The sequence below is a fragment of the Palaemon carinicauda genome, chromosome 21 (assembly GCF_036898095.1).
Source record: "Palaemon carinicauda isolate YSFRI2023 chromosome 21, ASM3689809v2, whole genome shotgun sequence".
In the NCBI taxonomy this organism is placed as follows: Eukaryota; Metazoa; Arthropoda; class Malacostraca; order Decapoda; family Palaemonidae; genus Palaemon; species Palaemon carinicauda.
The window spans coordinates 23,633,524-23,695,926 of NC_090745.1; the positions used below are offsets into that span (position 1 = coordinate 23,633,524).

A 62,403-nucleotide genomic window follows, 5' to 3' on the forward strand; every position below is an offset into this window, starting at 1 on the left:
GTATGTCACTGATGACGCCATTCCTTTCTTCGCATTGTCCTACTTTATATGTAGTTTTTTCGAGTGCGCTTATTTCAGCTTTTTTTTTAGTTTTTCCATGCATGATGGCTTCCTCTTCATCGTCTAAGGTGGTGACTACGACGGAAATGCACTGTAGAATGTAGATTTGTGCCAGGACCGTGAGGCATCCTTACGGTCACAATACTTGCCGCACATATGCGAAGTGTCGGAGGATGAAAGGTCCAGTCTCGTACTGGAACCCTCAGGATTGCAGTGTTTGTAAGGACCTGCATCACTCCACATGGGTCTCGAAGGATACCTCCGATGACGACCGCGTGTTCTTCCAGCGGTCCCTTCACACCTGGTTAAGAGGGTTCCAGAAGAACTCGGATCTGAAGGTCCCTTACCTCCCCTCTAACTAGTGGAAGGCTGTCCTCTTCCCCAAGGTGGCACCTGATTCAGTTTTGGGCTATTTTAATCCTAAACCCCTCCCAACGGTCCAGCTACAGGTCGACGAAGCGTTGGGTGCGCTGAGCCTAAACTCCGAAAGGATGTCTACGGTCTCCTCTCTCTCCCTGGGTAAGGAATCGGCTCTCCTTTCCACGGTGGAGTCAGATGAAGAACCCCTCCCTTCGGTGGATGACTCTTACCTGCCGGAGGGGGATGATGCAAGTTTGGGGATAATCAAGGATTCAGTGGTGTCTACCACTTAAGCCCCAACTACGACAACGGCCTCCTTGTCTACGGTGACGACTACCTCCTCCGTAACGGGAGCTGTTCCTGCTTCTTTCCTCCCCACCATCTCCTGCTGGGCTCATAGAGCCTCCTCAGTTCCCGAGTACCTCGGGTACTACAATGGATCCGGTACTTATGGCTAACATGAGAGACTTCGTGGAGGGGAATCAGCAATACCAGCTGATGATGTTCAGGGCCTTATAAGAAGAGATCCAGGCCTTGAAGAAGCAAGAGGAGCCAACTAGGGATAAAGTCTTGCCCTCCCAGCTACCTTAATGCACGCAGCAAAAGCCTTGGAGGTATGCTGGCCACGCCGTGCTCTCCGATGGCATCCTCCACATTGGCGAAGGGCTGGGTTCCAGACCGGTGGCGGATCTGGACTTTTACCCCGACATTGATGCCTACCCCTTTAGCTACATGAGGCTAGCCGAGGGGGTTCCGTTGAGGGGTGATACCATCTTTAAGGAAACAATCCTCCTGGAACACACAAGGGCTCAACACCTGGCAGTGAAAGAGATGAAGACGGCAAGGTGTATCAATATACAGCTTGATGCCTTCGGTAAAGGGTTGGCCACCTTCGTGGCTCCGGACAAAATGGTCTTCCCCTTTGCCTCGAAGGGCTACATGGCAGTGGAGAAAGCCATTCGTGAGGGTAAGCCTCTCCCAGCTTTGGAAGAGGGCAAACCGGTCTCTCTTATCTTACCACATGATGCCGACCACTGGACCGATATCCAGTTTACTTTTGCTGAGGGTAAACTGGATAAGGATGTGGCCGGCCGACAGTTTAATAAGCTGCCTAGGATTCCCGAACACCATCTTAAGGCTGAGCTGGAGGCCAGAGAAAGGTTGTTAGTATCGATGTCTTTGCAGTGCTTCATGGAGATGATGATTGGGAATTTTACAGATGCCCCAGTCTTTTCCTTGTTGGCGAAGACTCATCTCGCCACCTTTATGAAGGACCTTTATGCTTTCTTTCAGGCCTGTAGAGCCTGTAGAGAGCATGAACTTGCCACAGCTACCATCTGCCACGAGCCGGAACGTTTCATCGACTCTAGCATCTGGGGAAAAGACCTGTTTCCTCAGAAGTTGGTGAAGGAAGTCACGGATAAGGCTGTCTCAGAGAACAAGAGACTTTTCCAGAAGTGGCGTATCTCCTTGAAGAGGAAGTTCACCCCTGGGGGAGGCCCACAACCCAAGAGGTCTCATAAACCAACCTATCATTGGAGGTCGTTTGCTCCTCCCCCTGCGGCTATCCCTCAGACTGTCTACGCTGTGCCCCAGCAAGTGGTAACACAGTCCCCGGCCTTCAACCCTGTGTATGTGCAAGGGTTGTCTTCCTTTCGATCTTCCAAGAAAGAGAAAGGGGGCAAAGGCCACCCTGACAGAGGAGGCAAGTCAAAGGGTCGTGGACATCGAGACGGCAGAGGAGGAAAAGGTTCATGTCCTCAACACAAACAATGAAGGTCTCCTGGTAGGGGGACGGCTGGCCTTGTTCAAGGACCATTGGTCCTTCAGTCCTTGGGCACAGAACGTCATTTCCAACGGCTTGGGTTGGAAGTGGAAACAAAGGCCACCAAAGCTGAGGAGATTCTTCCAGAAAACAACACCTCATCTGGAACAATATGTACAAGACCTTCTGAAGAGAAGAGTTATCCATTGCACGAGATCTATGAGATTTCAAGGTCATCTATTTTGCGTGCCAAAGAAAGATTCAGCATACCTCAAAATATTCTCGACTTGTCCTGTCTAAACCTGTTCATTCAGTGCGACAGGTTCCGGATGCGGACTATTTCGCAGATACGGACCTTACTACCCCTGGAGGCTTACACCGTCTCTATAGATCTTACCGACGCTTATTGGCATCTTCCGATAGGGCGACACTTCTCCCCCTACATTGGTTTCAGCCTGGAGAGAAAGGGCTTTGTATTCAGAGCTATGCCATTCGAACTCAACATAGCTCCGAGGATTTTCACGAAGTTTATCGACGCAGTCGTACAACAACTTCAAGTAGCGGCGTACCTGGAAGACTGGCTAGTGTTGGCTCCCTCGGCACTGGAGTGCTCAGAAGCAGCCACTCAAGTTGTACAGTTCCTTCAGTCCCTCTGATTTCATATCAACTTCAAGAAATCAAGACTGGCCCCAGCTCAAGACTTTGTGTTTGGGGATTTGTTGGAACCTCAAGTCTCACTCCCTATCCATTCCTCCCTCCAAGAGAAAGGAAATAACGAAGTCAGTCAGGTCCCTGATCAAGTCGGGGATGGTCAACAGGCGACGCCAGGAGAGGGTTCTAGGATCTTTACAATTCGCCTCAGTAACAAACCCTGTCCTCAAAGTACGACTCAAGGATGCAAGCAGAGTTTGGAAAAGGAGAGCCTCCAAAGCTCTTCGCGACCATCAGAAGCAGACTCCGGTTTTACTGCACATGAAACTTCGACCGTGGTCCACTGCCAAAAGTCTTTCACAGACGGTACCATTGCGCTTTCCTCCTCCAGTAGTGACACTTTATACGGACGCCTCGAGGGATGGTTGGGTGGGGGGGTCATACCCCGCTCAAGAAAATGCAAGGCCGTTGGTCTCAGAAATTTCAACAATTCCACATCAATATTCTGGAGACCATCGCAGTCTTCTTGTCCCTCAAGAAGTTACACTTGAAGGAGAACATTCATATCCATTAGTCCTTAACAGCAAGGTGATAGTCCATTGCATCAACAGACAAGGGTCGAGGTCTCCCCCAAATAAACCACGTAATGATAGCCATCTGTACGTTGGCTCAGAAGAAAGGTTGGCACCTGTCAGCATCCCACCTTCGGGGAGTAAGAAATTTGATGGCGGATTCCCTCTCTCGGACAAAACCTCTTGAGACGGAGTGGTCTCTTAATGAAAAATCATTCTGTTTCATGCAGGATCAAGTCCCTGGACTTCAAGTAGATCTGTTTGCGACGAGTTGCAACAAGAAACTTCCCTGCTATGTAGCACCAAACGTGGATCAAGCAGCAGTGGGAATGGACGCGATGTCCCTGGATTGGAATCGTTGGACGAAGATTTACCTGTTCCCATCGTACAACCTCCTCATGAAGGTTCTGGACAAGCTTCGATCTTTCAAAGGGACGGCGGCTCTGGTGGCTCCTCTGTGGCCAAAGAGCAACTGGTTTCCCATGGTCACGGAATTGAACCCCAAGTTGGTGCCGTTGCCCAATTCGATTCTGTCCCAGGAGGTATAGTGTGAGATTGTCTATGCTTCATCATGGAGAACGAACAACCTTCATCTCGTGATTTTTTCGCCCTAGCCCTGGAAAAGAAGTTCCAAATTCAACGTGATAATTTGGAATTTGCGGAAAACTATAAGTCGTCTACCACCATAACTGAGTATGAAGCGTCATGGAAGAAATGGGTCAATATACGTCAAAGACAAGAATCCAGGGTCAATTACTATGGATTTTTGTTTAGGTTTCCTGATTGATTTGCACGCTCAAGGTCTAGCCTACTCCACGAGTTTGTCGTACAAATCGACCCTCACTAGATCTATACTATACGCCTTTGATGTTGACTTTAACTTGGATCAACAAAATTCCGAAGGTTTGTGCAAGGCTACGGCCGTCGGCTCCTCCGAAGCCTGTCTCTTAGTCTTTGGACAAAGTTTTGCAATTCGCTTCTGACATAGACAATCAAACGGCTTCTATTCGTGATCTCACTCGGAAAGTCATCTTTTTAGTTGCGATGGCTTCTGGTGCTCGTGTTAGTGAAATTGTGGCGCTTTCTAGAGACGAGGGCCACATTGAATTTGTGGATAATGAAATTAATTTATACCCTGATCCTGCTTTTCTATCTAAGAATGAATTTTCCTTTAAACGTTGGGGTCCATGGAAAATAGTTCCCCTACCAGGTGATCCCTCCCGTGTCCAGTGCAGTGTTTAAAAGTGTATTTACTAAGAACAGTGCAGTTTCAGGGTGGTCAATTGTTTAAGGGGGAAACAGTGGGGTCTGATTTGTCTCTGAAACAGTTAAGAGCAAAAATTACTTACTTTATACGAAGAGCGGACCCAGCTAGTATGCCATCGGGTCACGACCCTAGGAAAGTGGCTTCCTCCTTGAACTTTTTCCAGTATATGTCCTTTGAGGGACTGCAGGCATATACTGGTTGTAAGTCTACTAGGGTTTTCTTCAGGCATATACTGGTTGGAAGTCTACTAGGGTTTTCTTCAGGCATTACCTGAAACAATTGGAGGAGATATACCATTTTGTGGTGGCTGCGGGAAGTGTTATCAAACCCGCTGAATTGACGTAGCCCACTGTGCATCCTAGGGAACTCCTCCAGCTTGTTATTAGCAATGAGTAAACAGTTGGTTTTTGCTTTAGGGAACAAAGAAAAAATGCAATTAATCATTTACTTTTCAGGTTCACGTGTCTCTCCGACCCGATGTTGGTTCCTTCAGTGCTACAGCCTAACTGTCTAAATGTTGGTTAAGCTATATCCCATTTTGTTGGGGTGATTACCTTTTTGTACATGTGTGATCATGTATCTATTGATCAGGTTTATCTTGTCCTAAGTTCCCTACGGTTCCTTATGTCATTTATTTGTCCCCTAATGTTACCTTATGTCTGGGTATGGATGGGATGTATTTACTTTTTTCATAAAAATTTTCCACATGATGATAATGATGATTGCTTGTTAACCTTTGCACTGATTCTTGTGAATAAAAGTCTGTAAATTGTTACATGCCTTTTATTTTATGCCCTGTTATTATGCTTATAATTACCTTAGCGGCAATAGATTTAGTGTGCTTCCTTATTATTATCCTTCCTGAACATAAATGGATTTATTTCTCCTGGCGGGTATTTGTTCCATACGTCCTACCTACGAAGCCTCCTTCAGTTTTGGGTTCCTTAGGGTTCCCGACACTAAACTCAGGTGATTTTCCAATTGCAGAGGGCAGTCCTTTGGTCCTAATTGCCTCCTTGTCGGACCATCTTACTTGTCAATACTGCCTCCGAACTGTTCTGGGAATTATAGTTGAGAGTGATACCTATGCCTTGACGGAGTAATCCTGTAAGTGCATTTCGGTATTGGGCTCTCTCTTTTTGAGGCTTCCTACCGAGCCATATGTAATTCTCTGGTACACTTCCATCAGGACGACATCTCTGGTACACTTCCAACAAGACGACATGGCTTGAGCTCAAGAAATGGATTTTGACGTAGGAAAAATCTCTTTTTGGGCGAAATAGCCATGCCGTCCTGATGGCCCAACCGGTACGTTGCCCTCCCCGATTCCTTGTAGGATGCCCCTTTTCACAGTAGTTATGCCGCTATGTGGAATGGCATCATCAGTGATGTATGGTGGTACCACAAGGGGAGAGGATATGTAACGGCTCCTCACCTATCCTTCCCCCTAGTTTCCTAGACTGGGTTAAGTCTGTTAGGGGTGCAGATATCTATGGTTATCTACGGATACGTCCCTGATTATACATATCTTAGGATAGTCGTTTCGGGGGTTAGAACCCTGTGATACCTGACGGTAATTCTCATGTAATATCACTCGCAGAAATATTATACACTAGGAAGCTGCCGGAAAGACCTTCCACCAGGATGACATGGCTATCTCGCCCAAAAATAGATTTGTTCCAACACAGATACAAACCTTCGCTATTTATTAGGGTATTACTTTCGGCAATGCTGAAAACCAGCCAAGACAATTTTAGTGAGGGATAATTACCCCATCCGCTAGTTAGCGGGAGGGGGTTGGGGTAGACTAGCTACCCCGCTCACTTACACCTGTCGGTTGAGTAACCACTTTTACTTTTGGCTCGGTAGAGTGTAGGCGTGCCGTCTCTCTCTCCCGTTAACAAACTGCCTTGACTTTATTACTTTTCCTTTTTCTTTTGTGTGTGTTGGTGTGTGTATGGTCATTGTCCCGCTATGCGGACATGTCCTGGGATTGAGGGCCGCCGCTGCGGCACCTTCATGTCATCCTTGGAGACAGACCCACATCCTTTATGCCCGGCTTGCCGGGGAACTCAGTGTTCGCGGGACAACACCTGTTCCGAGTGTAGGGAGTGGCCAGCCTCCCAGTGGGAGAGGTTTGCGCGTAAGAAGAAGTCTAAATGCGAATCTTCGCTTTCGGGGTCTTCCTCGAAATCGAAGAAATCGCGGGCTTCTGCTTCCTCTACAGTATCCCCAAATCTCTCCCCGAAGCTAATCCTCGACCAGGCGCTTCCGGAGTACGGTCGAGCAGTAGCGCAGGGCTTGTGACTCCAGGTCAACCCTGGGGGATAGACGAGGATGACGACTCGACTAGTGAGTCGGCTCCTTCTCTTCCCCTAGGGAGCGCCTGTTCCTTGCCAGACCTTGGGTCTGATTCCAACGCCGAGGAGTTAGCTAACCCACCAGGGGCGGTGGCAGGGCTCTCTCCAAGGCAGGCTTTCCCCTCGGGGGAACACATCTCTCGTTCGTGAGAGAAGGTTGCCTCTGTGCATCGGCAATCTCCTTACGCTTTAGGTTCTCCTCCTTGGGCGGAAAGAGAACCTTGTTATAAGTGTAGTTCTCCTTCGGGCGAACTTTCCTCCCCTGCGGAGGATTTATGTGTCAATCTGAATCAGTCTCCCCCTCAGGTGGAGTCTGTTGTACGTTCCTCTCCGGAGGTTTGTAGAGTGGAGGGGTGGGTAACCCCTCTCCACCCCGGGCATTCTCCTCCTCAGGCTGTGAGGAGACATCTTTTTGAACCTGCTGGTTCACCTCACGTTAACCCTTCGGGGTCTCGTGACGATCACCCTTCGGGCTGGCGTGATCGTGAGTCTTCGGGCTCTAGTCATGTTGATCCCCCGGGGTTTTTCATGACAGCAGGAGTCCTTCGGGTCTCCATCGCGCTGAACCTTCGGGCTTTCACGACTTGAAACCTTTGGGTTTCTGTTACGCTGAACCCTCGGGCTCTCGTAACGACAGTAACGTTGAACCTCCGGGTTCTCGTACCGTCAGTCACGCCGATCCTTTGGGATCTCATGACAGAGCAACCTCAATTCCTCGTTACGCTGATCCTTTGGGGTCTCGTAATCTGAGTTACGCTGAACCCTTGGGCTCTCGTAACTCTAGTCGCGCTAACACTTCGGTGTTTCGTGACAGAGAAACTCCGGTGTCTCGTTGCGTTGCTCCTTCGATTTCGCGCAACACAGTTCACGCTGAACTTTCAGGTTCTCGTGACCAGAGTCATTCTTATTATGACAAGAGTTTTTAAACTCTCGTTGTGTTGATCGTCCGCGCTCACACAACACAAGCTATCATGAACCTTCGGGTGAGCGTAGCAGTGAGTTCTCTCAACAACCTGAGAGCTCTCGCGCGCACGACCAAGTTGGCGCACGGCCTGATTGGCTCGCACGGCCTGATTGGCGCGCACGGCCTGATTGGCGCGCACGGCCTGATTGGCGCGCACGACCAAGTTGGCGCGCACGTCCAAGTTGGCGCGCACGGCCAAGTTGGCGCGCACGGCCAAGTTGGCGCGCACGGCCAAGTTGGCGCGCACGGCCAAGTTGGCGCGCACGGCCAAGTTGGCGCGCACGGCCAAGTTAGCGTGCACGACCGCCCTCGCGCGCGCAAACAAAATGGCGATTATGGCGCGCAGGTTCATCCTATGGCGCGCTGTATGCACAAACAGCCTATTGCTCGCCATGCGCGCGAATAACACACTGCGCGCCATGTGCGCGAGCAACCTTATGCGCGGCAGGTGCGCGAACACCTTATGCGCTCTAAGAGCGCGAAAAAGGTGCGCGCAATCGGGAGAGGCGCGCGCGAGCTCCCTTCCACCTACCAACAGTTCGGCGCAAGAGCGCACGACCATCTTGGCGCTCACAATCGGTCTCTCGAGCCCCTTGGGCCTCAACTTAGACAACGGTCGCCTGTGCGACCGAGCCCAGGTCCTATCCTTAGGGTAGGCCTGTGCCTATCTTGCCTGTAGGAAAGCCTCCATAAGACAAGAGGGTTAGGGAACCTGCCCAGGTTCCTAAACCCAGGGAGCAGTCCTTTCCTAAGGACCTTCCCCCTAGCTCCACAGGAGCCCGTGGCTTAGCAACTTATTTAATGTAATGCGCCAAGCCATGAAGGGAGTCGTTCCCCGCTCCCAGTCCTTAGGTGATACACCTAGGATTCCCTTGTTGCCTCCTCTCTTCCCGGGGTCCTCTCCTCCCTCCGATCCTAGGAGGAGGTCGGAAGTTCTCGCACAGGCAAGGGGAGACTATCATCCCCTCGCCAAAGACCTCTGGAGGAGATTAGGCCTGAACCTCAAGGTAGCCCCCCCCCCAGTTCAAGACGCCACAGGCCAGGCCAAAGTGGGAAAGGAAAAGGATTCGTCCTTCAGCCCCCAAGAAGGATAGGGTTACTTACTATGGAGACTCCTTCTCTTCTTTACCAGTTGAGATAGTGTCTAATGAGGCACAACCTGCGACCGGACGGGATTCACGCCGTACGGCAATGGACTTACATTCCACCCATAAGCCGATGGAATCCTCTAGGCCCTTGGGGACAGAGGATCTCCGGCCTTGTAGGAGGGTACCGAAGGATTTGTTCACCATCCTCAAATCCTCAGCCAGGCTTCCTTCCTCACTGCCTCCCAGGCAACTGGCAGGAAGCACCTCTCCGGTAGTCTCTCTATCCCCAGTCTATTCAGTTGACGACTTCGACCCACGCCGGGCTCCTATGGATGAGAGCTTGGATGTGGAAGGGCAGAGCGATCTCGAGGACGACGCTCTGCCAGCAGCCGCTAGCCCTAAGATTACAGAGGATGAGAGGAAGGAGTCGGAACACGCCTTCTGGCAGGTCCTAGCCTGCATCCGTTCCATCAATGGACTTCCAGATCAATCAGCAGCCCCTCTAGATGGAAAAGAAACGGTCCTTGACCAGTTCTATGGCACTCAGAAACATCATAGGACCAGTGCAGCTTTGCCCTGATCAAAGGGGTTGAAGTGTGCCAATCAGAAGGCTGTGTCCCAGGCAACTGGTTCCACCTCTTCTCTCCGCTCCAACTCGTCCTCCAAGCTCTTACCTCCTCCGTATGTGTTTCAGAAGAGGTACTACGAGATCCTCGGAGAATCTCTTCCAACGCTGCCTCTCGACCCCTCTATAGAGGCACTCTCGAAGGCCTCCCCCTTCGAGAAACTTATGGGACTTCCTGTATCCTTTTCGGCCTCTGAAATCCTAAACCTGGGAAAGGTGGCGAAGTACGCCATGCAGGCTACTTCGTGGCTGGATTTCTGGTTAGGATCCTTAGGACAACTGATGCGGTTTAAAGACCTGTCTCGGGAGTTCTCCAGGAAGTCTTTGGAGACTTTCCTTTTGCCGGCACTCGGGCCATCGAGTTCCTCTCTCATCAAGTAGTGAACCTTTGGGCCAACACTATCCTGAAGAGGAGAGATGCTGTCATAGGCAAGCTCTATAGACGTCTCCCTCAGGCCGAAGTAGCGAGTCTGAGAAATGCTCCTTTCGAGGGCAATTGTTTGTTCCATCCCGAGGATGTCGAGCGGGTGGCAGAGAGGTGGAGGAAGTCCAGTCAGGACTCCCTCATCCAAAATGTCTTAACAGCTAGGCCTTACCCCTCTCAGCCACAGCGGAAAGCACAGCAGAACCCGCAGCCGAAAAGGGCTAGAGACCCAAAACAGCAGGGTAAAAAGGGTGCAAAGCAGGCCTTTCACAGCAAAAAGTCCTTCCATGGAGGAAAGGGTAAGAAGGGATCTGGCCGAGGCTGGTCCCAATAAGACAGGTAATCCTTCCATTTGTCCACCTGTGGGGGGATGCCTGCAAAGCCGCTGGCAGAGGTGGCTTTACCACGGGGCCGAACCCTGGACGGTCGAGGTGATTCGTTCAGGGTATCGTATCCCGGTCACGCTCTCTCTCCCTCCACTGACTCGAGTGCCGATTCCATTGAACTCCTGTGCGAAGGGATCCGCACAGGAGTTTGCCCTCAGGGCAGAAGTCTAGTCCATGTTGGAGAAGGATGCTCTCCAGGAGGTCCTCGATGGGTCCCCAGGCTTCTACAGTCGACTCTTTCTTGTGAAAAAGGCGTCTGGAGGCTGGAGACCAGTCATCGACCTCTCAGCCCTGAACAGGTTTGTCGAATAGACACCTTTCAGGATGGAGACGGCCGACACAGTCAGACAAGCGATAAGACCCCAGGACCTCATGTGCACTCTAGATCTGAAGGACGCATACTTCCAGATCCCAATGCACCCGTTTTCCAGGAAGTATCAGAGATTCGTGTTCAATCGGAAGCATTACCAGTTAAGGGTACTGTGTTTCGGTCTTTCCACAGCACCCCAGGTATTCACAAGAGTTTTCGCCCTAGTATCATCTTGGGCTCACAGAGTCGGCATCCGTCTCCTAAGATACTTGGACGACTGGCTGATTCTGGCAGACTCGGAGGCGTCCCTTCTCCGCCACCGAGATGAGCTTCTAAGGTTCTACCAGGATCTGGGGATCGTGGTAAACCTTGAGAAGTCTCAACTGCTCCCCTCTCAAGAACTGGTATACCTAGGCATGCGATTAGACACCCTAAGGCACAAAGCGTTTCCATCAGACGAAAGGATCCAGAGACCGAGGGAGATAGCACAGGTCTTCCTCAGTCGGGAAGAGCTCCCGGCGCAGTATTGGCTTCGCCTTCTCGGTCACCTCTCTTCCCTGACCCGACTGGTCCCCAACAGTCTCCTCAGGATGAGATCCCTCCAGTGGCTACTAAAATCCCAGTGGAACCAGCACTCCGATTCCCGGGATCACCTAGTCCGCATAGGGCTAGAGGAACAGTCGGACCTCAGGTGGTGGCTGGCGGAGCCGAACCTCTGCAAAGGGGTCGATCTTCTCATCTCTCCCCCGGAATTGATGCTGTTTTCGGATGCATCAAAAGAAGGGTGGGGGGCTCACGTGCTGCACCATTACATCTCCGGCCAATGGTCCGAATCAGAAAGGTACCAGCACATAAATCTCTTAGAGATGAGGGCAGCCTTTCTGGCCCTCAAAGAGTTCCACCAGGTCCTGGCGGGGTACTCCATGGTGCTGATGAGTGACAACACCACGGTAGTAGCTTATCTAAGCAAACAGGGCGGTACCTTTTCGCAGCAGCTATGCCATCTTGCAGTAGAGATACTCAGATGGGCAGAAGACAACTCGGTGACCCTATTAGCTCGCTTCATTTCGGGCAAGCGGAATGTGCTAGCAGACAAGCTGAGCAGAGCGAGTGGTCTTTGAATCCTCTGATAGCCAACAAAGTCCTGACTTTGTGGGGTCCCCCGACTGTGGATCTGTTCGCAACGGCCCTGAATTTCAGGCTCCCGTTGTACTGCTCCCCAAGCTCTTTGGCAAGATGCTTTTCAAAAACGGTGGATAAACCTGGACGTTTACGCCTTTCCCCCGTTCTGTCTGATGAGAGAAGTCCTCAACCAGGTACGAGCAAGCAACAATTTGCAAATGACCCTCATAGCTCCACTATGGCATCACGCAGAATGGTTCCAGGACCTTCTGCATCTTCTCACGGAGATCCCGAGGGAGCCTCGCTTCGACTTCACACCTGGAGACTATCCAGCACCTCTTCACACAGAGAGTCTTTTCTCAACCGGTTGCGAAAAGAATGGCTGGACACCTCAGGAGATCCACAGAGGCAGTCTACCAGGCGAAATGGTCAGTTTTCTGTGGTTGGTGTCATGGAAGGGGTATCTCTCCCCTCGATGCCTCTGTTCCAACTATAGCAGAGTTTCTTGTATACCTTCGGGAAGAAAAGCTTCTCTTGGTCTCGGCAGTCAAAGGCTACCGCTCAGCCTTGAGTCTTGCCTATAGACTGAAAGGAGCCGATATTTCCTCCTCGTTGGAACTTTCTTTGCTCATACGCAGTTACGAGCTTACTTGCCCCCAGGCAGAGCTAAGACCTCCCCCTTGGAACGTGGTTCGGGTCCTCAGGTCTCTGAAGGGCTTCCCCTATGAACCACTACGCCAGGCCTCAGATCGCCACCTCACGTGGAAGACGGTGTTCCTGCTCGCTTTGGCTTCGGCCAAGAGAGTCAGCGAACTTCATGGTCTATCTGCTGATGTCTCCCACTCTAGGAGATGGGGGGAAGTAATCCTCAACTTCGTCCCTGAGTTTGTAGCTAAGACTCAAAATCCGGGTGTGCCGGACTCCAGGTTCGGCCCATTTCGGATAGAGTGTCTTTGTTCTGTAACCGAAGATCCAGACCAACTGTTACTATGTCCAGTGAGGAGTCTGAGGTGTTACTTAAAAAGAACAGCAAAAGCTCGCCCCTGTGTACGAGCACTTTTTGTCAGCACAGGGAAGGTCAAGAGGAGGGTCACGAGGAATACTATTTCCTCCAATACTATTTCCTCCTGGATAAGGAAAGTAATTGAATACGCTCTATATCCAGATCCTCCTCTGTCCAACCGACCCAGAGCTCATGACGTCAGAGGCATTGCAATGTCTCTGGCGTTCAAGAAAAAATTTTCTGTGGCACAGGTATTGCAAGCAGGCGTGTGGAAGCGTCAGACGACCTTCATAGCCCACTACCTGAAAGACGTAACCCACAGGAGCATGGAAACCTTCTCCGTTGGTCCTGTGGTGGACGCACAAAAAGTGATCTAATGCCTCAGGCTCCTTGACGGACAAGTAGCAGAGGGTTGAGGACTGAGGTTACCCGGGTTAGTCTAGGGTGAATGAAAAGAATGTCTGGCTCACTTCTTTCTTTCTCCTTCTCCCCCCCTGGGGAAATAGCTCCCCAAGACTGAAGCATAGCTGACCTCACCCCTCTGCAGGTAAGAATCATTTCCCTTGTGCATCCTGGGTATGAATGAATACTTTGTTACGTCACCAATACCTCTTGAGGGAGGGTATTGGATATGTCTTGGAATCCTCGAGTTTCTACGTGAAGACATGCCACGAGTCTCTCTCACACAGGCTTCTGCAGGCTGCTATCAGTGAGTTACCTTGTAACTACTTTGATTTTAGCGAGGGTAGGGTTCCCCACTATCGATCACAGATCGAAATAGAGAGGACCCCGGGTCATGACCAAGGCCAGTTGGTAAGGACTTCCTCCCTCCTAAGAGTAAGTCACCCTAATAAATAGCGGTTTGTATCTGTCTGAACAAATAACATATTTGGAAATATTTTGTATTTTTCCTAACATACAAACCTGAAGCTATTCATACAAATTGGCCCGCCACCCTGTCCCCCTAGAAGTCCTGCCAGCAAGCAAAAGTGGTTACTCAACCGACAGGTGTGAGTGAGCGGGGTAGCTAGTCTACCCCAACCCCCTCCCGCTAACTAGCGGATGGGGTAATTATCCCTCACTGAAATTGTCTTGGCTGGTTTTCAGGGTTGCCGAAAGTAATACCCTAATAAATAGCTTCAGGTTTGTATGTTAGGAAAAATACAAATTATCTCCAAATTTGTTATTTTCCCTACGTCAAAATCCGTTTCTTTTCTTTTCTTAAATATAAGGCACACACTATTAACGTGATACATGAGTTTCTATTTTAGTTTATCATTGTTAATACGAAATCGTTCATCATCAATTCTACTGCTTGAGGTCATGGTCTCTTTCTTAAAAAGGTATAATATAATGGTTAGCTTCTAGCATTTAAAAGCTTAATCTGCTTTTTGGGATAAGCTGAATAGTTACCTCCTTCAGAGGAAAAGATGTCCACAGTATTTTGAGTTTGACACGAAGTATTCTGAAAAAAACCCTGGTCCGACGGCCAGTTAACTTTTGTACGGGTTTAGGTGTGCAGTTAGGGTTAACAGACTTGCCTCCTCCATCATAAGGGTCAATACTAACAATATTCTCAGTTTTTATTCCAGCTGTGATCAGTTTGTGGAATAATCTTCCTAATCAGGCAGTTGAATTGGCAAAATTTCAAAAGTTCAATAAATTTTAAACTACCAGTGAATGTTATGTAAATCAGTGACATGATTCTCACTTTGTTTATATACTGTATTGTATGACATTATTTTAATGTTACTGATCTTAAGATATTTTATTTCTTACTGTTACTTTTCATATATAGTTTATTTATTTCCTTTCCTCACTATAGGCTATTATCCCTGTTGGAGTCCTTGGGCTTGTAGCATCCTGCTTTCCCAGCTAAGGTTGTATATTAGCTAGTAATAATGATGATAATAATAACAATGTGTTTATGAATTGGATTTACAAATTTGGGCTAAATAGTCTGTTGCTGTGGGTGTCATTCAGCACCCCTTAGATTAAGATAGTTATACAGTTGAAAAATTAGAAGATGGCGTACAGTATGACTGTTGTTTTGAATTTCATGAGAAATGAATATAAGCATTCAGAACACCACTGGCCTCTAGATCTCTGAATGATGCATTTCTAATAGCTTTCATATCTGAACAATGAATATTTTATGCTACCTATTCATAGAAGAGCTTTCCTTATAGAGTACCCCACATTCTTTTGAATTTAACCTATTCATTTTAGCTTCATTAGTGCTACCGTGACTAGAGATGAAATAAGGAGAATTTTACTTGATCATAAATTTCTATTCACAGTATATGCAACAATGTAATAAACTTATTTTCATAGTACTGTTCCCAATAATCTACATATTACGAATTGATTTAAAATAGGAGATGAAATGAAGAGCTATATTTTTATTTTACCATATATTACCACAGCTTGCATGTACAAAAGACTGGATGTGGTATGTATATTATTAAAAAGGATCTGTTACTGTTATAAATAGCATAATCTACACAATACTATTTACATTTTCTTGATTTTATTAATATTGATCTTCTGTATCAAGAGAAGACCTTCAATAGTTTGCCATCACTTGCTTATAAAAAAAAAAATATTTTTCTAAATATTTGTTTAAAAGTCTAACATTGAAATAATAACACACTGAAAATAAAACTAACAAAATGGCTATTCCACTAGTGACTAGGATTTCCAAGTTTTATCTAAAGAGTGCAAGCCTGCAGAAATATAAATCATTAGGGGAAAATCCTAAATCAGTTTACAGCCATATTTTTTTTCTTTACATAGAGCCAAGATGTATCCAGATGTATAATATATTATATGATTTATGTATTATAAGTTTCTGTCAAACTAGCTGTCTATTTCATCTGGCACATCAAAGGCCCCACAAACAGATAAGTTGTTTGAGATACACAATAACACCAAACACATTATTATGCTGCTGTACATAGAGCTATATGACCAGTAATTAATGGACTATCTTACAAGAAGTTTCGAGTTTGCAAGCTGCCAACAAGTATTATTTTATGCATTGTGCAAACAAAATCAATTATCCAAACAAGGCAAAATATATAATATTGCTATAATATGAGTTTGGCTTCAAAGTGGGAAGTAGAAGGAACAGCAATACTGTATATAAAATACATCGGGTGTGATTAGAAGAATTAAGGGTGCATTGGAAAATTAAAGAATATGGAATTTTGAATGAGTCAAGTTAGGATAATTGTAAAAAAACCTTCAGTATTTTATTAGTTTTGAAATAAAATTGGTTGTTTACCTTTTTAGAACTGATTTAGAATTTAAACTATATTCCTCCACTCTGAAACCTTACTCTTTTCTTTATTTTCTTATGGGCGAGGGGCTTCAACCACAATTAAAGAAGGAACCATTGGTATTGGATACAAGAAGAAAACCATTTTTATGAAGTTTAAAAATATCACATTAAAGCTTTAATGCATTTTAGCAAATATATTAACTTGTTAAACTGGTGTTGATGACAAAGCAATGGCAAGCAATGTGCGGTTTCAACAGCATGGCCATCAAAAATAGTTCATTTTTTCTAGATCTTGAACATAGTTTGGATGAAACTTTTTTAAAACCTTAAAGATATTAGTTTATGACTTGATATATCAACAGAAGTGCACTGTCTTTTTGATTCAGGAAACACATTTGTATACTGCAATAAATTTCATTCCATGTTCATATGGTTAGTTTACTTTGTTGCTCAAGCACTCTCAATATCACTTTACAATAACTACTACTCAAAGTTATAGAAGTGCTTAACAACACAAACGTATCAAATCAATAGGGAGAAAGATTTCACCACATTTGAGCTCTGGTAGCAATTTTGTGTATTTGAAAATACATGTTGCTGATTGTATTTCAGTTAAATGCATTTTTATTTGTAAATAAAAGATACGTATAAGATTTGCATAGACCATATACAATAATTATATGTAAAATGTTTGGAGGTAAATTTTGTTCACTTTTGGCCTTTTCCTGTTCCAAACATTTTTTTTTCTCACAAAATAAGGATAAATTAGTGCTTCACAAAAGAAGTCTCTAATTCTTTAAAATATATTTCCAAGTCATTTAAATTAATATAAAATTGTCTCAATAGTATGGAACATTTAAAATCTCTTATATACACTAATATCATCATTCACTCCACAGTTTATTTTCAGATAACAGAAGTCACTGCCCCTTCAAATGCTAAACTTGTTCAAAGATTAGCCAGTTGAGTTTCTTTACCTCCATTCATATTCTGTGGTTGTGCAACTCGGACTGTAACAGGTGAGCCACCCAGCACATTACTACGTTGAGCCAGGTATACTGGCTGAGTGTGACCAGTAGGAGCTGACAAACGTGGATACAGTCCATGCATCATTCCAGGTGGCGGTGGTGGTTGGTAAGGAGCCGAATATGCAGGTGAATGTGGTGGTGGTGGCCCTGGAGGTGGATATGGAGGTCCCGGATGATATGGACGTGGCATGTGCGGTGGATGGGTGTTAGATGAGAGGTTGGTGGAACCAGTATTATTAGAGGGGCCGGTGCTGGAGTGTTGTGATCCGGAATGACCAGATACACTTCCACTCAGGGTCCCCACCAGCCCCCCATTATCTAAACCCTGCCAGGACCTCAATCTACCATGAATTTCTCTGTAAAATAAATAAAATTAATGTGTTTTGAGTTCCAGGTAGGTTACTATAAACTTAATCTTGAAATAAACATTAATCATATATCCATACAAAAAGTATTTAAGATGGTATTGATTACTGGTACCAGACCCACTTTGTGAGAGAGGAATTGGCCTATGTGATCCCTTTTTTTTCCATTCATTAATTTTCCTTTATAAAAAATAAATACTATATATAAGTGAGCTTACTAATGATGTAATAAATTAATAACCTAGTATATACTAATGACTTAATACTCTTCAGGGTATGTTGATGTTCGAATGGCATATCAAGATGCAGAATTCATTAATTGCAACAATCGTATCATAGCAATTGTACAACTTCTCTGACGCATTGATTTTCTACACCTCAGAGCAAAGATGTATTTCTCAGACCAGGTAAGTTGCTCCATTCCCTTTTAGCTTTGTTGCATTTTATATTGTTTTAGATACATAAACCTTGTAAGAAATTTTACATTGATAATGACTACTCATTGGCAGGAAATAAGGTACTATTGACATAAAGGAGCTTTGGTTTAGGATTACAATTTCAAGACATTAATTCTTCGCCAAAATTAGGAATGCTTGAAACGAGTATCATAATATTTTGGGTCAATTCCATTCATAATGAAGTTTGTTGCAGAACAAATAGCAAAGCTTGTAATATTAATATCAAAGTACACATTGTGAAACTGGTGTAAGATAGGAACTGTTAAGTTATTTCCAATTATTCCAAATAGTTTTATTAATCAGTAGAACTGTTCATTTTCTACTAATAACTTTGTTTGTGCTTAACTTATTTAAACAGGCTCATGTATATGATCAATTTACTTAAGATAAAAACCTAAATGCCATTCCAATATTTATACAAAACTATATATACTGTCTTTCAGGAGGCATGGGAAAAACCTCAGTTTACTCCCAGAGGCAAGGGAGAGGAATTAAAGAGGACCAGCAGTAGACTCCAAACAGTACAAAAGTACAGCAGATAGCTCACAGAAGAACAGCAGTGGACTCAAAGCTTTACAGAATAGTAAGTGATACAAAGGCATAGAGAAACAAGAGTTGACTTGCAGTGGTACTGAAGATTTATTAGTGATCTTTAACTGTAACGTAAGAATAAGTCGGAATAAGATCAGTAAAATAAAAGAGCAGCTAACTGAACTGCACACATAAATTATTTAGAAATTTTTCTAAAAGTTCCATTTGTTGTTAAAATGCAGAACAGTATTGCTATCAATGGGCATGGAAGAACAAAAGTTGACTCCAAGACACGGAAAACAGAGGTTTGGCTTGGAGGACAAGAAAATTTATTGCCTCTCGTTGTTTCATGACAGTAATTGTCTCACTGACATAACAAGAAGTGACTTTAAGCGGCCACAAGACCAGTATCATAATGTTGAGCTGCCCCAAAATGCAGACTATTTTCCAAGAAGCCCATAATAATATACTTATAGTTAATCCTGAGTACTCGGTATCATGGAAAAACAGACGAGCAGCAACCAACCTAGCACGTAACAGATGACACTCTCAAAGACACAGAAGAATTTTGGTAACTCGGAGTGGCAGTTGATTCCACAAAGCAAGAATGAAAAATAGTAGACTTTCACAGACAAAAAAAAAATATCCATAACCTTGATAAAGAGAAAGAACATTAATGGGCATGGTAGAAAGAATTTGGATTCATTGCCACACAAGAACAGGCTTTACTTTAGTGAGACTCAAAATATTTTTTTCAGAAGAAAAACAGAAACCCCAAGGGGTTAGGTACAGAAGAAGGGCAGAAGTCTTTCGATAGGCACAGAAAAATAGTAATTGGTTCCACAAAGAGGTATGGAATAGGAGAAATTGCTTTCCACCGACCCAGAGTACACTCCTAGCGTGTCACTTGGAGTGCAGCAGCAGCAGATAAATTTCCTAAAGCCACAGAAGAATGAAGATAATTCGGAGGCATGTAAGACTAGCAAGTTGTTCCACAAAGCACCAGATAACAAGAGGAGAGAGAGTAAACAGCAGTTGACTTACACCAGCAAAGAAGAATATCACCTATCTTATTAAGGAGTGTTGGGAAGAATATCACTTATCTTATTAAGGAGTGTTGGAATTTTATGAGTGCCACAGGAGAACAGTTGTTTGCCTTAGTGAATGAAGCACAAAGATGCTGTGGTTATGTTTCTGAAAAGGCATGGAAGAACAGCAAAGAATAACATAGGAATAAGAGCATGGACAACAACAGATACTTCAAGAGGTACAGAAGATCATGACTTGTTCCGGGTGCCACGGAAGAAAAGCAGTTGCATCTCCTGGGGCAAAGAAGATCAGCAGTTAACTCCAAACCAAAGGTACTAATTAACAACAAATAACTCCCTAGGCAATGTAGGAGGTGTGTCTGTTGTCTCCTAGTGGCATGAATGAGCAACATCAAGAATTAATAGTAGATGACTCTACAACCAGCAAGGAACAGCAGGAATCTACTCTCCCCATGACATGGAAGATCAACATCGTAGATTCCTAGAGAAGTCACAGAAAAATACAGACTACACTACTAGACGCAGTCAACTCATCTAGCACTTTACTCTCCTCGAGGCACAGGAGAATAGTAATAGCTTCTGCAAAACTCTACAGAACCTGATATCAAGGGATAGGAGCAAACCTAACAGTGGCCTGGAAGAGCAGATGAATCTCCTAAAGGAATAGCACAAAAACATTGGGCTCTGAGGAGCACAGAAGAATAGTAGTTACCTCTCGAATGCTGTAGAACAATAGTAAGTGAACAGCAGTCAACAACTCCTAAAGGTACAAAAAAACTGTAGTTAATGTGAAGTTGCCTGGATGAACAACAAATAACCCTCCTAGAGATGCAGTTACTGTCACTCGCCAAAGATGGAACAGCAACGCATGACTTCTAGAAGCATAAAAGGACATGATCAAATGAGTGCCAAGGAAGAACATCAGTTTGTTCCACAAACTACAGCAATTTACACAGAGGTATGGAATAGAAATAATTGCCTCACAAAAGAGCCGTAGTTAAAAGTAGAGTACTTGGAGTGGCAAGCATGAATAGCAGTTGACTGCCAACATCTAAGAAGTATGCATTCAATTTAGGCCGTATGGCGAAGAAGACAAGAAGTTCTGCCGCCTTAAAGAACTACTGAATAACAAAATGGCTCCCAGAGCAACAACGATTATCTATCTCCCCTAGTGGCAAGAAAGAACACACCCTGATAAATATGGATTAGCAGCAAAGGCGAAAAATAGCAAGTGCCTCTCTCTACAATGGACATGCACAGTAGATTCCTAGAGGCACAGACCAGCAGTTTGGTATAACAGCATTTGACTCAGGCACAGAAGAGCAGCAGTAAACTTCCAAGCCATAAAGAGAGAGAATAGTAATTGGTTCCATGAAGCTTCAGGGTTGAGGCTACAACAGTAGATCCTCATTGACACTGGGTAGCAAGAATTGCTTCCTGGAGTAGCATAAAATGGCACTTGTTTACTAAACATGGTAGACTAACTAAAGGTACAGGAGAACAGCAATTGACTTTGACTAATTATCGCTAAGCAGTCACCTCGGAGAGTGCCAGCCGAAAGAATAAAAGTCGTCCCTGAGAGTAAACTTAATTATGTTAAGCAGAATTTGCAGTACAGCAAGAGGTCTGGGGAGAGGCCGAAAAGAACACTTGTGGAAGAAAAAATATCGGTGGACTCACAGCGGTATGTTAGTGTTGCCTAGGAGTACCGCAGTATCCAACTCCCCAGTTTGTCTCGTCCAACTTAGTTTACACAAGCAAGTCTTTTTTTCTATTGTCACTGCTCTGTAAGAAGAGGTATGGGTGAGAGATCCACCGATATTCTATCTGGATCCTCTGTCGCTACTTCCAAAAAGTTGGTGTCTCTCTCCACTTTAGAACATGATATTGATCCTGAGTTCACCAGTAATTACTTCCTGAATTACTCAATTGATGGGGAGAGATATACACATACCCCAGCACATTTTCTACTAAAGATCTCACATCATTTGTTCAAACATTACTGTGGCAGCAACTATATATACTCTGCCGATTGGTACATTGTCATTCGCTTGAAAGGTTGTTTATAGAAAGCTATGAGATAATAACTAAGAACCTGAAATTAAATAATAGTTGTTTTCCATTACTCCTAACTTTACACAGTCCAAGCTCTAAAAGGAAGTAAATCCTCAACAAATACAGCCTCATCCTCTTTTTACCTAGTAACTTCCTAAAATTTACCTTCTTCTATTATGGAATAAAACTTTCTGTAGTAAGACTTTTCATCCTCAATGGAACAAATTTATACCACTAAGTAGTAACACCGCTACACCTGATGTTTCTGTCTGAAACAAAACAGGTAATACAACAATCTAAAGTTGATATATATACTTCATTGCTACACAGCATTACCACTATCACATCCATCTCATCTATATTTTATATATATAAAACACTTTCCAATTGCAACTGACTGAATCAAAGCAATTTGAAACTATTCTTCTAGCAAGAACTAACAATGAGGATTTTCACCTGACTGGTGTTTTAGGCTGGTTTTAAAATGCTTTTTACAGTTACTAAGTGAGATTAGCTTGTGGAATTCACAGATTGTTTAACAAGCAGGATTTATATAATCCATGACCAGAAACTATGTAACTTTAATCCCACCGTTTACAGTTTAAAATGCCACAGCAGGATGGTAATTACAACTCCAAACACACCACGAAACATGGAAAGCCAATTCTGACGAGTAAATTTATGGAAGGCTTGTCTCTCCCCTTTGGCATTTGAATAAAACCCCTAAAGGAAAACCATCAATGCAAAAACTTTTTGCCCAGCTAGGAATCACTAAGTTAGTAAAATCTATCTATCTATATACCAAGGCACTTCCCCCAATTTTGGGGGGTAGCCGACACCAACAATGAAACAAAACAAAAAGGGGACCTCTACTCTCTATGTTCCTTCAGCCTAATCAGGGACCCAACCGAGTTCAGCTGGTACTGCTAGGGTGCCACAGCCCAACCTCCCACATTTCCACCACAGATGAAACTTCATAATGCTGACTCCCCTACTGCTGCTACCTCCGCGGTCATCTAAGGCCCCGGAGGAAGCAGCAGGGCCTACTGGAACTGCGTCACAATCGCTCGCCATTCATTCCTATTTCTAGCACGCTCTCTTGCCTCTCTCACATCTATCCTCCTATCACCCAGAGCTTTCTTCACACCATCCATCCACCCAAACCTTGGCCTTCCTCTTGTACTTCTCCCATCAACTCTTGCATTCATCACCTTCTTTAGCAGACAACCATTTTCCATTCTCTCAACATGGCCAAACCACCTCAACACATTCATATCCACTCTAGCCGCTAACTCATTTCTTACACCCGTTCTCTCCCTCACCACTTCGTTCCTAACCCTATCTACTCGAGATACACCAGCCATACTCCTCAGACACTTCATCTCAAACACATTCAATTTCTGTCTCTCCATCACTTTCATTCCCCACGACTCCGATCCATACATCACAGTTGGTACAATAACTTTCTCATATAGAACTCTCTTTACATTCATGCGCAACCCTCTATTTTTTACTACTCCCTTAACTGCCCCCAACACTTTGCAACCTTCATTCACTCTCTGACGTACATCTGCTTCCACTCCACCATTTGCTGCAACAATAGACCCCAAGTACTTAAACTGATCCACCTCCTCAAGTAACTCTCCATTCAACATGACATTCAACCTTGCACCACCTTCCCTTCTCGTACATCTCATAACCTTACTCTTACCCACATTAACTCTCAACTTCCTTCTCTCACACACCCTTCCAAATTCTGTCACTAGTCGGTCAAGCTTCTCTTCTGTGTCTGCTACCAGTACAGTATCATCCGCAAACAACAACTGATTTACCTCCCATTCATGGTCATTCTCGCCTACCAGTTTTAATCCTCGTCCAAGCACTCGAGCATTCACCTCTCTCACCACTCCATCAACATACAAGTTAAACAACCACGGCGACATCACACATCCCTGTCTCAGCCCCACTCTCACCGGAAACCAATCACTCACTTCATTTCCTATTCTAACACATGCTTTACTACCTTTGTATAAACTTTTCACTGCTTGCAACAACCTTCCACCAACTCCATATAACCTCATCACATCCCACATTGCTTCCCTATCAACTCTATCATATGCTTTCTCCAGATCCATAAACGCAACATACACCTCCTTACCTTTTGCTAAATATTTCTCGCATATCTGCCTAACTGTAAAAATCTGATTCATACAACCCCTACCTCTTCTAAAACCACCCTGTACTTCCAAGATTGCATTCTCTGTTTTATCCTTAATCCTATTAATCAGTACTCTACCATACACTTTTCCAACTACACTCAACAAACTAATACCTCTTGAATTACAACACTCATGCACATCTCCCTTACCCTTCCTTATATAGTGGTACAATACATGCACAAACCCAATCTACTGGTACCATTGACAACACAAAACACATATTAAACAATCTCACCAACCATTCAAGTACAGTCACACCCCCTTCCTTCAACATCTCAGCTTTCACACCGTCCATACCAGATGCTTTTCCTACTCTCGTTTCATCTAGTGCTCTCCTCACTTCCTCTATTGTTATCTCTCTCTCATTCTCACCTCCCATCACTGGCACCTCAACACCTGGAACAGCAATTATATCTGCCTCCCTATTATCCTCAACATTCAGCAAACTTTCAAAATATTCCGCCCACCTTTTCCTTGCCTCCACTCCTTTTAACAACCTTCCATTTCCATCTTTCACTGTCTCTTCAATTCTTGCGCCAGCCTTCCTTACTCTCTTCACTTCTTTCCAAAACTTCTTCTTATTCTCTTCATATGACTGACCCAATCCCTGACCCCACCTCAGGTCAGCTGCCCTCTTTGCCTCACGTACCTTGCGCTTTACTTCCACCTTTTTCTCTCTATATTTTTCATACTTCTCTATACTATTACTCTGCAGCCATTCTTCAAAAGCCCTCTTTTTCTCTTCCACTTTCACCTTCACTCCTTCATTCCACCATTCACTGCCCTTCCTCATGCTGCCTCCAACAACCTTCTTGCCACATACATCACTTGCAATCCCAACAAAATTTTCTTTTACTAACTTCCATTCCTCCTCTAAATTACCAGTTTCTCTTACTCTCACCTCATCATATGCCATATGAAACCGGGGGTAAAAAGTAAATATCAGGAAAGGTTGAAAATGGCAAAAGTTAGTAAAATACATCAAATAATATCAAGATGTGCAGAATACTGACCATGCTTGAGAATAATGAATATTTGCCATGAGGCAAGTGATAGTTTCCTTTCTATTCAACTTGCATCCATAAATAGACTAAAGAAAAAGTCAAGGACAGAGAAAGCAAAGAAGCTGGGGAATGAAGACACTACAAAGGCCCCTTAATGCTGCCTCCAAAGCACAGCTCATGTAAAGACCGAACGGCAAACAAGACTTAACAAGTGAATATTGGCCTAATAGATGTTACATGGGTTTCCGTGAAACAACCAAAATGATGCCATTCATAAAACCACGACCATGACATAATTTAGGAAGATATGGAATTCTGATCCCCATCAAATAAAAGCAATAAATGATTGTTTCTACATTACATCATGAATTTAAACATATTCCAGTACTGGAACTACAAACAAGTGTAAAAATCCAAGAAGGATTATTACACAAATGTGTTGAACAGTCTTCCAGTCTCTAACAATAGACACATCTGTGTCAATCAAAGAATCCTACCTCCTAACAGATTATAACTGTGCTCTTACAAATGGTAATTCATCTTGTACTAAAATTACAAACTTCTCAAACCCAGGATAAGTAGGTTAAAAACCACCACCTTAACTGTGTTGAATTTCCTTTGGCCAATGCAAGATAAGGGGTTTTTGATGAAGAGGACAATTGAAACGGTTATTCTTCAATAAAAAAAAAATTCACTCATTTCTATATGTGCAACATAGAGGGTTTGTATCTATGGTTGTAAGAATTACCTGCAATTATCAAGTCATTCAAGAGCTTTTATAGAAGTGATTTTAAAACTTGAAGGAAGATTTATGTCTTGCATTAACTGTTGACCAATTCAATTGATAAAAGTTGCTGTTGACCAAATTCAATAAATAAAAGCTGCTAACAGAATCATCAATATAAAACCTGATTAACTTGTACTTTCAAATTTTAATACAAAACTTAATTGATTGCTCTTCATTACTGTTTTTTTTTTTTTCTACCCTTTGAAATCAGTTTAGAAGACTAAGAACTGCAGGTTTTATAGCACATAAGCAAAAACACACACTGTACAACAAGGATGCACTATTGACGTGTAATTATTTTTTTTCACATAACATTAAAAAATAATAAACTCAAAGATAATTTTACCTAAATGTAGGTCTTCTATTAGGAGTTTCATGCCAGCATTCCACCATAAGAGCATAAATACGAGGAGGGCACTCTTCAGGACACGGCAACAGATGCCGCGATCTAATCATATCAATGACTTCTTGATTGTTGTAGCCATAATAAGGCTGAAAAGGGAAATTCGAGCATGAATACATTATAAAAATGTAATGATCAGAATTACTTCACAACTGCCAGAATAATGGAAATTAAAATGGTTCATTTCAAATATGAGCGTAGTCATTACCTGCAGTCCAAAGCTGAAGATTTCCCATAATACAACACCAAAGCTCCACACATCGGATTCTGTTGTAAATTTCCCATACAAAATGGATTCTGGAGGCATCCATCGAACGGGTAACAAGCTTTTGCTTTGGACTCTGAAAGTTAATATAAAAAATAATTAGAAAATACAAAACATATGACTTGGCACAGAAAACTGATTGACTAATATCACAGTCATGCGTAGTAAACTCCTCTTTGTAAAATGATGCATATTCAAAACCATTTGCTATAAACTTTTAATCAATATAATTTACAAGTAGTAATTTGTTTCCGAGAACAATAAACAAAAATCATACCAACACGCACTTCACGAAATGCAAATGCTCAATCCAGGAAAGTAATTTTTATTTAGTAAAGTACTTCATGGATTACACAAATGTTAGTAGAGCATCTAAAATAAAAGTCTCCCTTGGTGAGAACTTATGAAGGATAGGCAATCCATAATCAGAAATGTAAGAAGGTACAGCAGTTTAATTAGAGCCTTTCCAAGAGAAAACCTCCACAAGAAGACTAGAATTTCTAAAAAGTATTCGAGAACTAGGTAGATCACTCGATTTCACGTAGGCAGCAGAGATTACAAAAATTCTTAACAATACCTTTACTCTGTGAAGAAAGAGAGGAATCGGTAACATTTGGCATTCTTCCAAATTGAATTCTTTATTATCACCGCATTCAAGAAAAATGGTTGCAGTACCATGGGATATGCATTAAACCTCATACCTAAAGAGAACGGCATAACCATTGCATATCCTGCTTGTTAAATTAGTATGGGAAAAATTAAAATGACTATACTTCATAGGTATGCCACATTACTTGCTTTCCAACTTCACCCCTACGCTACCATGATATAGTCATAATACAAAACCATGCCTGTTGATAAAGACAGAGGCGTCCTGATACGTCATATTATTATCATCATCATCATTACAAGCAGCAAATGTAAGCCATATGAAGGTTGAAATTGATCATATATCCTACAAAATAGTATATAGGACATGGTCGCATATCACTCTATTCAGGAAATTTAAAAAAAAAAATCTCCTCCCTAATATTAGCCACTCCTCCTTTCTTCAGTCATCCAAAGAAGTCTTAGGGATTCTAGCCTTTATTTCTCATTATGTAAGAGCTATTTTAGTCTGTTTTTATGTTACCATAGTAGAATCACACCACACACACTGGCCAATGGTAACATTTCTTACTTGAGGCATTACTCAAGCCCCATCCAGACACCCCCAGCTTAGAGACATAGGGATCCTTACATCTCACTTCACCACCAACAGAAATACTTGCGATTCTAGTCTTTATTCATGTGAATAAAGTCTATTTTAGTGTATTTCTATGTCGGCATATATGTTCAAATCACAGACATTACATACATAGTGTTCTTTAATTTTCCGACTCCAACTCCCACCCACAATGTAAGCAAAATGTTTAACAGTAAAGCAAGTTGTTGACACGAGATTTGTTTTTTCTTATTTCATTCCTTTTTTCTCAACTACCATTTCTACAAAATATCATAATCTTCATGTCTTATATACTGTATTTCACTTTAGTACAGTATTGTTCATTGTTTTCACAAGTAAAACTTGGCCTATTGTCATTATTTCCATTTACTGCCATTCTACGCATTAATCGTCATGTTCCTACATGCACGGTCTCTATTTCCAAGCCCTTGAAATACCCAAAACAGGAATGATTCAGTTCACAGTGACAGTCACACACACGATGGAATGACAGAACAAACCTTATGTATAGTGAACTAAATTTATATAAACTCTCTCTCTCTTTTTATAAATTATACAGTATAGAATACTTCTTGTGAAAAAGGAAACAAATGGATATTTCCAATATATTTCTTTATAACGTAAAGTCCATTATTACTGACGAGTAGTTTTTTATCTTTCAACGGCTATTTATTGTGGAATTATTACGGAATAGCATACTATAGTCACTTCAATGAATATAAAGTATTTTTAATAAATTAGAAAAAATATTTCTCGAAATTATTTTACAATTACTTCACAATGAATGGAAAAATTAATTGGAAAAAAATTGTTTTTTCAGAGTGAAATACAATGGAAAATAAAAGCAAACTTCTGAAAAATTTATTCTGTAATCGAAAGTAAAACAAATAAACAAGGAAATGTAGGTTATTATAAAGTGAGCAAGTATATTCGATGGTGACATATCTCTTATATAGCTTGAGTAGCGGATTCGCGGCCTTATAGTAAAGGGGTTAAAAGGTACTTGGAAAACCTTATGAAGCAGCAGATGAAAAGAAAGAAGTACAGTACTGTTTTATGTAAAGAATCCTGTGGCTGCTCCATAATGCTTAGTAAGGGATATGACATTCTAGAGAATCTGGTGGAGAAGTAGTAAACATATGAGAACAAAATCAAGATGAGACTACATCTAAATGACATGTCTTATCAACTGCCCCTGTGGAAGATTGGCATATTTATGGAATTAGCCATTACAGAAGAGGTACAACTAGTGGAAAAACCACTCTTGCACTATGAAACAAAATGCAAGAGAGGCTAGAATAGAGGTCAAGCAGAAGGCTTAAAAGTGGATGCAAATAGGAACCAAAAGGGACACTGCAAAAACACTATAAGCAGTTACACGGATACTGCTACCCAATTAGGAAGTGCAACCTTTTGGGGTCTCATATTTCTATGGGAAATTATTTTGAGCTCATTTGGGCCCTCCTACTATATTACACTACCTAGTACAAGAGGTTTTTAATTCTATCTTCATGAGACTTGTGAAAGTGCCTGTCAAGCAGTTTTCAATAAAATATGATGTGGCTCAAAAGACTGGAAAAAGCCTGAAATGCTAATTCAAAGAGCCATCTACTATTAAATTTTCTGAATATATTCGTGTAGTGGCATGCATGCATCTAGGTACTTGACTTTGCCTTCCTCCCCTTCTCTTCAATTCAGTGAAGCTACTTAAAAGTTAAAAACCTTCCATTCTACTAATATATAATTGTACTGTATTTATATCTAAATGTACAATGTGTACACAGTTAAATAAAAAAGTGCAAAAATAAAGTTAACTAATGTGACACAAATTTTAATAGTAAAAATTTGAAGGCATAATTGGATTTGGCATACTAATTAGGGACAAAACTACAAAACAAAGAGATGAAGAAAAAGAATAAATGTAGAAAAGAATGCATTTTAAAAGAATTCATAGATATGAGGATGCACAGGTTCTCAGTTGATGATATAATAGAAGAACATTGATTTTTGCTGGGCCAATGATTAATGATGCTGATCAAGTTTTTAAGCTGCCCATGGAGGATTATAACTACCTACTGGAAAATTTAAAAATAAAATTAAAAACTACATACAAGGAAAACAATTCACTTTTATACCAGGCAAGGAATACTTAAAATATCACTGATTAGTTACCATGAATTGAGTTGATAGAAACAGGTTGAAGAGGGGAACCAATAAAAAAAAAGTATAAAAAATATGCTAACTGTCAAAAAGGAGAATGAAGAACAATCCTCAGATATTAAGTGAAAATATGGATACCAAAAACTGAGAATCAGAATTGGTAATTAATGGTTGAAAAGCCAAAAATCAATAGATAGTGGCAGTGCTTTTAGAATTTAGAGAGAAAAGAAAGAAAATTAACCTGGAGGATGCTGACATAGTGGGGAAATTAATAAAGAATTTGACATCTTAGAGATTAGAAGGGCTATGATGAAAAATATCAAGAATCCAAAACAGCTTCCCAGCAAAGGAGTGTTGTTTACTGTGTGCCCTGTGCACCTCATTGTCGGCAGTACTAAAAATTCTTTGAGGTGGGCAATAAACCTCTTATGAGAAAATTAGGAAAAATGGAATTATAGCATATCTTTACTAACAAAAAAAGTGATGCACTACGATGTAAGTAGTACAATCATTTGACATTAAAAATTTATGGGAGATGAAGCTGGAGGCAGAGTTAATATAAGCTTAAATTTAACAATTATCAGATCTGTTATGTGAAAGGGAAACTGATTATAGAGGTAATGTTCATAGCAAGGAAAAAAGAGACTTATTTGTGCAGGTCTTGAGAAGTCATCAAAAAATATACCAAGACAAACAATTAGATTGGAATCATGGCCTGCATAAGATTACGAGCTATGAATTCTGCAAACTTAGGCAAAATGGCTGTTAAGACAGAATAAACAATTCAACATAAATACCCAGGAACTTATTAAAAAAAGTTTTTCAACATCTTTGGGCAAAACGTCTTTAGGTTTGCTGAAGGTATTAATGTTCTCTAGTTCGCAATTTCGCTTTTGTAAAGACCTTCGAGCATGTTATGCCCCTCTTACAATCTCCAATGTTCTACAAAAATCACATGATTGTGGTCAGGAAGTTTGTATGATTGGCCTCGATTTAGTGCTGCCTTTGACCATGTTAATCATGAGGCCCTTGTTTTCAAACTCAAAACAGCTGGGAGTGGGCGAGTCTTATCTTAGCATCACTATTGAATTTTTAAGTAATAGATTGCAAAGAGTTGCTGTTGATGGGCACCATAGTGAGTATAGGAATGTGATACTCGATGTTCCTCAAGGTAGTTTTCTTGGCCCATTACTTTTCATACTATATACACATGACATGCGGTTTGGCCGAGAAAACAAGCTTGTTGCATATGCAGATGATGCTATACTGCATTAATTCCATCTCCTGATCTGGGGTTGCTGAATCCCTCAACAGAGACTTATCTAAAATTAGTGCATAGCGCAAATTATGGGGCATGAAGTTGAATCCTAACAAAACTCAAAGTATGATTGTAAGTAGGTAGAGGACAGTGGCTCCTCAACATCTGGAACTCAGTATTGATAACGATTCTTTAACTTTTAAAATTTTAGGTGGGATTCTCGACAGCAAATTTACTTTTGAGAAATGTATTAGGTCTGTATCTTCTTCAATTGCACAAAAAATTGGCTTATTGAGAAAGTCTTGTAAGATTTTCAGTGATCAATCTATTCTGAAGAAGTGTTTTAATTCTTTCATTTTAACTTGTTTTGAGTATTGTTCTCCTGTCTGGTCTTCAACTATAGATTCTCACCTTAATTTATTGGACAGGAGCTTATGGTCTATTAAATTCCTTTATTCCTGATCTATATATTAATCTATGCCACTATCATTCAATTAGCTCATTATCCATGTTGCATAAGATTTTTCATAATTCCGACCATCCTTTACATTCACTTCCTCCCAGACAGTTCCATCCTGTTCTTAATACTAAGTTTGCAGATAATTCTAATAGTCATGCCTTCTCCATCATGAGGCTCAATACTAAACAGTATTCTAAGTTTTATTCTTATTGTGACCAAGTTGTGGAATGATCTTCCTAATTGGGTAGTTGAATCGGTAGAACTTCAAAAGTTTAAACTTGCAGCATATGTTTTTTATGGTGAACAGGCTGACAGAAATATCTTTTTATAGTTTATATACGAAAGATGGGAGATGAGAATGAGAGAGAGATTACAATAGAGGAAGTGAGGAGAGCACTAGATGAAACGAGAGTAGGAAAAGCATCTGGTATGGATGGTGTGAAAGCTGAGATGTTGAAGGAAGGGGGTGTGACTGTAATTGAATGGTTGGTGAGATTGTTTAATGTGTGTTTTGTGTTGTCAATGGTACCAGTAGATTGGGTCTGTGCATGTATTGTACCACTATATAAGGGTAAGGGAGATGTACATGAGTGTTGTAATTCAAGAGGTATTAGTTTGTTGAGTGTAGTTGGAAAAGTGTATGGTAGAGTACTGATTAATAGGATTAAGGATAAAACAGAGAATGCAATCTTGGAAGTACAGGGTGGTTTTAGAAGAGGTAGGGGTTGTATGAATCAGATTTTTACAGTTGGGCAGATATGCGAGAAATATTTAGCAAAAGGTAAGGAGGTGTATGTTGCGTTTATGGATCTGGAGAAAGCATATGATAGAGTTGATAGGGAAGCAATGTGGAATGTGATGAGGTTATATGGAGTTAGTGGAAGGTTGTTGCAAGCAGTGAAAAGTTTCTACAAAGGTAGTAAAGCATGTGTTAGAGTAGGAAATGAAGTGAGCGATTGGTTTCCGGTGAGAGTGGGGCTGAGACAGGGATGTGTGATGTCGCCGTGGTTGTTTAACTTGTATGTTGATGGAGTGGTGAGAGAGGTGAATGCTCGAGTGCTTGGACGAGGATTAAAACTGGTAGACGAGAATGATCATGAATGGGAGGTAAATCAGTTGTTGTTTGCGGATGATACTGTACTGGTAGCAGACACAGAAGAGAAGCTTGACCGACTAGTGACAGAATTTGGAAGGGTGTGTGAGAGAAGGAAGTTGAGAGTTAATGTGGGTAAGAGTAAGGTTATGAGATGTAAGAGAAGGGAAGGTGGTGCAAGGTTGAATGTCATGTTGAATGGAGAGTTACTTGAGGAGGTGGATCAGTTTAAGTACTTGGGGTCTGTTGTTGCAGCAAATGGTGGAGTGGAAGCAGATGTACGTCAGAGAGTGAATGAAGGTTGCAAAGTGTTGGGGGCAGTTAAGGGAGTAGTAAAAAATAGAGGGTTGGGCATGAATGTAAAGAGAGTTCTATATGAGAAAGTGATTGTACCAACTGTGATGTATGGATCGGAGTTGTGGGGAATGAAAGTGATGGAGAGACAGAAATTGAATGTGTTTGAGATGAAGTGTCTGAGGAGTATGGCTGGTGTATCTCGAGTAGATAGGGTCAGGAACGAGGTGGTGAGGGTGAGAACGGGTGTAAGAAATGAGTTAGCGGCTAGAGTGGATATGAATGTGTTGAGGTGGTTTGGCCATGTTGAGAGAATGGAGAATGGCTGTCTGCTAAAGAAGGTGATGAATGCAAGAGTTGATGGGAGAAGTACAAGAGGAAGGCCAAGGTTTGGGTGGATGGATGGTGTGAAGAAAGCTCTGGGTGATAGGAGGATAGATGTGAGAGAGGCAAGAGAGCGTGCTAGAAATAGGAATGAATGGCGAGCGATTGTGACGCAGTTCCGGTAGGCCCTGCTGCTTCCTCCGGTGCCTTAGATGACCGCGGAGGTAGCAGCAGTAGGGGACTCAGCAGTATGAAGCTTCATCTGTGGTGGAAATGTGGGAGGTTGGGCTGTGGCACCCTAGCAGTACCAGCTGAACTCGGCTGAGTCCCTGGTTAGGCTGGAGGAACATAGAGAGTAGAGGTCCCCTTTTTTGTTTTGTTCTTGTTGATGTCGGCTACCCCCCAAAATTGGGGGAAGTGCCTTATGTATATGTATGTATATACGAAAGACCTGTTTCAATGTTACTGTTCTTAAAATATTTTATTTTAATTGTTCATTATTTCTCATATAGTTTAGTTATTTCCATATTTCCTTTCTCACTGGGCTATTTTTCCCTGTTGGAGCCCCTGGGCCTAAAGCATCCTGCTTTTCCAACCAGGGTTGTAGCTTAGCTACTAATAATAAGGAAAACTCACTGGTTTCTATTGATGGTATTATCCCTCACAAATCAATGGCGAGATACAAATCTCAACCTGATGCCTACTACCTAAGAGCAGATAAAATACTATCAATGCCTTTCAAAATACAAAGGCTGCAAAAGTAAACGTTAATTCAAATAAATTTCAAAATACAGAGGCTGCAAAAGTAAACGGTAATTCAAATAAATTTTTTTAAATGTAAAAGAGCATGACGAAAATTTTAGAGACAATAAAAGAATTCTTTAATAAATGTTGCCCATATTTTTAAGATTGTAACCAATAACATATTAGAGTAAAATGACTGCAAATACACCTACCTATAATAATCTGAAGAATATATATCACGGGAAAGGCCAAAATCAGATATCTTCACAGTAAGATTTTCTCCAACAAGGCAGTTACGAGAAGCCAGGTCTCGATGAACATAGTGATGATTTGCCAAATACTCCATGCCTGCAAAATTAATTAAATATTACTTATAGGATCATTAAAATACACCAAGTTTCAACAATCAAAATTAAATGTGATTCTTGTTTGGAGAGAATTTCAGAAGCCATGTCTTTCTACAAATGTACTTCATTATATGAGGCTACCTAAACAAACACCAAATACTTGACTGAAAAGTAGGATCAGTTAAATCCATGATGAATAAGTGCTTTAATAACTCAAGAGCAGAAGGTAATATCTATTCTTATTGCATGAACATTTCTTCCTACGCTCGTAAGGATAGAGTTTTAAGATTCGCCTATGAAAGCATTAAGACTACTAGTGTGAAGTTGCAAGAGTATTGTTTTGCATGTTGAATGTCTGTTACATACAACTTTGAGGTGAGAATTCTCCCAATAAAACCTTCCAAATTCATAAGAAAACCTCAGCTTTTAAAAAACTGGAACCATTCAAATTAACACAAACAATGTGATCCTTTATAAAAATTCCAGTAACTGCTAAACAATAAGAAAATAATCTCATACCAGCAGCAATCTGTGTAGCAATGACGAGCATATCTGGCTGCTCCAATACCACTTGAGACATGCCATCATCACTGCAAGCCGAAACGTCTGACCTTGGTGAATGAGATATCAGGAACTCGTGCAAGTCACCCTGGAAGGTCATAACCAAAAATTTCACTTCAAAATATAACCTAAAACATAACAGAATATATCAATTCTTATTACAAAGCCATTTAATTATTCAGATATTTCCAAATATTTTCCAAGTACTGTACTTCAATACCCTACCTATTGCTTTGTTAAAACTAATAAACTAAAATTTTGAAAAGTGCACATTTTTATAATGTAAGTGGTGCTTTATATGCCATAAAATTATAATGATAATGCAAGTAAGCCACTAATAATGCTTAAATATCAAATAATTACAATCCACTTTATAATACTAAACATACTTGTAAGTTTAATATATTCATAATCTCAGATAACTGCTGCATGAAACAAAAAATCAACCTGTTAATGACAGACTAACCAATCTAAAACAGCACTGCATATTATCATTTCATATGTATAAATTTTCTATGGATGTGCACTTATGAACAGTCAAATTAATCTAGTACAACACTGCATAAGAATTCTTAATCACAAGCCACTTCAGGAAGAACGGGCGACTCGTGCTATAGACATACTTTGGAAAAATTTGGATACTACATGACTCATTACTATCACAAATACTGTAGAGGAAAATTATAATTCTCAAGAACAAACCTGGGACATATGTTCGAATAACATGCACATTGGCTCATCTTTCATTACAACTCCCAGAAGGCAGACAATGTTAGGGTGACGCAGGTCTGTCATCAGTTCAACTTCTCTGTGAAAATCTTGACGAGTTTTAGCAGTAGCATTTTCTTTCAGCGTCTTGATGGCTACTAATACAGAGGTACCATCTGGGCTCATGCCTTGCAGTTCTCCTTTATACACCTTACCTAAAAATTTAATTGAAATTACAAAACTACTGTACAATAATTTATAAAATTTGCAAAACTTAAAAAAATGGAAAATAAGTTGAAAACTGGGTTATGTACAAGAGAATGTGTTTTAGCTCTAGTTTAGAAGAAATATTTCACGATCAGAAAACATTAATCAAAGTTATTGCAACTTATTTTGTGGTACACAGCTTACAGTAAATTCTTGTCCTAATCTACAAAAAGCCAGTATAGGATAACACTTATTATTTATTAAGTAACACAGTAGTCGCCAACTTTAAGGGTGTAAAAGTCCACAAATACCTCCAAAATATGCTTTTCCTCCAAATCAAAACTCCACTAAGGGAGTGCTTACTGAATTACTTTGAACAGTGTTTTATAAAGACTTGTAGAATAGTTCCTGAAATGCCAAACTGCATATAGTTTGCCATCTACTTTTTATACTTTTCCTTTACACTTTCAAACTGGCCCTAAGAGTACAACATTCACTCCAAAGAATAAATCTTTTAGGTCTGCCGAGTATGCAAAACTGAATAAAGTCTTTTAAAACTATTGAAAATAATGACTGCACTAATGGTCCACTACAGAAAATGAAATACATCCTATGACATATATACATACAGTACATATTTACTGCACAAATATATAAAAAGTTCACAATCTATAGAAAGAATTCTCATTAGAATGGAGTAGCTTCACTTTATAAAATGAAGAATTCATTTAAGTTCAAAAAAATCTTTCCAATACCACATTTCATTAAATCATTAGATTCACTTTATCTCCTTAAAATAAAATGTATTATTAACGCTAAATTCATACATCAAAGTAATCAGAATATTTACAATTCTGGAAATTATTTTGTCTGAAAAATGCAAACAATTAGAAAAATATAGACAGTATTTTGTGATGCATACTAACAAAAATGTAAGTAAGTATTAATGAAATACTTATACCCTACAAATCAGCATGTTACCTACCAAAAGCACCTTCTCCCAACTCCTGCATAAACCTAACATTGGCCAAAGGAAATTCCCGAGCCCTCAACTGCTGTTGTTTGGGAAGAAGGGCATTCAGTTCCACTGTTTTTGCTTTTGGTGAAGGTTGCTTTGGGGACTTGGCTCTTCGCATCATACAAAGGGCAATCACCAAAGAAAGAATCACTGTTCCACCAACAATAGCAACGACTAAGATGTACACCCACGTGTTGTCACCTGCAAATTATTAAAGAATGAAAGATTTTGAAACTACAAATTTTTGTATGAAGGTACAAAATTACAATAAAATATTCACTCATGTATTGCTCTAAGTGAAATATTGCAAAAGTATCTACTGTGTTACACTGTACTGTTCTTGAGCCTAGCTAGCTTTTTCTGTCTCTTATAATTAATTTTCTTGAATTATATATGCAAGTGTAGAAGAATTTGCTTATAAAATGTAATCTATGATGTACAGTGCATTACTTGTGCATCAAATTCATCAGAAGCATAGAAATTTTTTATCAGAAAAATACTTTATAGCTTTTTATTGCTAAATATTGTACAGTACGTAACAATTTTTACCGGTATTAAAATTTATGAGAATATTCTATACTGTATTTCATGTTTCAAATAGTTTTTATAATGGAACAATGTTTTAATTCTAAAACGTACTTTTCATATATTTAACCCAATCGCATCCGGCCCCTTACACATCCTGTCTGACAAGGGTACCTATTTACTTACTTTTTCTTCAAGAATTTGTGGGAAACATTTATTTTAGCACTGTATCCCATTTACTGTAACACCACAATTATCTATGATTCACTCTGTTTTGTTCCTTTCTCGGTGGTATCGTAAATAACATCCCTCCAAATTATATTCATTGTATTTCTTTGTCTTCTATATTGATACAATAATGCATATAAAAAAATCAAACGGCTAAGAAAATTTCCAATGTACAATATTTAGAGCAAAGAATTTTCTTTCAAATAGTTTTTAAATGAAAAAAATTATAGCGAAACAAAAAAGTAGGGGTTAGAACTAACTCCAAAATAACTATTTTGATAAAAGCTGAACAGTGCCTCTTAAGAGATACTTTAGCTATTAGACCCAAAATATATCTTTCAGTGGGGTATCCTTTGACTGGAGTGATTTCCACAATTTTTCAGATACTGCTAGCTAGGTTTCATTAATGCAAATGTATTTATTTACTAATCTGATATCTTATCAAAACCTAAGAGTTATAAAATACAGTTCATCAAAGAATTCTACCACTTCAAATATTGTATCCAGTCTCCAAAGTAATATACAAAACTGTACACCTGATATTTTTTCCTATGTCCAAGCTATTACTTTATTTTGCTTTTCACCAAAATTATTGTGCTACAAAAACAAAACAGGAACTTTATACTTACTGCAAACACTAACAGCACAAACTTCACGGGTGACAGAGCGTTCATTCGCAACAAAACACCAAGGTTGGTCTTCAGATCGACTTGGATTGCGGCAGTAATTATGTCCTCCAATAAGTTCAGGAAAATCAGCTGTTCGAACATATAACTGGTTCTCACTCCAAGGTTCGCAGATGCGACCAGATACTGTGCGGCTCTCAGTTCCTCGATAACTCTCACCGTTTCCCACATAGCACTTCTCATCTACTTAAATAGAAAAAATTAAATTTAACATAAAAAAACCATTTCATACAATACAAAGTTCACTTTTAACAGATCAGTGTCACTTTAATATTTTCCAAATTGTGCATAAAAAGAATAGGAGATATTCTTTTACTTTACAGTTTTTCTTTAGAATATATGGTGCAACATACCCTCCACCAATGGTTCACTCTGTACTCCTAAACGAATACAAGAATGGTGTTCAGGAGAGGTAATTGGAGAGAGATCTTCACAATCAGGAATTGGGAGTTGTCGTCCAATTAGCTGGTGTTGTTTGGCAATAACGTATTCCATTCTACAAACATCATTTACCTGTAATAAGAAATATATTCATGATTATTTGGCCTTAATTTTTTAACAACACTTACACTGATAAAAAAGGAAGATGATAAAATTAGCATTAAAAATGTATTTTCAGTTACACAATTATAAAAATTTCTAAGTCAATAACACTTCGTCACAGTATGAAAAACAAATCCTTTGCCCTCCATATCTTACAGCTTTTGATAATATCGTAATATATTATAAAATACATAGGACACTAAATAGATGTGCATCACTGCTTCACTCAATATAGTCTCATCAAAATAATCCAATACAGTACATCAAGACGTAATACATTTCATGAAATAATTATTTATGTCACAAGACTAATGTAACAATAAAAAAACATACAGCATTAGACAATTTAATGAGAATTAAATAACTTTGTTTAAGAATGATGTTTTGAGAACACAATTTACATAAAAAGAAAATAAAAGTTATACAAGGGCACTATTCAAATAGATGTTTGCTCTCATATGATATCTTGTTCATCTTCCTTTCAAGCTGTAAAATAGTGACTGAATTTCTTCACAAAAACATCCTTATGAATAAAGCAACTTACCAGAATTTCACATTCCTCACGACACAACCGACGGGGTTCCGGATTAGGTTTGTTTTCATTGCAAAGGGGAAGAGCAGCATAACAGAGAGACTTGATGGCATAGTCTTCACATTTTGCAGATAAATCACTGAAAAAAATAGAGTATCTTATACAGTATGCCAATGAATACAATTAAAGTTTTCCATTGGAATACAAGGAATGGTAAACGCACACTGTGTGTACTCTTATTAGGTATCCCAAGGTCCCCTTGCATTCCAACATAACGTCCTGATTGCCTGATTTGAAACAACCACTTTTAAAAGAATGCAAAACACACTGATATTTCTATTGTACATGATAATTCTTCTATCAGAAAAACAACTGACAAAATGTTATAAAATGATGAATTCTCCAAATTTCCCTCTGATCCATTTTCTTTATTTTGAAAAACCTAAATCCAAATTAGCAGCAATGCTAAGAAGCTGGATCCAACTTACTTGGAATGGATGATTACAGTAATTGCCGTTGCCAGTCGTTTTTCCATGTCAGCCAAGTGACGTGGAGAACGAATGTACACAGATCGATTGCCTATGAATCCACTACAAGTTGCTCCCCTGTATACCTGCAATATCATTTACAATTACCAGATATTAATTTTGGGGTTTTATCATACGCTTCTTTCTACAGTCCCATGCTAGATAAGGGTATTTGTATCAATTTGAATAATGTAATATAAAAAAGATATACATTTTGGTAGACTAATACAAGGTTATGGCAGCATAATACTAACTTTTAATAATAACTAAGAACCAGTAAAAACTCAAATCTTGGCAGAATATTAAAGATACTTGGCCAAAACCAGAACATTTCATACAAAAATAATTATGGTACATGTATTTAAAAGATCTAATGAGACTGAACTGTATAATTTTATCTACAATAGCACCGAGGAAAAAAGATACGTACCTGGCAATATCCTTCACCCTCCTCTTCTTCAGCTTCGGGTGGTGGAATTCCCGGAGCTGGGAAGCTCCCAGGAAGACCTGGTATACCTGCTCCATTTGGCACTCCTGACACACCACCGGGTAAACTGTGTGAGAGAATAATTTAAAGATTTAGCAATTTGTAATTTCAATATCAAAGTAATTATAAAAATTGAAAGTTGAACAAACAGTTAATGAAAACTGGAAATGGCTTAAAAAAATAAAATTATCAGAACATGATAAAAAAGCCCATGAATACAGCAAATATATGACTTTCTAAAACATATGCTATCATTATCTGCCAAGACATACTGCTTACCTTACAAGTCTTTTATCTGTCCAATTAAATGCGAATATAACAGGTTAACCCAATCTATTAAACTCGTCCCTCTTTCAGGATAAGTGCATTCACGTTGCTTTTCCCATACCACACTGATTTAGTTAAAAAATACTTAACCCTTTCACAATTTTATCACAACTTTACACATTGTAAGTTAACACCAAAATCCCAATGACAACTTCAGTCACTAAATATATACATATTTTTCTTACAAAATAAAAATTATTCAAGTTGCATATACACATACAGTACTGTACCGTACTTTCCAGTGATTCATGAGTACGAAATAATATTGGAACCACTTATTGAATAGTCTATTGATAGGTATTTGTTTAAGAAGAGAGGGCATACACATTTCATGCTATTAACTCTTGCCATAAAATAACCTAACAAACGTACTTTTTTAAAGTAAACACAGCAGTAACCGTGACACAAGATATTTTCAAGTGTGTTACTGTTTATTACCTAAGCAATTACCATACATTGCAGAAACATTAAATATTAACTTTTAAACCAGACAATCAGTAAAAGCCTACTAATGTCTGAAAAAATATACCCGAGAATAAAATTAATTACAGCAATAATACAGTATAATGCATATAGAATCATAGAAACAAGAGCATTCAAAGAATTTGTAATGTCTATTAGCATAGAACAGTTGGGAATGGCAGGGAAGGATTGGACTGGATTGGTAACAGGAAATTAGCTGACCTGAGTATACTAATGACGCTGTCCTTATTAGCCCTTTTACCCCCAATGGACGTACTGGTACGTTTCACAAAAACCATCCCTTTACCCCCATGGACGTACCAGTACGTCCTTGCAAAAAACAGCTATTTACATTTTTGCATATTTTTCATAACTTTATAAGAAACTTCAGGCATTTTCCAAAAGAATGACACCAACCTGACCTCTCTATGATGAAAATTAAGGCTGTTAGAGCAGTTTTAAAAATATATATTGCAAAATGTGCTTGAAAAAGAAAACGCCTGGGGGTTAAGGGTTGGAAAGTTCCAAATAGCTTGGGGGTAAAAGGGTTAGCAGAACACAACAGGACTTGCAAAGCTTGCTTACCAGAATGCATGAAGTATTATATGAGGTTGGGCTCAAGATACTTCACCTTTTAATATTCCAATCAGAATGATGGTGCCAAAAAGGGAGTCACTATGTTACAGTATTAGCTTATTTTTCCAAGGAGTCAAGCAAATTAACTACTTTACTGAACTGTACAAACAATTAAATTTAATAAGGGGTCCGGGAAAAAAACAATGAAAAATAAGGTAAAAAAAAAAAAAAAAAAAAAAAAAAAAGCCCACTGAATGGGAAAAATTATGCCAGTCCACACTGTCTGAAATACAGAACCAATGCTAGTCTAAATTTATCAGTGACTAGCCTATTGCTTTGGCATCATATTACAATCTATAATACAGTACACTAACTAAGACAAACTTTGGTCAAAGCAAAGAACTTCATATGGCCCATGCAATGATAAAACAACTGCATTTACGTTCCCTTTAAAAAAGTATTCAGAGGTTCAAGGTGAAAAGGATACATTATTTTTTTCAAATTTTCAGTTTATTAACTGGATTTCTTTTAGATTCCTAGATTTTTTATTACTTGTGTGAATATTTTGCAAAGGGGGAAATTTGGTGTATGCCTGCTCCACCAATAATATAATTTTAAATCATGCATAACTATTTTTTATCCTTTACCACTTTAAGTATATCTGTTGTTAACACACCCGTAATACTTGTAGCATTTCAATACCACCAGGAGGAAAGGCCAATAACCAAAATGATGCAGCCATTTATTCTAGATCCCCTAGGATCTTTTTTCAAAGATCCTTTATACACAACAATATAACTGGCAGTAACAAGTTCAAGTCATGTAGAGGCCTTATATTTAAGATGTACAGTATCACAAAATTACTTTGAGAATGAATGTTGAAAGCAGAATGTATAAAAAAATAAAAAAAAAGATGAAGCCAAAACTTAAAACGTCACATCATAACAGACTGCCCCCCTTAGGTGTGTGAGTGTTTGGTAGCAGGATGGTGGTCTTGGAAGATCTGAATGCAAAAGATGATAAGAACTTGTGAGTAGTATTCTAAAAATGGCTTTTCCTTACAATTTCTAGTGCAATTTAATTCTTAACTCAGTTGGTCGAATTTTAATTGGTGGACACCGCTGCGATAGTGTCATTGCTCGACCTAAGGGCCAGACTCTACTGCTATGATTGCTTATTATTATATTTGGAAACCCAATTCATACATAAATCCAATTACAGTAAGAGCAGTCTAAAGTGGTTTACGTTAAGAATCTTTAAGATTATCCTACAGTACTGTACGTCGTTAATTAGTTCCAAGATACCGAATAAAAGTCGATTTTTTACGAAGGTTGAATTTTCACCCTATACGGTGACTAATATAATCCATATGAATGTACTGAAAATGAAAAGTAGTTACAACACACCATCATTTTATAAAAGCCAATTAATAAGTAGAGTATAAACTAGAGTACAGTATACCTTTACTTTAGTGAAAAAATCAACCCTTTAGTTCTTGTACACTGAATCTCTCACAACAGTATAAACAGTATCTTGAAAATCAACAATGGAAGTTTCACGTAAGGTTAGAGCGTGTCCAGCACTATAACCTAGATCATGTCAGGTTAGGTTACAACCTTTAATTTGTCATTGCAATACTTATGTGAAAAGTTAAAAGATGGCCTAAGTTTTATATGGGAACCTAGGTTAGGTTAAGATGTATCCAACAAGACACTAGGTTAGGTTAAAATGCATACATTTTACTGCAACACTACTTTCTTCAAACATGGTAACAAGTTTACATTACATTATTAAAAATTTAAATATTTATCTAGCTTGCAGCCATCTATATGAATTAGTTTGTAATTAAAATATAATGGTACAATATTCATCTTTCAATATTAACTGCTTTCATAGCCTATAATGATGGGTGTTTTGCAAATATTATTAATTTAGTTACATTGGAGAAGGAACACTATTGAATGAAAACTTGAAAAAGGTGAATGGTAAAGCCAATTAACTGAAATTTGGGCAAGAGAACAATGCTCTGATTTACTGCCTAATATATGAAGTATATATTTTTCAAACTGGTTAGCTTTCCTATTTAAAGTTTCCCTAACCACACGCACATGCAAACAAATTAATATATACACACAGTATATATAAGTTAATATGGAATCCTAGTAGGAAACTGGGGTTTTGTGGAGGGTGAAATCCCAAGTGAGTGTACTACATCAGTTAGAAATGGCAGATAAGCTCAAATTACCCCAAGACCAGTTGGAAATTATAAATTCATGTGTGCCAAGTATAACACACAAAAACGTAGCAAGGATAATATCAGGAATTCATTCCAACCTAGCCTATTCTCGTAAACTTGGTCCTTACCTTACAGGCGAGGCTAAGCACACCTGGACCCCACACCTAATCCAACGAGAGCCAAAGTAACAAAAAATACCAGGATGTGTTTGGAGCATTTGTAGATCTCCAGACATGGGTCCGCTCAGGCATTAAAATAGTGAAGATCAATCCCATTTTACTGAGTGATTTGGCATAACCTAAGGTAATAGTTTACGACACCACACTCTCCATTTACTACAAAATAATGCTATCCTGCAGTTTTCATCTTCTTGCACAGTAATTAGGTGGTTATTTAAATTCTGGGAAAGCAATAATTAGCAAGATATGTTGAGGAAGGGGGAAGGGGTTATAAAAAGAAAATAACTCTTGTTTCCTCACTAAACGACTCGGAACTGACATGTCATCACAGTCAACCAAACAGAATTCGTGATGCCAGCGTACATTTGATATACTGTATAATCAAAATATGCTTAGTTAAAAATGGATTAATTACTCAAAAGTGTCCATAAAATATACAATTTACAAATAGTGACACTTTTGAGTAATCACAATTTTTTATTAAGTATCTTTTGAATATACAGTATATCAAATATTCGCTGGCATCATGAACTTCTGTTTATGTACAGTACACTGTCATCAAGAATCCTGTTTCGTTGACTTTGTTGACATGTCAGTTCCAAGTCGTTTGGTGAGGAAACCGAGCTATTTTCTTTTTATAACCCCTTCCCCAACACATCTTGCTAATTATTGCTTTCCCAGAATTTAAATAACCACCTAATTACTGCGCAAGAAGAAAACTGCAGGATTGCATTATTTGGGAGTAAATGGAGAGCGTGGTGTTGTAATCTATTACCTAACCTAAAATGCCCCCAACTAACCTTACCTAAGTAGGCATGACCTTGTGTTCCTTTATCATTTCTAATAGAACTAATTAGCGAGTGTGTTCGCCATTCTACAAACTTCGACCTAATTACTTTAGATTTTGTAGCACATCTAATCTGTCTAATTTGTAATGACTTGTACGGGATAAAAGTTGGGTATTATTGTACTGTATAACAGGGTAATGTAACCTAGGGGAAAAAAAAAATACCTTTTTCGGTATTATTGTACTGTCCTGTCCCTAAGTTACATTGCCCTGTAATACAATACAATAATACCAAATTATGCTTCTCCAGGAATTATATAGAGCATGTAAAACAATAAAAATTCGTATGTGAAGCTCTCGCAAGGTAGCCTAAAGTATTGGTGCTTACACTTACTGAACAAGGCTACAAATTCTACTTCAGGTTATTGCTATATGTGAAAACAAAGTATAATGACTAAGTAATACTGCTATAGACCCTAAAGACTTTACAAGCCAACCAATGTCAAGAAACAAAGTAATTTCCACATAAATTCTAAACCGCTTGACAAATGAGCTACTTTAACAACGCTCATCCAAAAGTCACATCTACTATAGGGCCTAAACTCGGATCGGCAAAATATCTCCAAGAGTTTAGTTAACTAAAACTTACTCATTAATTGTCTCGTTAACTTCACTAGCTGCAAAAACTGCCTGTAAACTAACTAAAACTAACGCTACAGCGACAACACTGAGGACCATTTTACACTGCCACTGACATATATAAGTTTGGTAAAAGTTTAGATTGTTTTGACAGATACAGACAGAATCCCATCGTCCAAAGACGATCGAGCACTTTGCAGTCAACGCTCGAATGCCTTTAATACGGTCGGATCCCAATGCTATGGTCATTCTTTGCGTCATTTATTGCCAGTTTAAGTCGTTTATTATCCTTAAAACAAAGGCGCGAACCTCGTTAGATTAGTTGCCAACTGGCAATTAACTAATTGTTGCCTATACAACATCAATCTTTCCAATGAGACATTATTGGTAAACGCAATTTGTTAGATTATTAAGAAAAATAACAACGGCAATATACACATTCACAACCATAGCATAAGAGAAAACCCGCGTAATTCCGTTTTCTTCGTTTCAAAGTTCACCGTAAACTCCCCTATTTAGTGAAATACTATCGATTTTCCATTTCATCAATTATAGAAGCTGATTCAACATTCATAAGGGCCGCATAAGTTTCCGAGCACACATTCGCAATAGCCAAGTTACTATTAATTTAAAAAAAAAAATATGCATCTCCTGTTTCCGGCAAGTGAACTATAAATCGATAACACGTAAAATTCCAAACAACAGTGCTTATTTTAAGAGAAAACTTGAGAAGAACCGTGACCATTATCTATCTAACAAGCCAACTACCTTCTTCAACAACTTTTAAACACACACACACACAGTTTTCAGTATGTATGTATGTATGTGTGTGTGTGATATATATATATATATATATATATATATATATATATATATATATATATATATATATATATATATATATATATATATATATATATTTAAATATATATATATATATATATATATATATATATATATATATATATATATATATATATGTGTGTGTGTGTGTGTGTGTGTGTGTGTGTGTGTGTGTGTGTGTGTGTGCAGACAGAAATCCAATATACTACACAAATCAACATCTTCATATTAAAGGGTAGTTTATTAAACTATTTGATAAGAAGCAACGAACCGGAGGTTCACAATGTTCTTCCTTTTAATAACTTTTAACCAATTAGTAATATACACCAATAATTATAATATATATTTATCTCCAGTATATGCGGTGAAGAAGCACATAATAAAATGGCAGATCTGCAACATGGTAGCGGCTTTCAAATCAGAAGTGTTAATGCAAATATAGACAACGCACAAAAGTAACTAAATTAGAGAGAGAGAGAGAGAGAGAGAGAGAGAGAGAGAGAGAGAGAGAGAGAGAGAGAGAGAGAGAGAGGGAGAGAGAGAGAGAGAGATAATCCTTGCAATGCTTGCTAACAAAATAGAAGCCGTCTACAACGAGACGATCAAACTTGCGACTCGAAATGAAGCCGTCTGCTGTAAATTCTGAACTACGAAATTGTGAAATAATGTCCTCCAGCAAAACTAAACAGAATACTGAAAAGCATAAAGTTGTAGTACAAACTTTTACCCTAAAACAATATTTCATAAGGCAACTTTCAAGAACAATGGAATTCCTGGGGAACCCTGCTCTTGGCTATGCATTATTCACCAACAATATACCAAAAAAAAGGGGGGGGGGACAACAGTTTTGCCGTAAAACTAATCAAATTAACAAAAAGATACGATTAATAATGGAAATTCAGAATTAACACATAAGTTGGCGTTTAAAGGTGTCTCGCTTTAGTTGCAGTTTCATCAAAATAGATGCTCACCAGAACGTCAGACGAGCAAGCTCAAACCCCCACTCAGGTGCCGAACCACGGCAGTGGTTTCCCCAAAAATAGGTTCAAATTCACGATACCGGGAGGGGATCGATAAGTTGTCATGCGAATGCTAGGAGAACACGTTACCACTGTACTAGAAAGGTTAAACTTGGAAAGTTAATAAATCAAGATTTAATATCTGCGATGAAAATACGAACTGATCAAATTTTTTAAATGGTCATGTTCGCAAAACACCGTCACAAAACCTAAAATCGTCAGGGGACACTAAAACGATTGCAAGGGCGTTTCATCAATGTTGGTAATAACAAGTACCTTTTATGTTTTATTTATACAGGAATAGCCAACCGTCATCTGGCGCCATCATGCTTAAATGCATACATAAATATCCGTCACTAGACAGAATAAATTACCAAGGTGATTCTTGCTTCCGCCCTTTGCTTGAGTTTGTTAGTATTTCCTGGATAACAGTAACGTGGTATATACCTAAAATAATGGACCTATAACCTAAGTGTAATTAAGGAGGAAGGATTAATGACGGTAGAGTCATTCAGGTATTTAGGATCTATGATCTCTAATACAAGGTCTTTAGAATTATAGTTTAGTGAAAGATTGAAAAAAGCATATCAGACAATGGCTAGGTTAAGTAAAATTTGGAAATCAAATCGCCTGAAATTACATATAAAAATCAGACTATATATCAGTTTAGTGAGATCGGTGTTACTGTATGGACAGCTGTAGTCATGGTATGACAATGAAATAATCTCCAATAGATTTAGTAGATTTGAGAACAAAGCCCTCAGAAGGATATTGGGAGTTAAATAGCAGGACAGGATTAGAAATGAAACTATAAGAGATTACTCGAGTGCCATATGTGGACGAGATCATGAGGGGTAGATGGAGATGGTTTGGGCTCTTCGCACTCCCCAAGAGAGATTAGCTCACCAAATGTTCAGCTGAGAACCACAAGGCACCAGAAGAGTTTGAAGACCCATGCCTACATGGCTGAGGACTATGAAACGCGAATTAGGAGATGATGAATGGAGAAGTACTGAATTAAAAGCTCAAGATAGAGACGACTGGCGAAATCTAACCGAGGCTCTTTCCGTCAATAGGCGTAGGAGGAGATGATGATGATGAACCTGAGTGATGAAATTTTAAAAAAATACTTTTGAACTCTAGTTAAAATAAGCTATTGAAACTTTGGTTGTAATATGCTATTGAACTCGGGAAGCTAAATTCATGCTTAATAAGAATAATGAATTCATCGCTTTTAAGCGATTTTTTTATTTCGCAAATAGACAAGAGTGAATGACAACCCAAATCATTCATGACATTTGTAATGCACTGCGTGCTTGTTCTAATTGAACCTTGTCAGAAACACTCAACTTCTGACAAGTTGGTTTTTGTTTCAATTACTTGGGAAATTGCTGTGCTTGTCTGGAATGGCGATTTTGACATCAAACAAGTTATTCACAGATAATAAAGTAGTTTGCAAGCATGTAACACGAGGACGACTGTCAGCTAAGAAAATGTTAAGATCTATTTTAGACATTAAAAAAACAAGTGAGCAAGTCCTGAACGCGGACATGGTCCTCGTAGAGGACATACCTCCGCCAAGGTGACCTAGAGCGCCATATGTCCTAGAATCATGAATTGATGTGACTTCGACTTTCAAGTAACGTTTGACCTTCACGTGACCTTGACCTTCACGTGACCTTGACCTTCAAGTGACCTGCTTGACTTTTGACCTTCAAGTGATCTTTGTTCATTTGCCACTGATACTTAATATGACATTGATATAATGCACCAATATGACCTTGACCTTTGACCTTTATAAATTTGAACATCACCCATGGGTTGCGCCTGGACTAGGACTTCCCTGTTGGCTTATGCAAAAGTCAGTGCTTTATTTCTGTCTCTTGATATGGCCACTTATGTCATAGTGACACCAGTGACCCCTGTGACCTTGACCTTGGGGTGACCTTGACCAAAATTTAATCAGTTCTTCCATACACATTGGGGAACTACTTGGCCAAGTTTGAAGTGATTCCGTGTAGAAATGTGGCCTCTACGTTGTCCACAGACAGACAGACAAACAGAGAAACAAACAAACAAACAAACAAACCGAACCGAAAACATAACCTCCGCCGCTTGGCGGAGGTAAAAAAGATTGACTACAGTTGTCTTTTTTCCGCGATATGCCATGTTGTCTTGCAAAAGAAAAGAAATGTCTTTAGATGTACGGAAATTTTCATTTTTATTTTTGAAAATAAAAAGAAATCTGCCCTGCGAGATGTTACCACTATTAGTAAGGGGAAATCAGCAATTAATTCATCATCCGCAAAAATACTAACTATAAAACACCTACAATTAATAACAACGACTCGAGCCATTACCAATTTTCACTAGCACATATAAACGTACTTGTAATTTCCCGTCTGAATTCATCAATTCATCGTTTAATGTCTTGAAGAATGTTATCAAATGTCATTCATTACATACCGTTTCCTCTATCTGTTAGTTGTGTAGTAAAACAAGAGAAGGTTCAATTAATAGGAATACTGTCTAGCGCGATATTTACATAAGACAGAATGGAATGCCACGAAAACAATTATCAATTATTAGTCAACAAATATCTACACTAGGTCTGTGCAAGAGACATTATTCAGTCGCGAAGTAGCGTACGTCACAGAAGAACAATTCAATCACTACCTCACAGTCATCCTAATGAAATGAGACCGTTTAGCTCAAGCAGATTAATTTCCTTCTAAAATTGATTTAAAGCACGATAGACGAGAGGCTTATCTTCAGTATACTTATCTTTACTTAATCTAAGGATGTAACTATAGGGCATTTTACATTTCGATCTGGAGACATGACAAAAATATGTACGTTCTACATACTTATACAAGGGCCAATGGGGGAGACAGGTATTTAAAAATCCTACTGTGCCTCTGTACTTCCCTCGACTATGATGGTCAGTACCAAGGATAAAAAAGGCATTAAACTACTAACCCTTATGTAAATTGACATTTACAGAGAACTAGAACAGTTGCTATCCCGCACAAAAGGAAAATGCAACAAAGGTATGGTCCTAATTGAATTTTAAGACGCAAACAATTTTATGAAGAATGATATATAACGAGAAGTTATATAAAACATATAGACTCGGTTAGAGGAAATTTACACATACACGCACACAGTTAACCATTGTGATCTAGGAATAGCAAGTGAAGACTTTTGAGCTGTCTATTCACTCTTACGATTACTTTCATCCTTGTAGTATATATGTGAATATATTCTGCCATGTGCAAGTTCTTTTGAAAAGCTTAATAGACGAGGTTGATCAAGATCATAGCTTGTAAAATTTCCGTTTTTACAGTCCAATATATATATACATATATATATATATATATATATATATATATATATATATATATATATATATGCGTGTGTGTGTGTACGCGACCCGTCAAAAATGACGGCTAATTATCTAGACAGAGCTGCACAAAACACAAATCCAACCCTTTACAACTCCTCGCCCTTTACAACACGGCAGTTTCGGCAATTTGGGGAAGATCGTGGCTTTCAAGTGTACCTCTCGGGGTATCCCCCTCTGCAAAGAGTATGACTACTCCCTCTTCCCGTTACTAGAGGGACGGGGAAAGCCAGGTTAGTCATATGTTTGGTAATACCTCTCAGCGTGACAAGAATAGGGAAGATAACTAGATAGAGAGAGAGAGAGAGAGAGAGAGAGAGAGAGAGAGAGAGAGAGAGAGAGAGAGAGAGAGAGAGAGAGACCGCGCAAAATAACCTGCTTTGTATAGATTAAAATAAGTCTGGCAGAGTCGGATAGAAATTCCCCTTCAATGCTTTACTGAGAGAGAGAGAGAGAGAGAGAGAGAGAGAGAGAGAGAGAGAGAGAGAGAGAGAGAGAGAGAGAGAGAGAGAGAGAGAGAGAGAGCAAAATAACCTTCTTTGTATGGATTAAAATAAGTGAGGCAGAGTTGTATGGGAACAAGATTCTGATAGAAATTCCCCTTCAATGCCTTATTTGAGAGAGAGAGAGAGAGAGAGAGAGAGAGAGAGAGAGAGAGAGAGAGAGAGAGAGAATCCAGCGGGATTTTTTCCCCTCCCATTCATTTAGTCTGGTTCTTTTCGATGGCATTTTCCCCCGGTGCTCATGGTCAGCAATATCAGTAAATTCCCTTTTATTGGAGATATATGAAATTCTACGTACAAACTGATTGCAATGTCCATGCTATTGCAAAATCTCCATCGACTGCAATGGCAGACAAGGCCACGTCGGGAACATCAAAAGCACCGATGCTGTGCTTCGGTCATATTCGAAACCTTCGTATCGAGAGAGAGAGAGAGAGAGAGAGAGAGAGAGAGAGAGAGAGAGAGAGAGAGAGACGGGCAATTCAATTTCATTTACAGTTAAACATGGTATGCATCGCGCGGGCATATAAACTGGTTCCATACACTGAAACATTGATTCATTGAATGAGGGAAATGACGAACAATGCCTGGCGTCAACAGCGCATTTTTATTTATACAAGTCATTAAATAGCATAGTACGTATTGAATAAATAACAAACAACAACGAACCTACAAAAAAATTCTGTTCTTAGTCCAAAATATACATAATATACTTATTTTGTATTCACACAAACGACCATACCGGGAACAAAGCCAAACAGCAAGTTTAAGACAGCAAACTATACCGTTCCAGTGAGCATAACAAGTCGGTGTTGTCAATAAACTGGTCAACATACAATACGCCATTAACAAAGTGAGCTGCCACGGTATTACCATCAATAAAACAGGCCACGGCAAAGTTGATCAATGCACAATCAACGGAATTCAATAGCCAAATCACAAAACGAAATATAAAGCGTCCACTTACAACTGAAACTCGTGAATAGATAATACAAATAAAAAAGGATTAATTAAATCGTAGACAACAATACCATTTCATTGAAACCTTTCGCAGTGGAGTTTGCTTTCCACTCTCGAGGGAAAACAATACGTTTGACTTGCATTATTCCGGGTAGCAGGGATCAGTAAAAGGCCTTAAAAATCCTATCCCTATCTTCAAAGCGAGGGCTCCGGAGCTCTCTATTATTCAGATAATGGCGAAGCTCATTCCTTTTCTCCTCAGACCATGATTTCCATGGAAATGGGGCAATTTCCACTGAGCACACCTTTGTTCTTCCACTTAGGATTCTACTTTCAGTTGATTCCTTGTACCATTTTCCAGTCTTCATACACATTCGCAAGCATTTTTCTGTGTGTGTACAAGTCAGTAATCGATGAACATAAAAAAAGAAACATCACATCACCTCTACATAATTAAGAGCAATTGTCAGGCTATAATATTATTATCATTATTACTAGGTAAGCTACAACCCTAGTTGGAGAGGCAGGGTGCTATAAGCCCAAGAGCTCAAACAGGGAAACAGCCAAGTGCAGAAAAGAAATAAGGAAATAAATGAACAGTAACAGAAGTAATGAAATATTAAAATAATTCATTTTAAGAAGAGTAACATATATATATATATATTATATATATATATATATATATATATATATATATATATATATATATATATATATATATATATATATATAATTTTCTTTCCTGTCACGCTGAGGGTCATTGCCAAACGCAAGGTCTTGGCCAAACGTATGACAACTCGATCTCTCCTCGATCCACGGACAGGGAAATGTGTGTGTATGTGCGTGTGTAGATTGCCTTGCCTTATGCAAGACACGGGAAAAAGATAGTAGTCGTGTTGTAGTTTAGGAAAGGAAGACGGGGTGGGAAGGATTGAATATGTGTTTACATATTTACCTAAATGTTTAACAGTATTTATTGACGAGTCGCGTACACTAGTTTAATTATATAAAATAGTGTAATAATGAGAAAAATCTTTAGAGATAAGTAAAATGGTTCGAGACATCAGCAACAGCCCTAACAACGCTCTCATACAAAGGCCGAGGACGCCTGACAAAATCGAAGAAAATAACAGATTGTGTTTGCAGCCGTAAAATGTGAGTGGCGAGTTTATTTTATGGCCTTTCTGGTCGATTTTCCATCCACTTACTCGCACCAGACAAATATGAGGTGTAGGCGGTTGGGGGGGGTAATAAAGTGTGAGAGAGAGAGAGAGAGAGAGAGAGAGAGAGAGAGAGAGAGAGAGAGAGAGAGAGAGAGAGAGAGAGAGCGTACTGAACTGGATAACACACATGATATATATATATATATATATATATATATATATATATATATATATACACACATACATATATACACAGAGTGCATACTGAATTGGATAACTCAAACAACATATATACAGTATATACAGAGAGAGAGAGAGAGAGAGGAGAGAGAGAGAGAGAGAGAGAGAGAGAGAGAGAGAGAGAGAGTCTCTCTCTCGATCATTAAACTTTAGCCGTTGTGCCGTGTTAAACCTAAAACAGGATCAGAGCAATCCCAAAACCCCTCAACACGGCCGCAAACTGTGAAATAATTCACGCCTTCCCAAAACGGAACTCCGTCAGAACTTCTTCCCTTAAAACCTGCCAAGAAATCGGAAAGTAATTTGTATCGAATGGAACAATCCCTCGATAGCGGTAACAAGTTTTGATCAGAAGGAATACAGGCGATAGTTTCTATTCGTACATGATGACGAAAAAAAAAAATGATTTTGTGGAGACAAAAACAATAAACCAGTCTGAGGTAGATTAGTTTCAGTGAAAACATTGGTCACAGAAATGGAGCCTTTTATTGTCTTTTCCTTGGAAAACGGGAAAAAATGCGGTAAGCAACCACAAAGATAAAATAGAAGAAGAAGAAGAAGAAGAAGAAAAAGAAGAAGAAGAGTTTTGTATTCGCCAAGATTTTCTCCTAACTCTTCTTATTCTAAGAAGAAAATTCGGGAAAAATGTTCGGGCCATAAGTTTGCCTAAATTATCCCCTTAGTACAGAAACTTTTATTTTATCACTCTAAGCAAACACAAATATATACAACATTCTAATATTATTATGATAATAATACTTAGTTTTAAATACTGAACAACAAAATTCAGTAAAAAAATATATATACATAAAATAAAAAGTAACATTTTACATAATAATTTTTCACATATGGTCTTCAACAAACAAACAAATCCCTTTTTATTAAGAAACAAATGGGCGTTATCCTCAATAAAGTCCATTAAGCATTAGAATTATACTACGGATAATCCCCTATATTTCGGAATAACAGCATTTTTTTTTATTACGGTAAGACATATCTTTCGCGCACACAAGCTAAATAACCGGATGTAACGCAGACGGTGAGGACGAACGGGACTTTCTGAAATATCTACGATTTTATTTATGTTTTTGTTGCTATTTATAATGACCAACTTTAACTAAATAAATAGTAACTTCATAAACATTCTATTTCTTTAAAGACATAAGATGTTTCGTACATAAACTGTGTTCAGTATCAAATGCTGCATGCTGTTTTATTTGATAATGAAATAAATGTTTAGATGATAAGGAATATTATTGCTATACAATTTATTACATGGCTGAGGTATGTATGTATGTATGTAAACATACATACATACATACATATATATATATATATATATATATATATATATATATATATATATATATATATATATATATGCGTGTCCTATTGCATACAAACCGTTATATTAAAAAATAAATCACCACTCATTTATCAAACGTATTTCCTATTCAGTTCTGCTTCTGCAGTAATTATCTATATTTTTGTAGTACACAAGAAGAAAATACGTAATTTCTATTAAAGTAACTACATTAGCAAATTCAACTAAAAGCGAATACAAAGTGGAAAATTCCATTTGCGTTCGTGAGGAAACCTCTCTTTTTGTGAATAAATATTCTCTGATGTTTATAAAGGTCAAATGTTTTTGAGGAATCGAATTCTTAAGCTACAGAGGCAAGTACAATTCATAATTAAACGTTAACAATCTCAATAATCTGCTTTTTATATACTAAGTAGTTTAAAAAATTAGTATATAATTTCAATAAATTCTTCATGATTTAAAGTTTAAAATGAAATATGATAAGTAATTATTGTAAAACATGACAGTCATAGTTCACTTTCAAGTATGTACGTGACTGTGTTTTGCTGGCGTAGCTTTAATTATCTAAAATGACAATAAAAATTCTGGACATTCGAATTTATCGACTAATGATCGATATTTAGATCCTTTTAATTACCAACCTAATGAAACAGAAAATTTCTCATATAAAACTTGCTCCAAGTATATTTTCATTTTCGCCACTATATACCAATATATATTTTTCTTATCAAAACGTCCATACTCACAAACATGATTGCAAGAAACAATTATAATAATAATCTTATTTATTTTCGGCTCTTTATCATCTATTTGCGCTTTACCTTATGCTTAAGATTAACTTCTCAAGAATTGCCTTTTGCATTGAATGATACAAAAGAAAATTACCCAAGAAAAGTAAATGATATGAACAATTCTTTGCTAATAATGGTCTTTGTTGTTGGAATATCCCTAATGAGGCTAGGCGAGCCTGTTGCATAATTAATTGCCACTATCTATAATAAGGTCACGGAAAGACTAGCTTTGTGTGGTACCGGTACCTGCGAAGTCGATCAGTTTGCCGCATTTGATTTTTGACTCGAGCAATGTCCGAGTCCTTATTCACCGTTATATTACCATCCTTAAGAAGATAATCAAATGTATGTATGTATGTATGTATGTATGTATGTATGTATGTATGTATATATATATATATATATATATATATATATATATATATATATATATATATATATATATATATATAGTTATGAATTATATGAAATTAGATTAAATTTATTCCAGCTCCCAATATAATAAGGAATTAATATACGCAATACCTGAATTTCTACATATCACCACCCAAGATGAAAGTGGACCTCATATTCCGCAGGGACTTACCAGACGCGAAAGCCGATCCGGAAGGCGAGTCCGGAGGAGGAGGCCTATGGCGATAAGCTGCATGGGCTCTACTCCTCCTTCCATGACTATGGAATCGAGTTGACGAGATGTGTCATCGTCTTCTGCCAGTATCGATTCATCTTGTATATCAGAGGGATCAAAAGGCAGTTCTGACATCGGAGGGAACTCGGTGCTTCGAAAGTCCTCGTCTCCGTCCAGCCTCTCGAACGCCTTGATCTTGGCCCTGTTCTTCCACTTCATTTTGTTCTTCGTCTTTTTCTTCCGCTTCTTCGACCATCGCTTCTCCTTGTCGTTGGATGCAACGACCCCCTCGAGGACGACCACCGTCAGCAGGAGGACCACCACGACTCTTTTCCAATACATGGTGTTAAATGTTGGCACTGGTGGTGCTGGTGGGGGGAAAAGGGTTACAACGAGGGAGGTAGTGAGTCCAATCCCTCGCCTTTTCTTTCTCTACCTCTGTGTCCCTCTATCTGTCTCTCTTCCTCTCTTTCTCTTCCTCTTAATCACCAATGACATTCAATCCACCCCATTATCGTCCACTTCCCGTCTGAACATTCTTCACCACATCAGCAGCAGCAGGATAGCCAGGCCTCTCCCCGGCGTGGTGACACCAGGTAAAGCGAGGGAGGGGAGGAGGGGTGGGGGTGTCAGTGAAAAAGTGCCGGTATAATTCAGTCAATCAAAACAACCATCCCATTAATTTCAGTGGTCGCGCGTTCGAAACCCTAAACAGTAGGAAAGGGGAAAATATACTTTGATTTTCTTTCCTTTCCTGTAAGGCGAAGACGCGTTAATGCAAGTAGATCATGTCATTCTCTGGTCGCATTAAACTTCAAAACTCACTTGTTTTTTTAATAGAGCCGTTGATTGTCTAGGTGACAATTCTAATAAAATGAAATTAATTAATAAGACAAGCGGTCTGAATGAACAAGAAGTAAAGGGGGGGGGGGCCACGGGATGAAGGGTGTAGGTACCAATACCACCACAGCAACCACCTTTTCCCCTCCACTTGGGTCTTAATCCTTTAAAGGGGCGTTGGCATTACGCAGGAGGTAGAGGGAACCTTCGTGTCGAGGGACGTAATGCCAAAGGAAATAGGCATCTATACTAACTATAAGAAGGGAACGAGGGGCGATGTCACATTTCCTGCGTCTTCAGCACATCCCGATGGGGACAGGATTGTAATTTACGAGGGCGAAGGCAACTGATAGCTCCATGTTACGAAGGAGAATGAATGCAACAAGTGTGTTGCTGTGCCTGCATGCAATTCATAACTCTGAAGGCGATCTACATCGTCTCCCTTCGAGCGGCAAGGGAAATGAACTGGCTATGTGATTCACATGTTATTCTTCGCGGTGCTCTTCGACGTTGCTAAAAAAAAAAAAAAAAAAAAAAAACATCGATGTTTTTGCTGGTTCCTATTTCGTATGCAATCACTAGCTAGCTTCAATGAACTCACTGTTGATGTACCTGGCTATTTTCTTCACGTTCTCAATTCACCTATGATCACAGAAACTATATTTAATTCAATCATTCGCGAACAACGATAGCAGACAATGTATCGTGGTTTCTAGTCATGGTATAAACACACAAACACACACACACGCACGAAAAAACCACCCTTACACCCACGCCACACCAAACATATTCAACCAGGGTGCAACAAACATCAATACTGTTGTTACTCCTTGAAGCCTGTTGGGTCTGCCCGTTCACATCCGCATATGGGCGTAGTGGGACAAACCTCTGCGGAGGGAGCTTCGTAAGGGCGTGTATATCCCCTCGGTGTTCTACCCTTTGAGGTTAGAGCAAATCCCGGCAGAAGTCGTTTTTGTCGTCCCGTTCCCGACTAGCCACGGGGGCTGGCGAACAGCAAGGAGCACATACGCGCATACACTGATGTGTTTGCACCTCCTCCCAGGGACACCACCGTCGCTGCTGGCTGCCAGATCCAGTGATCCAGAGAGACTGAATCAGCAAGGCTCGTCGTTTTCTGCCTCTCCTGGACCATTATGTGCTGCCTGGTCTCCCACTCCTGGCCCCTCATCATCCCCCAGGCCCTGTCTACGCCGGTGCCCGTTGACAACGCTCAGTGCCGCCTTCGCTTTCAACGCCTAAAATTTCATTACCACCAAGCTATGATGTTACGCTACGTACTATTCCGCCGTACTCGGAATAGTAAAAAAAAAAAAAATTTGAGGATTTAAAACTTACAACACACATTTTAATCTTCATGGGAAAACGCTGCTTACTCATCCAATCCAGGCTAAGAAAAAAACGAAAACACGCACAGAAGGCAAATGGGAAAAATACGCCACTTTGTCGGTAGCGTTTCCCCTCTAGCGGTTAGAGGGGAGACCCGAGTAACATGGGATAGGGCAACAGGGAGGATAAAGGAAGAGGGACAGACAGACGGTACAAGGGGAGGCACACAACCAAAGCTCGCAAGAGAGGGCAAAGGCAAACTTAATAAGGTCTGTTTGCATCCGTGTTTGCTGAAGGGGAAAAAGAAGGGGAAACTGACCAGTACCAGATAGACGTTGGGGCTTGATAAAAGATAAAGCAATGACATCATTTTTCTTAGTCGAACGAAAAAAATAAAAAAAAAAACACAACCTTTAGCACGTTGCGACAGTAGCATATATGATTTCCCAGCACATACGCAAGCGTAAGGGCTCATTCCCCCTTTACTATTCCCTTCCCCCCTTTACAACCTCTCCTCCTCCCTCTCCCTGGCCTATTACCTCCAGTTCCCAGTCAAATTCCTGGGGTCTGGTACATACTCAACCGATTCCCACGGTGTCCCCTCTCACATGCTGTCTTTGTTCCGATATACACAAGATCTTTTCTTTCCCCTCGGTTACATAAACAAATCGACAGACAAACTCCTGTTTTGAAAAGGAATGAGACAATGGAGGGGAACTTTTCTTTCAAGATTTGGCGTGTGAGCCGTAAATAAAACTGTCAGTTCACGAGGAATTATGGAAATACACACGAGAGAACAGACAGTAACGGCAAAATGGTGTAGGGACAGAAGAGGTTGGCTGTTTTCGCAGAGAGAGAGAGAGAGAGAGAGAGAGAGAGAGAGAGAGAGAGAGAGAGAGAGAGGAGAGAGAGAGAGAGAGAGAGAGAGAGAGAGCACATGGAAAGGGGTCCCACTTAAACTCAGAGTCGCACCTGGGCGTGGCTGGTACGCTTCATAGGAGGTAGCACGTGCGTTGTTCCCACTGTCAAAATTCATCCTTTCATCATAGATATCCCAAATCTTTAAAAATCGAGAATAAATAAACCTAATTTATATCATATCAATCATTCAAGTTAATAATAATAATGGCGAGAATAAGAATTATAGGATGATTTGCCAAAGTCATTGTTCTGCTCCAACCGTTTCCCAAATTCTTCTTCTTCCATCTCAAAAGGAGCCAAGGTGACCTAAGGCATAAAATCGACGTGCATACAATTAGTCTCAATTATGCAAACGATATTTACGTAACCATAAACCGCTAACAGGCCATATCCTTCTTCTTTTCTTATTACCTTATATCCCACCATTATCTGAAATTAACTCGAGCCCGAAAAGAAATACTCAACAAAGACGGGGGATGTGAAATAATTTGCAATAGTTTTTCATAAACTGTACCTGAAGGTGATTTTAAGTTTTACGGCAAAATATTCGGCTTTGTTTTCAACAGAGGTTTCGAATATGATACCCGGTTAAGATAAATAAAAACGTAGAACGTTTTTCCATGTGATAAAAAATGGATGCTGGAGCCAACTTCTTTGTTCCAAAAGAAAATCCTGTGCAATTAAAGCAACTGGTGGTAATTACTTTATTTGTACTTATACAGTGGTCTCAAATAGCAGAAAGTAGAATAAGTAGAAAAAAATGAAATAAAGGACCAAGAAAAAGAACTATACAATTGAAATGTTTAAAACAGGACAAACAATCTGATAGATAGATAGATAGATAGATAGAGAGAAGAACAAAAGGACAGCTTGCTTAATCTTCCACAGAACAAATCAATACCATCATACTTACTTCAGGAAGCAAACCAAAACATTGCTCAGCCAAAGGGAACGAAAGAATACGATCCAATAATCTCACCGGGGAATTAGATAAGAATAATTGGAATTTAAAATCCTTCCTTAGTAACTCTCTCAGAAACCAGTGATAGAAACCAGTATTGGAAATAGGAGGGCTGATGGGGGAAGGGAGGGGGGTGAGGACGAAGGAAAATGGAGAAAGAAGGACATAAGGGAGGAAGAGAGAGAGCAAAAGGGAGAAGTGATAAATGGGAGGGAAGGGAGCAAGAGACGGGCGAATAGATGTGTGGGTAGAGCGAAAGATGGGAAACTTACAAAGGAAGTAAAGAGAGAGAGAGAGAGAGAGGAGAGAGAGAGAGAGAGAGAGAGAGAGAGAGAGGAGAGGAGAGAGAGAGAGAGAGGATAAGACATAACCGCGGCAAGTCAAGCGTCTAATAACATCCTAAGAATGCAAACACCTGCCCAAACAAGCACACAAAGAGGAAAGTCTGGACCTAACAAGCGAAAGAGAGAGAGAGAGAGAGAGAGAGAGAGAGAGAGAGAGAGAGAGAGAGAGAGAGAGAGAGTTTTCGAAATTGAATTTAAAATAACAGGAGCTGTAACACTATAGGCAATGCCAGCTCCCGAGAGCAGGAACTTGACTCGGCCCCTACAACATATCCTCAAAATTCGACGCCAACAAACTCTGGATTCTCGAATGATATTTCCCATACACACTCGTTCGTTTTCGTGGTTTATCGCCTTAGAGGGAGAATAATGGTTCCTCGGGCCGATTAGAAAAAAAAAAAAAAAAAATGGGAAAGAGAGGTTGGCGTCAAAGAACGACGAGAAACACACATTAATTACAGAATAAAGCCAAGCTGTTGGCTTCCAATAAGCCCTCAATCAATCTGGACCAACGGCATCCCCTCAAGAGGTAACATCCCGAAAGGGAGAGAGGGAGGGAGGGAGTTAGGGAGGCAAGAGATGGAAATGGGATGGAGGATGATGGGATGACAGAAAAGATGCTTGCCACCGAGGATGCTTTCTATGAGAGTGGACAGCAGAGAGAGAGAGAGAGAGAGAGAGAGAGAGAGAGAGAGAGAGAGAGAGAAATATAATGACTTGTATAACATACATACATACACACATTATATATATATATATACATACATATATATAAGTTTATATATATATATATATATATATATATATAAATATATAACTTATATATATATATATACTTTATAAATATATAACTTATATATATATATATATATATATATATATATACTGTATATATGTATATATAATAATATATATGTGTATATATCTATATATATATATATTCATTATATATATATATATATATATATATATATACTGTATATATGTATACATATAATATATACCTGTATGGTATATATGTGTATATATATGTGTACATATATATGTGTATATATATATATATATATATATATGTATATATATATATACATATATATACATATATATAATATATATAGAGAGAGAGAGAGAGAGAGAGAGAGAGAGAGAGAGAGAGAGAGAGAGAGAGAGAGAGAGGAAAAAAAGTTTCGACATGCTCACTTTTTCCCATTCAATAATTGTCTCCATGTTTTCTCACTTTCTGCAACGATCCACCAACCAGAGAACATCCAACCTTTGCAAAATTTTCATTTGATTCCATCTTCCAATGATTCCTAGATGAGGATGTCCCTACTTCTTTTCTTTTTCTTTTTTCCAATGAAACTTAGAGACGGAGGAGCGAAGAACTCTCCAGCATTTCTTTTTCTTTTAAAAAGTTTTGGCAAACATTTTTTTTTCTCAACAAGTTTAACCATACAAGTTTGAGGCCTTTCGCTTTCAAAACTTATATATTTTCTTTTCTTTTTTTGTTTTTTCCTGACAACATAGCTTCTTCGAAAATTACACCACAACTCAAGTCTAGGAGTAAAATGTTATAGGA

The 62,403-nt window shown here is 39.4% G+C and overlaps 1 protein-coding gene across 3 annotated transcripts; it reads right to left on the reverse strand.

Moving 5' to 3' along the window:
* Positions 1–15,356: 15,356 nt before the first annotated feature.
* Positions 15,357–45,696, reverse strand: LOC137615220 (inactive tyrosine-protein kinase transmembrane receptor ROR1-like). Of its 3 annotated transcripts, none has more exons than XM_068344900.1 (13): positions 45,548–45,696; positions 40,275–40,398; positions 39,806–39,930; positions 39,330–39,456; positions 38,596–38,755; positions 38,186–38,428; positions 36,771–37,004; positions 35,573–35,793; positions 34,829–34,958; positions 34,175–34,310; positions 26,348–26,480; positions 26,083–26,228; positions 15,357–17,624 (listed from the first exon to the last, which is right to left on the reverse strand). In XM_068344900.1, the coding sequence occupies exons 1-13, from the start codon at positions 45,634–45,636 to the stop codon at positions 17,189–17,191; spliced, it is 2,304 nt and encodes a 767-aa protein (XP_068201001.1). In that variant the 5' UTR covers positions 45,637–45,696; the 3' UTR covers positions 15,357–17,188. The 3 variants fall into 3 exon arrangements, with proteins under 3 accessions (XP_068201001.1, XP_068201000.1, XP_068200998.1); XM_068344899.1 differs by lacking the exon at positions 45,548–45,696 and adding an exon at positions 44,061–44,209 and having other exon boundaries at positions 38,186–38,425; XM_068344897.1 differs by lacking the exon at positions 45,548–45,696 and adding an exon at positions 44,061–44,209.
* Positions 45,697–62,403: the final 16,707 nt, after the last annotated feature.

Bases quoted from the DNA above. Each gene is read 5' to 3' on its own strand.
- LOC137615220 (XM_068344897.1), bottom strand. From the start codon at position 44,167: ATGTCTGGAGATCTACAAATGCTCCAAACACATCCTGGTATTTTTTGT. The intron at 38,429-38,595 runs GTATGTTGCACC...TTTCTATTTAAG, and splicing joins GAGTGAACCATTGGTGGAGG to TAGATGAGAAGTGCTATGTG. The intron at 17,625-26,082 runs GTAAAATTATCT...TTTATTTTACAG, and splicing joins AATAGAAGACCTACATTTAG to AGAAATTCATGGTAGATTGA.